The 71,193-nt window shown below is 43.8% G+C and overlaps 2 protein-coding genes and 1 long non-coding RNA gene across 4 annotated transcripts; 2 read left to right on the top strand and 1 right to left on the bottom strand.

The window, feature by feature from the left end:
• Positions 1-16,708: 16,708 nt before the first annotated feature.
• On the top strand, positions 16,709-47,131 carry Metap1 (methionyl aminopeptidase 1). Its single transcript, NM_175224.4, has 11 exons — positions 16,709-16,833; positions 22,973-23,024; positions 25,291-25,403; positions 27,161-27,221; positions 31,013-31,104; positions 32,104-32,187; positions 33,802-33,940; positions 37,126-37,257; positions 39,724-39,867; positions 43,661-43,726; positions 45,591-47,131. Exons 1-11 carry the CDS (start codon positions 16,720-16,722, stop codon positions 45,752-45,754), a joined length of 1,161 nt encoding a protein of 386 aa, NP_780433.1. The 5' UTR covers positions 16,709-16,719; the 3' UTR covers positions 45,755-47,131.
• Positions 18,030-21,681, top strand: Gm32553. Its single transcript, XR_001784010.2, has 2 exons — positions 18,030-19,758; positions 20,856-21,681. It is a non-coding gene; the product is annotated as a predicted gene, 32553 (long non-coding RNA).
• A 3,460-nt stretch (positions 47,132-50,591) lies between the features above and the next one.
• Positions 50,592-68,891, bottom strand: Adh5 (alcohol dehydrogenase 5 (class III), chi polypeptide). 2 transcript variants are annotated; one of them, NM_001288578.1, is made up of 9 exons: positions 68,809-68,891; positions 60,700-60,801; positions 58,867-59,008; positions 58,152-58,239; positions 54,973-55,192; positions 54,587-54,847; positions 52,214-52,349; positions 51,285-51,423; positions 50,592-51,006 (listed from the first exon to the last, which is right to left on the bottom strand). In NM_001288578.1, exons 5-9 carry the CDS (start codon positions 55,168-55,170, stop codon positions 50,982-50,984), a joined length of 759 nt encoding a protein of 252 aa, NP_001275507.1. In that variant the 5' UTR covers positions 55,171-55,192; positions 58,152-58,239; positions 58,867-59,008; positions 60,700-60,801; positions 68,809-68,891; the 3' UTR covers positions 50,592-50,981. The 2 variants fall into 2 exon arrangements, with proteins under 2 accessions (NP_001275507.1, NP_031436.2); NM_007410.3 differs by lacking the exon at positions 68,809-68,891 and adding an exon at positions 62,898-62,998.
• Between the last annotated feature and the right edge of the window lie 2,302 nt (positions 68,892-71,193).

Genomic DNA, 71,193 nt, shown 5'->3' with positions numbered 1-71,193 from the left:
GATGTACCTGCCTCTGTCTCCCAAGTGCTGGGATTAAAGGTATGCACCACTACTACCTGGAATCAGATTCATTTTCTATGCTCAGAATCCAGAACCTGAATATTTACCACTAATTTATCTGTCTTAAAACTTGAAAAGATGACCAGTAACCTGTGGGGCTTTTTGTTACCCATCTCAATTTAATTACCTGAATCCAGGGCCATGAGGGATCCTAAAGAGGTCTCAGTCACGGTATAAGAATAAGGTATCTGGCAGATAGAGGGTGGACAGTACTTGAGTGTCACACTGAAGTAGAACATCTTTTGTATGTCTGTATCTGAGCCCCGAGGCTCCCATCCTCTGTATTCATGCTATCAATACTAAGAAAAGAACCAAGCTCACTTCCGAGTTCCCAATGAAGACAAATATCTGTGTTAGAGCCTGACCCTTCCCCGACTGTAGCTGATGCAGATCATTCCAGACATTACCAGCTCTAGCCACTGTGCTCTCTTGCTGCTGTGAGTTCCCGATGCCATCCTATACTGTTCTGGCAACTCAGCTACTCTCTATAGCTGCTGTGCAGAGAACTGGCTTCTGTCCATTGTCTTTCTTAGCTCTGGCCATTCATAGTTTCTGACGACTCTTGACTTTCATTGTCCTGAAGCTTCTGATCACTGCCTTTTCTCTGGCTTTGTCCTGTTCGCTTTGTGAACTCTACTCAGCGAGCTGCTGCCTTTCTTTGTGTTACCTACTCAGCTTTCTAAGAGTGAATAGTGATGTGGTTGTTTCACTATGGCCACCTCTGCTAGACAGAGATATTACCCCAAATCATACGCTTGTCCAAAAAACTAAGTTGTGGCTAGGGTTGGGGCTTTCAGGAATCTCACAAGGGGATGTTTGTAGTTGATGAAGAAGAAGAAGAAGAAGAAGGAGAAGAAGGAGGAGGAGGAGAAAAAGGAGGAGGAGGAGGAGGAGGAGCAGGAGCAGGAGCAGGAGGAGGAGGAGGAGGAGCAGGAGCAGGAGCAGGAGGAGGAGGAGGAGGAGAAAAACAGAGCTTTTACAGTATGGTAATTGTGGGCCAGCGTTGTTTCAAGTATGTAATCTTTAGTCTCTTTAAATTTTGAAATAATAATATTCCCATTTCACAGAGGACGAGGAGGGCAAGCTGATTAGCATGGAGCAATGTTTCTGGGATCATGTACCCAGCAGTACAACCCTAGGATTTTAGCCCATTAGTCTAGCTTTTAACCGCTGCATTTCTGATGCAAGTAAACTTCCCAAAAACCTCTGATGGAGCTTCTGTGTGTGACAGAGAATAGTGGGAGGAGAACACCGAAGATTCCAGTTCTGTGTTGGTTGTGTCCAGTTATAACTGGGAAGTAGGGCTGGAGAGATGGCTCAGCAGTTAAGAGCACTGACTGCTCTTCCAAAGGTCCTGAGTTCAAATCCCAGCAACCACATGGTGGCTCACAACCATCCGTAATGAGATCTGGTGCCCTCTTCTGGGGTGTCTGAAGACAGCTACAGTGTACTTACATATAATAAATAAATAAATCTTAAAGAAAAAAAAATTAAGTGGGAAGCATTTACCCAGCTGAGGACCCTAAATGAGGCCAGCAGATTTTACTCCCCTGCAAGGAGTGTGGGGTGGGGTAAATAGACCTGTCTGATATCTATTGCTACTGCTGAGAGTGGGCAAATGCGTATTTATTGAGCACTTATTATTGTTATTTATTATTATTATTATTATTATTATTATTATTATTATTATTATTATATGTTAGATTAAGTGTTTGGGAGTCTTCCATTAGCAGCCTCTGGATGAAGACATAGAACTCTCAGCCTGCCTGGATGCTGCCACACTCCCACCTGATGATGACGGACTGAACCTCTGAAACTGTTAAGCCTTTCAGAGACCGCATCTGCAGGATATTTTCCCACGACAACGTGCTCTCCTTTGAAGACGTGCTGGGCATGGCATCTCTATTCAGTGAGCAGGCCTGCCCCAGCCTGAAGATTGAGTATGCCTTTCCTATCTATGATTTTAACGAGAATGGTGTTGTTGATGAGGAGGACCTCCAGAAGATAGTGCTAGGACTACTGAAGAGTGATGACGTGTCTGAGGACCTGCTGATGGACGTCATGCGCCACGTCCTGGGTGAGTCAGACCTGGACAATGGCGGTATGCTTTCCCTCTCCGAGTTTGAACACGCCTTGGCCAAATCTCCAGATTTCACGAACTCCTTTTGGATTCACTTCTGGGGCTGCTGATGTGGAGGTCACCGGCTAGTTTGGCAGCTTCAATGAAGACTACTAGACACCCCCTGCATCCAGGCACTGTAGAATCTGATTTGAATTATGACTCAGCTCTATCCCTCCTCCACCTCTAGAGTATTGTTTTCTAAGTAAATATATGTTCCCCCCCAAAAAAAAAGTGCTTGGCACTTTACATTATTTTTACTGAATTTTCTCTGCATGAAGTAGGCATTATTTTTTCAGTCTTTCTCTCTCTTTCTTTCTCCCTCCCTTCCTTCCTCCCTCCCTCCCTCCCTCCCTTTCTTCCTTTCTTTTTTTTCTTTTTTCTTTTTTTCTTTTTGGTTCTTCGAGACAGGGTTTCTCTGTATAGCTCTGGCTGTCCTGGAACTCACTTTGTAGACCAGGCTGGCCTTGAACTCAGAAATCCACCTGCCTCTGCCTCCGGAGTGCTGGGATTAAAGGTGTGCGGCCACCACGCCTGCCTTAAAATAAACTTTTTTTCCCATGTGGTTGATGGGATTTGAACTCAGGACCTCAGAAGAGCAATCGGCTGGAGCCATCCCTCCAGGCCCCTTTCTTCCTTTCTTTCCTTCTTATTCTAATACTGAGAACAAAATCTAGGGCCTCCCATATTGGAGGCAAGCACCCTGCTTCTGAGCTAATCCCAGCTATTCTCCGTTTTGTTTTGTTTTGTTTTTCTTTAAAGAGAGAAGTTGAGCCCTGACAGACTCATCACCAGGTTCTCTTAGGATCTAACAGGAGGAGTATCTGTACTAGCCCATGGGAACAGGCTGGTGTGCCCCACCTGCAAGCCAAGGCTGTGATTTGCTCCTGCTCTGTTCTCCCACAGAAACCTTGTATGTAGCCCATCCGATGAAGATTGCAATTCCATAGAATTCAAAGTGCCTGCTACTGAAATGACCACCCTAAAGACCTGTCCAGAAGGACAGGCCAAGCAGCCATCTGCTACTCTTTGAGTAAGGAAGAAGTCAACTCTTAAAATTTTATTAGTATTGTTTTTTTGAGACAGCCTCTCTATTGTGTAGCCCTGGAACTCTCCTGTGGACCAAGATGGCCTCCAACTCACAGAGATGCACCTGTCTCTGCCTTTCGAGTGCTGGGCTTAAAGGTGCATACTACCATGTCCAGCACAATTAAAGTACTAAGACACTTGAAGACAGTTATAGCAGTTAGTATAAACCGGGGGTGGGGGGGCAAGTGGACTATGCCATCAGACAGAAGAATTGGTAAGGCTGACTGAGGCCAAACTCCATGAAACTCAGAATTGAGATTGGTAGGTGTGGGGCCAGCTCCCTGCCAAAGTCACCTGCTCTGGAATAGGTAACCATGACAACCCACTGAGAGGACCATGGCAATCAGCCACGTAGGGAAAACATCTGAAGTCCTTCCCCATGCAAAGAGTGCATCTCTAGCATCTCAGACTGAGCCAATAGGAAGCATCTACATCCCCCCTCCCCCATCTCACCCTACTCCTCAGTGTTTATAGAGTTCCTGTCCATGGAATAAAGTGCACAAGTTATTTCTCCAAGAATTGTCTAAGAGTGTCTGTTTTATTGACTGTAAACACTTGGAGGAGAATTTTCTCTCCCTAAGCTTTCATCAATGGACCTTTGACCCACCTGGCTGGTCAGGCTCACGTCACTGCTCTTCCTGCTGCCAACCACCGCTGCTGCTGCCCCTGCTGCTCGCATTGGTACTGCCATGGTAGCAGGCTAGACCTGGGACCCAGGCTACCTGCCCTGCATCAGCTTCTCTTCTGAGAGCTGTAATACTTAGGCCATTTTTTTTTTTTTTTTTTTTTTTGCCATACAAGAGACCCACTGAACCCCTGGGGGAGAGGATAACCTCTGTGGAGAGGATGGCAATAAACCAAAAAATATACAATGAAAACATTCATTTTATGAGTAATATAATAGTTTGTTGACAAAGAGAAAAGTTGTAATTATGTAACTGTTATAGACACTGAGACACCTTCAACAACTTTGACAAAAACTCTGGGAAGGACACATTATAAATGCTCATGGGTCTCCACTAAAGATTAATATATTACAACAATAATGGGCTCCTCTGTTCCAGATAGCTATATGAGTAAGTATGTCATATGCTGGAAAAAGTACTAGAGGCTCTTTCTTTAAATCTCACAGTATTTTGTCTGACTAATAAGGATTTTTCATTGGGAAATATTGTGAACAACTTCCACATTTCCTGGTCCCAATTCTGATAGATCTAGATAGTGTATCTTCTAGTGTTATAGGCTGGATTGTGCAGCAATGAAAATTCGTGCATTGGGTCCTTAATCTCCAGCACCTCACAATATGGCTACACTTAAATATATGGCCTCGGAAGAAGTCAAGGAAGGTAAGATGGAGTCCTAGAAACAGGTCTTCATGTCATATGCCTGGTGCTCTTATAGATTCAAACAGAGACAGTACAGACTTAGGAATGACTCTGGAAGGACTCAGCAAGACGGTGGTCGTCTACCAGCTCAAAGGAAAGGCCTCCAAAGAAACCAAACCTGTCAACACCATAATAGAGGATTTCTAGCCTCTCTGACTATGAGAAGTAAGCTTGTGTCGGTTAAACACCCAAGTCAGTAGTATTTCAGTACGGCTTTGTTTTATGTTTTAGTATGACTTTATTCTGGGCAGTCTATGCTTGCCTTCCAGGAATCCATTTACAGTAGACACTGCTGCTTCATTTTGTGAGTTTAGTTAAGTCAGTCCCCCCGCCCGCACCCTCCCTCCCCCACACTCCTCTGACTGTTCCAGTCTTTGCCTGTTGCTGACAATGCTCTCAGGAAGGCTTTGCTAATAGCCGACAGATTCATCAAAGGCTTTCTTCTTGAGAGAAATAGGAGATGAAAATTTGATTCTTCTAAATATTTTCATCTTACCATACTGTCAGGAGCGTGTCACACCTCTGGTTCAGCGATATCTGTTTTTATTTCTTCTCAAGTAGGATGGAAGCCTTGGAAGGCTGTTTCATTAATATTGGACTTTTCAGAGTTTCTCAGAAGCATTTTATCTTGTCCTATTTAGTTTATAGAAATACAGGATCAAGTGCTTATAAATAATACCAATGGTTTAAATTAAAAATGATGCCAGAGCTTAGAGTCCAATCTTGTTCATTGCTATAAAAGACATCAGAATCCAGGGATTCAACAACAACGGACACAGAATCACTTGAGAATCCCTAGAGATGCATTACGGATATTCTCGTTACAGAGACTACTACTGAAAAAGAACTTCCTAAACGTAGCTAGTGTTTTGAAGAGAAATCCGATTTTATTGTAAGATAGAAAGGGAAGCTTGAGTTGTATTATTCATCGTGATGTTGATGAGGCTGGGCTAAAACAAAGCAATATGGATGGCTTGGACAAGCCAGGGCTGCCCGTTGCTAGCTTGTGAATTACCGAGAGCATTTGGTTAAACGGCATGGCATTGTCACCAAGGCCATTCTCACAGGAGCATCTGTACTCACAGGGAAGAAGTCGTGTTCACACAAAGGCATCCTGACCTTGCTGCTACGCTTGACCTCTTTCTTCTTTGAGCCCTCTTTGCCAGTTCCCCACGGATTTCAACTCTTGCGTTGCTTTTAGACATGCCCAGAATAAAACTGAAATACAATCCTGCCATAAATCAATTCCCATGAATGCCTACTATAAAATTCCTAATTGATATGCTCTGTGGTGTGTGTTCTTTTGAGAGATGTAAAGCTATGCAAATACTAACCAGAAAGCAATGACTGAAGAGAACCACTTTGCTAAGACAGGGACCCACAGAACGCAGCAAGTCCAGCGCTACCACACAGTGGAGGGCTGCCACAGAGGTGTCTGTGGGAAGTTGGTAAATGTATTTGCCAAATAGATGCTTGCCTTTTATTTCCAAACCCATTCAGTATTGTGTAGTTATCTCTTCTGTCTACTTGGAAAACATAACAAATCCTTAATGCAATTTGTAGCCAAATTGGAAGTATGAAAAGGTGTAGTGCTTCCTCTGTCCTTGCTAAGTGATATATATATATATATGCCGACTGTAAAAGGCTATTTCCTCACACATAAATGCTATGATTCTGAGTAATCAAGAGCCACCTCCTGGCAGTATCTCCTACCCTTTAGATGATGTATATTTTCCCACAGTTATAATGAGAAAGTTTGAAGTTTGCATTGAAGTTATGATGTTAATATATATGTAAAATGTGCTACAATTTTGCTTAATTCCAGTGACGCAGAGGTTCCCATCTTTATTGCAAGCACTCAAGACTGAAAACCAGAGTGGAGCTGATTCTATACCTCAGCTACAAACACTTGAAAAATATCTTTTTAGTTCAACTTGTCTGTAATCAATCTTGGAATTATGTTGTGATACGCTGTAGTCTGTGTCAGGGAGAGGAGATAAATCCTCTGGGCCTCCTCCTAACCCCACAGGGGCCAGATGATGCCACCTGCTATCCTAATTGGCTTCATGGCGTTGAGGGAAACCAGATGTGAACCACATATTTCCAATGAAACTTCGCTGTGTTTGAATGACGGTTACCTTCAGCATTGCATTTCAGTTGACAGAGTTATGTTTGACACAAAATTTGAGTCAATGCATTTCAAGACTGAATTGCAGAATAAAGCCCACCTTTCTTTCTTTCTTTCTTTCTTTCTTTCTTTCTTTCTTTCTTTCTTTCTTTCTTTCATTCTTTCTTCCTTTCTTTCAAGAAAAAGAGGTGACTGTTGCAGGTACTTTTTTGGCTTGTGTGGTGCTTTGAATATGCTTGGCCTGTGGAAGGGGCACTATTTGGAGGTGTGGCCTCGTTGGAGGAGGTAAGGCCTTGAGGGAGAAAGTGCATTCCAGTGCGGGCGGGCTGTGAAGCTCTGCCAGTGCTGAAGAGTTAGTTTCTTTCTGGTTACCTTTGGGCCAAGATGTAGAACTCTCGGCTCCTCCAGCACCATTCCTGCCTGCACTCTGCCATGCTTCCTGCCATGATGATAATGGACTGAACCTCTGAAACTGTAAGCCAGTCCCAATAGCAGAGGTAGCCCAATCACAAAACAACACACATGGTATGCACTCACTGATTAGTGGATATTAGCCCCAAAGCTCAGAATACCCAAGATACAATTCACAGACCACAGGAAGCTCAAGAGGAAGGAAGACCAAAGCGTGTATGCTTTGGTCCTTCTTAGAAGGGGGAACAAAATAATCACAGGAGAAAATACAGAGACAAAGTGGGGAGCAGAGACTGAAGGAAAGGGCGTCCAGAGACTGCCCCACCTGGGGATCCATCCAATATACAGTCACCAAACCCAATCACTATTGTGGATGCCAAGAAGTGCATACTGACAGAAGCCTGATATAGCTGTCTCCTGAGAGGCTCTGCCAGAGCCTGACAAATACAGAGGCAGATATTCACAGCCAACCATTGGACTGAGCACAGGGTCCCCAATGAAGTAGTTAGAGAAAGGACTGAAGGAGCTGAAGGGGTTTGCAGCTCCATAGGAGGAACAACAATATCAACCAACCAGATCCCCCAGAGCTCCCAGGGACTAAACCACCAGCCAAAGAGTACACATGGAGGGATCTATGGCTCCAGCTGCATATGGAGCAGAGGATGGCCTTGTCTGGCTTCAGTGGGAGGAGAGGCCCTAGTTCCTGTGAAGGCTCCATGCCCCAGTGTAGGCGAATGCCAGGGTGGGGAGACAGGAATGGTTGGGTGGGTGGGGGAACACCTTCATAGAAGCAGGGGGAGGGGGGAGGGGATAGGGGTTTTCCGGGGGAGGGGAAATGTAAGTAAGGAAAATACCCCCCCCCCCCGCAAAAAAAGTTGCTTTGGTCATGTTGTCTTTTCATAGTAACCGAAACCGTAACAAAGACAACTGTGAGTCTAGAACTTTGTCTTAGACCTTTGCAAAAACTGTACGATGCAAAATTTTTATAACAGTTGAAATCTGAAACTTATGAATTAAAAACAAGTAAGAAATTTTAAATAATGTAGATTTTTATATCGGTAGTAGTAGTTGTGGTAATTTGAATATGCTTGGCCCAGGGAATGGTACTATTTGGAGGTGTGTCCTTGTTGGAGTAGGTGGGCATGGGCTTTAAGACCCTCCTCCTAGTCACATGAGAGCCAGTCTTCTCCTGTTTGCCTTCAGAACAAGATGTAGAACTCTCAGCTCCTCCAGTGTCCAGTGTCAGCCATGCTCCTGCTTTGATGGTAATGAATGGCACCTCTGAACCTATAAGCCAGCCCCAATTAAATGTTGTCCTTTGTAGGAGTTGCCTTGGTCATGGTGTCTGTTTACAGCAATGAAATCCTAACTAAGACAGTAGTATATTACCTAAGTTAAACCCTATCTTTTCTTTTGTAGTTTCCTTCTTTGTTGTAAGACAGCACCTACAGTCAAGAATAGGCTACGTTGCCAGGCAGTGGTGGTACACGCTTTTGATCCCAGCACTTGGGAGGCATGGGCAGGCGGATTTCTGAGTTCAAGGCCAGCCTGGTCTACAGAGTGAGTTCCAGGACAGTCAGGGCTATACAGAGAAACCCTGTCTTAAGAGAGAGAGAAAGAGAGAGAGAGAGAGAGAGAGAGAATGAGAATAGGCTACATCTTTTTGAGTTGATGGCCAAAGGTATCCCATAGATGCCCTCCAACATTATAGGCTATTGCCAATGCTACTTCTACAACCTGACGGTAAGACCTTGTTGCTGAAGACAGCACAGTTATGTCATCAAATGTGGAGAAGTTGAACTGCTCAGCGTCAAGCTTCACCCCTACCCATAGCGCTGGAGGAGCACATGCTACCAGAGGAGAAAAGCAATCAGCAGTCTCACCCAGCTGTGAGTCCTGCAAGCTACAGTAACAACCTGCCTGCAATGTCTACCCGCTGGGCAATAGTGGCACAGATGTTGTGGGGGAAATGAACTACTCTTTGGTTGGAGCTGAGGCCTGCTCCATGAGACAGAACTCATACGTGACGCTGTTAATGAGTACAAGAGCCGGGCGTGGTGGCACACGCCTTTAACCCCAGCACTCGGGAGGCAGAGACAGGTGGATTTCTGAGTTTGAGGCCAGCCTGGTCTACAAAGTGAGTTTCAGGACAGCTAGGGCTACACAGAAAAACCCTGCCTCGAAAAACCAAAAAAAAAAAAAAAAAAAAAAATCAAAAACAACAACAACAACACCCCAAAAAACCAAAAAAAAAAAAAAAAAACAAGAACCTGAGATAGGCCTGCGTGCGTGCATGTGTGCGTGCGTGTGTGGGGGTGTGGGGGTGTGTGTGTGTGGGGGGGGTGGGAGGGTGTAAGGGAGAGGTTTGTATCAAGTTGACAAAAAACAACCACTTGACCAAATTGACCACTTGTCAACTTGACACACTAACATATCACATTTAAATCCATAACAGTTTCTTTCTTGTTCACCCCCACAGTCTCAATATCAATATCAAGGCAGGCTGGAGAGATGGCTCGGAAGTTGAGAGCACTTGCTGCTCTTGCAGAGGACTAGGATTCAATTTCCAGCATCCACGAAGTAGTTCACTACCATCTGTAACTCCAGTTCCAGGGGATCTAATCCCCTCTTCTGACCCATGTGAACACAAACTACCCACATATAATAAAATACTATATCACAATATGAAACATAAACCACTTTAAAAGTCCCCCAGTCTTTAAAAGTTTAGTCTGGGGTCACTTACTGCCTGCTCTGAGCTTGTACCATTTTTCTTGGGACTAAAGTTACTTCACTGTCACACGTCAGGCTGAATTTGACCAAACCCCAGAGGAGGTGAAGTACCTCAAGATGAAACCAACTGACGAAGAGATGCCGCTCATTTACAGCCATTTCAACCACGCCATGAATGACACAAACACAGATTTGCCAGGGTTGTGTAATCTCAGAGGCGAGGCCAAGTGGGAATGGGTGGACTCAGTGGGAAGGGATTTCCAAACTCAGTGCCATGAAAACCTATGTGAGCAAAATAAGAGCTAAAGATGAAATCCAGAATGGAAAGATCAGATCTGATACTTTTCCTACCCATGATGCCGCTGCTAGCTTATTGGTTACAGCTGTTTATCTTTATAACTGTCCTTTTTTCTGAATATTTCAGATCCAACCAAAGGGGAAAAGAATTTTCCAGAAAAATGTAACTTCTCTTTTTCTTCTCTCTCTTTTGGAAACATGTTCACTAAGATGCAGGATTTTCTAATACTTTGGGTTTCCTTACTCTCTCTCCAAAGCCCCACCCTTACCCTCAATGTGGCTGCTTGCTGGTCTGACTTGCCAGTATAAATATCATGGTTTCCTCCTTCTCTCCTATCTCGTATGGGCAGCTGTAGAAATTTACATCTTGATTGCTCTGAGTTTTTTCTCTTTTAAACTGTAATAAAATTGCCCTTGCGCTCCTATTTGAATCTATTATTAAATTATTTTTTTAATGAGACTGAGAACTCCGAGAGCACCCAGATTTCACCTGTATTAAGAAACTCTAGAGCTGGAGTTACAGGCAATGCTGAGTCACCTAATGTGGGTGTCGGGGAACAGTCTCTGCAAGATTAGTAAGCCTTGTAGCTCTGCAGTCATCTCCCCAGCCCCCGACTAAGTAAATGTAACCTAAAATTGTTGCTAGTTGTAACAACAGCACTGTGTACTAGGTTTAGAAGTAGCAGAGTAGACATTGTTAGATATTGATTAACAAGAACTAAGAAGGTCAGCAAATGTTCATCTGGTTAACTAGTATTGGGGCTGGATCTTAAAGAAATAGAATCAGGTGTGGGTCTTATATTGAAGTACTAACATTTGGGAGGCTGAGGTAGGGCTGGTATAACCCAAGGCCAGCCTGGGCTAGAGTTAGAACATATCTAGAAAAAAAAGAAGGAGGAGGAGGAGGAGGAGGAGAGAAGGAGAAGAAGAAAAGAAAAAAGAAAATCTATCTATCAACCATGTCATAAAAGGACCAAAGGGACAGCTGCCTGCAGAGATCATTACAGTGCAGCTTCCCTGAGTCCTGACTCAGAAGAACGTGACTTTTTGTGTAATCTCTCTCTCTCTCTCTCTCTCTCTCTCTCTCTCTCTCTCTCTCTCTCTCTCTCTCTCTCATGGAGTACACTGTAGCTGCCTTCAGACACATCAGAAGAAGGCACTGGATTCCATTACAGATGGTTGAGCCACCCTGTGGTTACTTAGAATTGAACTCAGGCTCTCTGGAAGAGCAGTCAATGCTCTTAACTGCTGAGCCATCTCTCTAGCCCCTGTGTTACATTTCTTTATGCCCCTCTCTCCCCAGTACTGACTAAAGGCTAAGCATGCTTTTCCTGGCTCTCAGAGTTTTGTCACTAGTTCTCCCATGCCCTTTATCCTTTTGCCAGTAGACACGAAGCCTCACTCGCCAATGGCGTGGCTGTCTTCCCCCCCCCCCTCAAACCCCGCACCCCCGTCTCCTTTCTCTTCTAGCAGCTGCCCACATTTACAGCTTTCCTGCCTTGTTTTTCTCTAAACTCTAATAAAGTTGTTCTCAAGTTTCCCTCTCAGTCAATTTCTAAATTCTTTTATTAATAAGAGTGAGGTAGCCGGGCAATGGTGGCACACGCCTTTAATCCCAGCACTTGGGAGGCAGAGGCAGGCAGATTTCTGAGTTCAAGGCCAGCCTGGTCTACAGAGTGAATTCCAGGACAGCCAGGGCTATACAGAGAAACCCTGTCTTGAAAGAAAAATAAAAAATAAATGTGAGGTTAGGAGAAGTAATCTAAATATTTCCTATCAAAAGTGAACTATAGGACCTTAACCTTTGGAAGGCTCTTCTGGAACCTTCACCACCTTGTAAAATGGTGTTTCCACAAAGGTCTTGCTGCATTCCTGAAACTTGTGTGGCCTGGAGTGGCTGACCTGGTTCCTTATTTTCTTCATTTCCTTCCCTCTGAGTTTTTGAAAATTAGGCACTTTCTAAAGCATATGTGATTGGACTCCACCCAGTGGGGGAAAAGACACAGTACTCTGGAGTTAGGATAGAAACCCATCGTATTTCCTACCATGTGCTTGCTGCTCGAATGAAGTAACACACTCTTTTGCAAAAGTAAATGCTGTCTTGCCGATGAAGAAGAAGAAGAAGAAGAAGAAGAAGAAGAAGAAGAAGAAGAAGAAGAAGGAGAAGAAGGAGAAGAAGGAGAAGAAGGAGAAGAAGGAGAAGAAGGAGAAGAAGGAGAAGAAGGAGAAGAAGGAGAAGAAGGAGAAGAAGGAGAAGAAGGAGAAGAAGGAGAAGAAGGAGAAGAAGGAGAAGAAGGAGAAGAAGGAGAAGAAGGAGAAGAAGGAGAAGAAGGAGAAGAAGGAGAAGAAGAAGAAGAAGAAAAAGGCACTTCAGGTCAGGGGAATAGAATGATAAGAAACTATAAGAATGAAATTGCAGGGTTCAGCTGGCAACCAGGCAGTTAGCTATTGCAAGAGGGCCAAGGCCCAACGTAAGGAATCATGACAGAAGGGGCTCATAAATTGAGCCAGAGCCACACATAAACAACATGTTTTGAACATTGCAGGTGATATATATATATATATATATATATATATATATATATATATATTCCCCAGTTTGGGTTTGTTTGATATAGGATCGGTTTTGTAGATATGCCAACTTCTTCATGGTTCATATAAGAAAATGTACAAAATTGATTTGTACTTTCCTGTATATTTTCTGTATATTAGACAACATGTTTCTCCATTGTAAGGTTACTGTCTTTCCTTTTAAATGTTTTATAGGGAATTATATAATGAGCTATGTAAAGATATGGTGAACTGCAAAAGCCCTTTGATTCAGCAAGTGAAAGAGGAGACACACAAAGTCCTAGGGTGCTTACTGATACCTTTATAGTAAATGACAATTAAAAATAGCCTGTATTCCCATTATTAGTGTCTTTGGTTTAGAAAATTATTCATACAATAGAATATATGCAGTCACTAAAGTCTGAGAGAAAAGTGTATTAGTAACAATAAAAATAAGTCTACAATACAGTAATGAAAGCAAGTAAATACATTGCATTATATGGTTCAGTTAAAATATATTTTATAAATTTGTGTGGTATATATGTGCATTTGCACCTGGGTTGTGTGGTGGTCTGAATAGGTTTGACCACCGTAGATCCATGTGTTTGACTGCTTCGCTCATAAGGGAGTGGCACTATTAGGAGGTGTGGTCTTGTTGGAGGAGGTACATCACTGTGTAGGCGGGCTTAGAGGTCTCCTATGCTCAAGCTTCACCCAGTGTGGAACAGTTTCTTTTTGGCTGCTTTCCGATCAAGATAAGAACACTCAGTTCCTCCAGCATCCTACCTGCCTGCATGCTGCCATGCTTCCCGCCATGATGGCAATGGACTAAGCCTCTAGAACTGTAAGCCAGCCCCAATGAAGTGTTTTCTCTTATAAAAGTTGCCTTAGTCATGGTGTCTCTTCACAGCTATAACACTGACTAAGGCAGGGTGCATGTTGGGAATCAGAGGACAACTTTGTGCAGTTACCTCCCCCCTTCCACCTCTCCATACGTTCTTGGACTGGGGTCACGATGTTTGAAGGGCAAGAGCTCTTACCACTGAGCCATCTTGCCAGTCTTCTCTATATATTTTATACGTATTAGGACTTGATGAGCCTTTCAGTTGTGACCCTTTTTGCCTGTGACCCTATTTACCCAACCTTAAGTATAGAGGTATATATAACCGTATACAAACCAGACATTCACTGATAGTAAATTCCAAAGACCTTTACTTTGGTTCTTTAGGGCCAGTAAGATGGCTCAGCTGGTAAAGGCACTTGATGCCAGGTCAGCCTGTGTGTATTCCATCATTGGGAGTCACATGGTAAAAGGAGAGAAACAACCCTCCAACATGTCCCCCGACCTCCAAATGCCTGCCACAGTGTGGGTCAACACAACATACACATACTATTCTTTTTCATATGTAGAATAATTTTTAAAGGATATTTAAAATATATTTTAATTCATGTGTATGTATCTGTGTGAGTATCTGTGTGTGTACAGATGACCATGGGCAGCAGAAGAGGGAGAAGGACCCCCAGGGGCTACAGTCACAGTGGTTGTGAGCTACCTGACACAGGTGCTGAGAACTGAACTCAGGTCCTCTGCAAGAGCAGGAAGCTCTCTTAAGTGCTGAGCCATCTCTCCAGCCCCTAGAAAAATTTAACATAATACCTTTTATTAAAGATAAGAGCAAATTTGCTCTATTGAGACATGTGTGCTTGTTTATTCTACATAAAGAAATCTAGAACTGGGTGTAGTAGCTCTTGCCTTTAATCCCAGCACTCAGGAGGCAGAAGTGGATCTCTGTGAGTTGGAGGCCAACCTGGTCTACAGAGCAAGTTACAGGACAGCCAGGACCAGGACTACAGAGAGGAAACCCTGTCTAGAAAAACCAAAGAACAACAATGGGGGGGGGGGAGAGAGAGAGAGAGAGAGAGAGAAGAGAGTGGGGGAGAGGGAAGGAAGCTTGGTAGAATATTTGACACTATAGGTCATAAAGTATCTTTAGTTTTTCATAGTTGATTAGTATCTTTTTTTTTTTTTTTTTGGTTTTTCGAGACAGGGTTCCTCTGTGTAGCCCTGACTGTCCTGGAACTCACTCTGTAGACCAGGCTGGCCTCAAACTCAGAGATCCGCCTGCCTCTGCCTCCTGAGTGCTGGGATTAAAGGCGTGTGCCACCACGCCCGGTTTGATTAGTATCTTGATTTATAGTTGTCAATGTTGAGAACGCTGTTTCTCATGGTTCAAATAGCAGAAGTCTCTTTTTGTCTGTTTAAAAAATTGTTGGAAATTCTGTTCAATCCAAACCAAAGACCACTTAATAACTTTTTCAAAATGAAATTAAAGTCAGTAACTCAAAACAGCAATGCCTGGACGCAAATATTCAATTCTCTATGCAGAGTTCTAGCCACTATAGGATTGCTGCTATTGAGGCTAACTCAATCCAAAGACAACCTGATTGGATACATAATGAAGAATGACAGAAGAATACTAGATGTCTCTGTCTTCTGTAAAGAAACCAGGATGTGTTTGTCACTGCCTATGTGACAGCACCCGCAATACAGAGTGTACGTGCAGTGGATGCAGGATCAGACTGCAGAGAAGTCCAATGCACATGCTGAGTGTTGCGTTTAATTCTGAAATAACTTTTGGTTGTTAGGCTGTCAAAAACTGCTTACTATTGCCAAAAATTTTGTTACTCCATATTTAGAAGTTGAGAGCCACAGTTTAGGAAGCTGGGATTTATACAGTTAGATGTCATATACAAACATATACACATATGCAGTCACTAATTTTCTTAAATGTATACATTTTTATTAAAAGTTTACAGTGGTTGGTTATACAGGAAAAGTTATTCAAGAAAACATGAGCTTTTCTGGTGTATTAAGGTGGAAAAGATTTTTTTAAAAGTCACAGCATTCCTCTAGCAACAAACAAACAAAAAAAAAAAATAGAAAACGGCAGTTGTTGTCTACTGATTATGTGTTTGAAAGATTTAGGCTACCGGGTTGTATCTGATAAACTCTAGAGCCTTTTAATTCTCGCATTTCTTTTCTTTTCTCTTTTGGTTTGTTTTCTGAGACAGGGTTTCTATGGGTAACCCTGGCTATCCAAGAACTTACTCTGTAGACCAGGCTGGCCTCCAACTCAGAGAGATCTGCCTGCCTCTAGATCTGAGTGCTAGGTTTAAAGTTTGGCATGCGCTACCACTACCCGGCTAACCCCCCTCAATTCTTGATTGGTGGAATTCGCTCAAACTATAAAATCAGATAATATATATATATTTTAAATCATCGATATTGAACTATCTGGCAGCTACTAGCGCTATGTATTTCAATAGCGGGGTGTGGAAAGACATGAGGAAGAGCGTATTTCAGTCCCATCTCGGTCCATTGATATTTTTTTAAGAATGAGCGTAATTTTTTCTTTCTTTTTTATTTTGAGGAGAACACTGGCAGAGAGAAGCGGAACTCAGAAAAGGGAATTAGTCCCCAAGAAGCTCCCGGCGAACCAAACTGAGGAATCCACGCCCTTCCCAACCACCTGCGAGTGAATGAAACACCGAAGGCTCAAGAATTTCACGCTCGGGGTCCCAACGTCATGGGGTGTAGGATCTCCGCTGACCCCACGTGGCGTCGCCGCCACCGCAAGCCTTGGGGCGGGGCAGGGGAGGCGGCGTAAAGGCTGCCGGGCGGGTCGCCACTACGCGTGCGCGGAGAGGGCGTGGCTGTCAGGGCGGGGGGTCGGCCGAACCGGAGGGAGGGGCGGGGCAGCAGGTGAGCGCGCGCTAAGGGGCGGGGCCCTGGCCGCGCGTGCGCGGAGGGGGGCGGGGGCGCGCTGCGTAGGGGCGGGCCCTGGTCCTCCCGGTCCGGCGCCTAGGCCTGCCATCGGAGCTCCTCCCCGGCTGGGTCCCTCTCCCCGCCCTGTGGCGGTTCCTCCCTCCTCCGGCAGCCAGGCAGCATGGCGGCGGTGGAGACGCGGGTGTGCGAGACGGACGGCTGCAGCAGCGAGGCCAAGCTCCAGTGTCCCACCTGCATCAAGCTGGGCATCCAGGGCTCGTACTTCTGCTCGCAGGTAGCCGCCCACCCCGCGCCCCTCCGGTCCTCCGCCTCTGGGCCTTGTCGCCTCCCGCTCGGGCCTCCGAGCGGCCCGGGCCTCGGGAGCCGGGAGCCCGGCCGCCGGCGCTCTCGGGGGCGGAAGCTGACCTGCGGCGGGTTCGGGCCAGGCCTCCGCGGTCCCGTGGGCGGCCAGGTGTGTGCGCAGGTAGGGACGCGCGGGAGCCGGTAGCCCAAGACCTCCGCCGAGCCGGGGTCGGGTCTGGACGCCGCTGGCCGCGCTCCCGGGGCTTCTCTCCGGTGTCTCTGCAATCCCGGACGGAGACGGAAGCGACCTGCCGGGGCCTGGGGGTGGCTGCAGTCTCCCGTAGAGGAGAGCTGTTTCAGTCTCACTTCTTTTGTGTTTTACTACCGCGCTTTGACATTTAAGTAACTTTGAGTGTAGGCGTGGAGAGAGGTCGGTGTAATTCATTCTTTTCCGTTGGCATCTCAGATTATTAATTTGAGAACCGGTAAGGTAAAGAGATGAGTCACTTCTGTTACTGAAGTTCCTGGAGTAGAAAGGACAGTCCCGCAGGGGTTGTGCTTCAAGGCTCCGACGTAGTTTTTGTGCAACTGAGCAAACCTAGCACTGAGTGGGGCCCTGACAGAAGTGTGTATTTATTGAACAGTATTTGTGTCCCATCGCGTTTCTAGACTCAGAATAATGGCAAGGCAAGTAGTAGATGGTTATTAGGCTCTTAGTTACAATTTGTTGAGGAGAAGAATATAAGTACGTTGGTAATAAACTGACAGGTTCCTGGGAGAGGGGAGTTAATAGGCCAAAGACCTTGGCATGCTAGTTTTTCTGAGAGCTTGAGTAAGTGAAATTACTTAAGTTCCCCAGTTTCAGTGTTACTCTATACAGAGAGAATGAGGGTACCTTTCATTCTGTATTGTACAAGATTGTGCTGACAATGAAATTAAGGAAGACCCTGTAGCCCTATCATTTAGAGACGTTTTGTTTTTTAAAGGATTCCACTACAATTTAATGCTGGTATCTAGATAAAGTTGAAGAAGAATAATTATGTCACCAGTGGTAAGTGATACATGCCTTTAATCGCAGCACTTGGGAGTCAGGCAGGCAAATCTGTCAGTTCTAGGTCAGCCTGGTGTACAAGCAAGTTCCAGGACGGCCAGGGTTCTGGGGTGGGGGCGGGGGTGGGGTGGGGGGAAGAATAGTTATATGAAAATAGCAAAACCAACTATTTTCTAAGATAAAATAGATGGAAAGATAAAATAAGATGAAGCCAATGATTAAAAGCCTTAGCAATTGTAGTAAACCATTGCAAGAGTCCTTCACTATTGTATGATCTTGCCTTTAGAGAGTATATGACCCTTGACCTTGCTGACATCACTTTCCAAGCTTTGCACTTGGAGGAGAGAGACCTGAAAATAGCCTTGGAGCTATTAACCTGGTGCAGGGCCTCTTGTGGCTTTAATGTTTTCCAGTTTAACTTAGTGAGTTCTGTGTGGAATCTGGATTTAAAACAAAAATTTGCTATGAAAATTGTGTGCCATCTGACTAGATCAATGTATATAGTTCGTATTCAGGGGTTTCAAGTTGAGAGGCGCTAGGTGTGGTGGCATACACCTTTAATCCCGGTGCTTTGGAGGCAGAAGCTGGCAGAACTCTACTAGGCCAACCTGGTTTACCTAGTGAATTTTAAGGCCAGCCCTTGCTAAATAATGAGACTCTTATCTCAAAAAAAGAGAAAGAAAACGAACAAAAAATGGCTGGGCTGGAGAGATGGCTCAGTGGTTAAGAGCACTTTCTGCTCTTTGAGGGGACCTAAGTTCAGTTCCCAGCACCACGTGGTTCTCACAAACTTCTCAGGCACCAGGCACATAGCGCACAGGCACACTTGAAGGCAGAGCATCCATACACATAAAATAGAAATGAAATCTTAAAAACCATTGGGTGGCATGCATGGGTTAATGTGTACTGACACTAGCTCCCAAATTGATTATCCAGTACCAAGAGGTCAGCTCAGAAATCACATACACATTAGGATCCTTATATGGACTGAGAAGGTCATATTTATATGTTTACAAACACACACACACACACACACACACAAACACATACACACACACACACAATTACAAAGTTATAGAGGCCATGAAATTAAGAGCAAGGAGGTTTATGGGAAGGGTTGGAGGGAGGAAAGAGAAGTGGGGAAGACAGCATAGTTACAAATTATGGAATATATAAATGCTTAAAAGCATACTGTCCATCGAGCATAGGTGGCATTCTGTTGGAACGAGTAGAGCATCCGAGATCTCTATGAGTGTAGTCTGTGCTGGAGTCTGTATGTGTATACTAGTATTACTGATAGCCATGAAATCAAATATACCCACTCCCATGGCTAGCTTGTGAAATTTGTCACTGAGTCAGTTGTAGCAGTTCCTCTCTCCACTGTAATTCCTCACTTTATAGACGAACCACTCAGACAGGACCAGACTAGGTCTGAGTGTCCGAGTCGGCTTTCCCACGGTTGGCTCCTGCATATGCAGTAATGAGCTTCTTACTGTTGTAGGTTCTGAGTCCACATTAGAGCAGCTCTTCTCACACGAGGCGGGTCGCCTGCTGTAGTAAGGGCTGTGTCCATATTCTTTACTTACCCAAAATAGTGTCCTCTGGAGTCACAGCTCTTCTGTCAGCCCCACCTTGATGGAGTCACTGTAACTTTTCCTAAACACAGTTACAAGGTGCTGAACCTAAGGCTTTTCCTCACCATCGGGTGTGTTCTTTTCAGGTTTCTTCCCCTCCTCTCACTCTTCGGTTCCCTAATATTGGCCAGCTTGTCTTTGGAACCAAACCAAGCCAACCAAACTATACCTTTTTATAGCACCATGTAATGGCCTGCAGTTACCTTACCAGTTAAGCAGTGTCCTCGATCAGGTGAGCTATCCTCCTCATGGCCCAGTGCTCCTTCCCGTCACTGTACTTGTAGGCAGCCGGTGGCCAGCACATTTGAATGAATGAGTAACTATCTGAAAAGGAGAACGGCACCTCTGCGGTGTGACATTGTCCATGTGACTTCTGGTTTGAATTTTCTTTTGAAAATGGGAGCACTAAGAATTCCTATCATATGGTTTTGATAGGTGAAATGAATAGGTAGGGCACCAACCAGAAAAGTAAACTATAAAAATAATTTTAATAGCCGGGCAGTGGTGGTGAACGCCTTTAATCCCAGCACTCGGGAGGCAGAGGCAGGCGGATTTCCAAGTTCGAGGCCAGCCTGGTTTACAGAGTGAGTTTCAGGACAGCCAGGACTACACAGAGAAACCCTGTCTTGAGAAAACAAAACAAAACAAAACAAAACAAAATTTAATAAAAAAAAATCTTTTTATCTGAGTTGTTTCAGTTTAAGAAATTTTCTTCCTTTAATGGAATAAGACCCATTATCCAAAGGTTGTGATGTTTGTATTACTAAATTAGTAGCAGTTGTCTATACCTTTTTTTTCTTCACCTGTAAGGTTTTTTGTTTTGTTTTGTTTTTTGTTTTTCGAGACAGGGTTTCTCTGTATAGCCCTGGCTGTTCTGGAACTCACTTTGTAGACCAGGCTGGCCTCGAACTCAGAAATCTGCCTGCCTCTGCCTCCCAAGTGCTGGGATTAAAGGCGTGCGCCACCACCGCCCGACAGAGCTGAGGTTTTTTTCATTGTTGTGTTTTCTGAAGTTCCTTGTGTCAATATGTGCTCAGTTCATTACATGAAGGATGAAAGGAGTGGGCCTGTTGTGGAAAGTGGGATTCTACACTTGCGTTATCTTTTTAAAGGATGGATGATAGGCTAGGCAAAGTATCTGTTGATTTTGACTGAACTAAAATTTTATTTCCTCCCCTCTTTTCTCTCTTTTCTCTTCTCTTCTCTCCTCTCCTCTCCTCTCCTCTCCTCTCCTCCCCTCCCCTCCCCTCCCCTCCCCTCCCCTCCCCTCCCCTCCCCTCCCCTTCTCTTCTCTTCTCTTCTCTTCTCTCTTTGGTTTTTTTGAAGCAGGATTCCTTTGTGTAGTCCTGGCTGTTCTGGAACTCAGTCTGTAGACCAGGCTGGAACTCAGGCCCCAAGTGCTGGGGTGAAAGACATATTCCATCTCGCCCAGCTAAAATTTGAGTTTCTTGACTGCTGTTATTTAGCCAGGTTCTCGTCTGTTCATTGTCTTGCCCTAAGCCAGGTAATTAGCTGAGACGGAAGTAAATAATACACTACTGTTTGTGGCCATCAGACCTTAGAAAGTCAGTGGGAGGAGAGGGTGATTAAAGCCATGCGTGGGTTTCACAGTCTTTGTGCCTCTGTCCTTATGGGTGGATGGTACCATCCTTAGAGGTGGGAAGAGGGTTACTGTAGAACATGGGACTAGCTAGCCTAGTGTCTGGTGAATGGTTTCAGGATGCTTATCACCTTATTGTTTGTTGATCATGTGTGGGAGTGTTGGATCTGCATGTATGTTTGTGTACAGTGTGAGTGCATGGTGTTCTTGGAGGTCAGAAGTGGTCCTCAGATCCCCTGGATGGGTAAGCATGGTTGTGAGGCCCCCTGTGGGTGCTGGGAACTGCACTAGGGTCCTCTGCAGCATCAACACGTGAGTTCTCTTACCTGCTGATGAGTTGCTCTGGCTCCAGCCTCATGGATTGAAAACAGACCGAAAACAGAAGTGAAAATATTTGAGAATAAGTATTGGTTAGGACATTTGGGTAAATTCTTTTTTTTTTTTTTTTTTTTTGAGATAATTCTCATTCTGTGTTTAAGCTGGGTTCTCATGTCCTTTGTGGGTACGCTTGTGTACGCCCTACCTCTCGCCCTACAAAAATAAGTCTTTAAAAAATATTGGTGATGTGGGATTGTTGACGTTGCAGGCTTTCTAAAGACACTAGATATGAAAGCAGAGGAAACGATGCACTCGTGTGTGCACACAATTTGACATAAATGTTGGAAATATTTCATTGGGAGATGGCTCCAACTTACACTGCAAGTAAAGTACTGGGCTCCAGGTCAGGCATTCAGCAGTAAATAGAAGATGGTTCCTTACCATCTTGCAGTGCAGGAGACAAATAGTAAGGTGAACATTCTATAACTAATTCCATGGCTTAAGTTATAAAGAAATACATAGTGCTATGAAAAGGGAGGGGCAAGGGAGGGCGGGACTATGTAAGGATGGGTCTATTCTAGCAATAACATACCAAAAGGCTCCAGACTTGACCACTTGACAGTTAATTTCCAGATACGTAACCAGAGTTAAGACTTTTTTTAAAGCTTCCTGACAGAAGAAACACAGAGGAGGAATGGTTGTTTTAGCTTACAGCTTTTTTTTTTTTTTTTGAGATTTATTTATTTCACTTATATGAGTACACTTTAGCTGTCTTCAGACACACCAGAAGGGGCATCAGTTCCCATTGCAGATAGTTGTGAGCCACCATGTGGTTGCTGGGATTTGAACTCAGGACCTCTGGAAGAGCAGTCAGTGCTCTTAACCGCTGAGCCATCTCTCCAGCCCAAGCTTACAGTTTAAGAAGAGAAACATCCCTCCTTGAATATCCATTTTAGTGACATATAGTGAAAACTGGTGGGCCAGGCATGGGGTGGGTTGGTCACATTATATCTGCAGTCAGGATGTGGGACCAGACATCAGATCTCAAGGTTAGCCCCTAGTGACATACTTCTTTCCACAGGACTCATTCCTAAAGGTTGTACAACCTTACCAAATAATAATACTAACTAGGGAGTAAGTGTTCAAACACGGTGCAGGGGTGGGGTGGGGTAGGAATACTCGTATTAGGTATTGAAGGCACTATGTACTCTGCAAATGCTCCACCACTGAACTATAACCCTAGCCTTAGATTACTTCCTGAACTGATACTATGAGTTGATGTCATTTATTAAGCCTTCTCTAAATATTTATATTACAAACCTTTGTGTTTTAGTCTGTGTATTTATTTTTATATTTTTGAGGTAGTCCTGGCTGGTGTAGATCCCACCTGCATGCCCCTGCCTCCAGAGGTGTGGGATTAAAGACCTGTACCACTGCCTGACCAACAACTGTTTCCTCCTTGTAATAGTCCTTAAAGTGTTTCTGATGAAGGAAGGCTTGGCACTGATTTTCTTGTTCGCTCTTTTAGGAATGCTTTAAAGGAAGCTGGGCCACTCACAAGTTACTACATAAGAAAGCAAGTAAGTAACATTGTGTATCCTATGCCCTTTGCCTGGAGTGGAGCCTTTTCTTAGTGTCAGGACTTCCTTTACTACAGAAAGTATGTGTTCGAGTGTTCTGAAAGAATGGTCCTGACATCTGGAATTATGATTTTTTGATAATATGTGATAAAATATGTGAATTAGATCTGCTTGATCTTGTTCATGGGTTTAATATGCAAACATGAGATCGTCGCTAAGAGAGGTGGCTCTAGCTTGGCTAGTACCGGATAGTGCCCTAGTCTTTTGGCGCTGCTAGAAATGTGTGCATATTGTAGACTGAGGGTGCAGTACATGTTCATGTTATTTGGCCAGATCTGTTGCTCCGTAGCTGATAATGGTCTTAAACTCCCAGCCTTCCTGTTTCTACCTCCTAAGTGCTGGATTATAAGCATGTGTCACCGTACCCTGTTTATTTTGGGGGTATCTTACATGACTGTTGCTTAGCTATTGTCAGCCACACTGATATGATGTTTATTCAGGATAGCTTTTCTGTATCAGCTCCTCACCCTGTAAATTTAGTCATTGCTGTGGCTGACCCGAGACAGCCTGACATGGTTACCTGGAGTGACAAGGACTTGCTATGCATACCATCTGATGGATGTAGGCTCGCCAGGTAGTACGTGGAGTTGGTGTGAACTTTCTGTCTTAATGATTTTGGTGCATTGCACTCTTCTGCATGTTTCTAGGTGTTAGTTGGTCTAATAAAGTTTGTTAGATTGCTTTACCAAAGTATCTGAGGTTAGCCAAACCAACTTTGAAGGAGAAGGAAATAAAAGTACTAAAAAGATATATTTTTCATAGTGGTAAAAAGCATTATCTGAGCTTAGTGAGAGTTCTGGGCTGTCCAGAGGAGGAGCTGTAGTCTCTGACGTAGTGTAAGCGGAAGCTCACCCGAGCAGAAAGGGAGGAATTAACCGCTTTTGGCCGTTCCCTTGAATGGATGTGTATGCCTTGGAGGTCGTGTATTTTGGGCCGTAGCGTGAATGAAGTCTGATGCTCTTTGGCCCACTGCCTGTATCTTATCTGGACCTATGGCGCAGTGTCCTTTGCTTTCACAGCTGTTTACTGAGTTTTGCTCTCAGCCTCAGCTCATTTCAGGATCATTAGGAATTAGCGCTTGTCTAGCCTTTGAGGCTCAGATGGAATGGATCCTGAAATGAAAGCTTACCTAAACTTTCAGGTGCGAATTCCTAGTGAGCTCTGTGGAGAGGTTAGATAAAAACTCCTGTGTTTCAGCTCCTGTTTGTCTTGGTGGCTTTGTGCACCCTGCTTTCAATTCTCCTTTGAAAATAATGGTGCTTGTGACGGGCCTGAGCTCACCAGCAGGGGCTTTGGGTGTGAAAGGTTCCTTCTTCCTCCTCCCTGGGAGTGTGGCTAAGCCAGAACCTCTGAGTCTGTTTTGAGACAGAAGCTAAGGGGTTGTTGTTGTCGGTTTTAAATTGCATTTATCATTCCATGCAGCGTGTGTGGAAGGAAGTCAAGACTTTTTGGGGGATATGGTTTTCTTCTTCTACCATGTGAGGTATTGGAGAGCAAATCTCAAGTATGACTTGAACTTAATGATCCTCCTGCCTTGGTTCTCAACTTGTACCACTGTGCTCAGTAAATCTTGATTGTTCTAATGTAGATTTAAAAAGACATATTCCTAGAGGTTCCTGTTTCAGACAAACCACTTCATGCTAACTTTACCTAAAGCAAGCATAAATTGTCATTTTGAAGAATTTTCAGTAGTACTTGAATCTAGTGACAGTGAATGGAGTCTGTTTTTGTCCTGGGTTCAAAAATGGTTTTGTATTGATTGAAAACCTTCACTTAAAAGCCAATGAATGGTTGGATATTGGTTTTTTTTTTTTTTTTTTTTTTTTTTTTTTTAATGTAAGCTTTGGGGTGGTTTAAGATCACTGATCTTAAATAATAAGACAATAGAATTCAGCTGTTAAATCTGATTTCAGTGGGAAGGTTCTGCTCCTATTTGATATCTTAAAATGAGTTTTGTATGAATTGACATTGTAGAAAGTGTAACCATTGAAAGCTGCTCTGTTTGAGACTGAACAGCATGTGTCTAGGTGGTCTTCCCCGACAGTGAGATCTGAGAGGGGCGGAAGGCTTTGTCAGGTTAGATTGGATGCTTGCTAGATTTTTGCTCCACCTAATGAGAATTTAAATAAACTGCTGTTCAAGCCTACTGTCTGAAGCATTCTTTTCTGTCCTTCCTTTCACATCTGTCCATCTCTCTCTCTTCCAGAAGATGAAAAGGCAAAGCGAGAAGTGTGTTCCTGGACTGTAGAAGGTGATGTCAACACTGACCCATGGGCAGGCTATCGGTACACTGGTAAACTCAGGCCACATTATCCACTGGTGAGTATGTAAAGTAATTAGATTGTAACATTGTATAAAACAATTTTCAGTTTTCTGAGATTGGTGCTTGTAAGTGTTATTCTAGTAGCGAATCATGAACAGGGTTGTTTTCAGAAAGAAATGTACATTCGAGCTCTCGGGCCGTATCATTTAGGAGCTAGCAGGGACGGTTGGCAGTTGTGGAAGAAGTGGAACATTTTTAGATGTAAAGACTAAAACTTTATTAATTTTATAGAAGAATGGTGTATGCTATTGATTTTCTACAATTTTTTAATATGACCCATTGTGACCTAATTATAATGGATTAGGTACCACTCCTAACCCTTTCTGTTGGACTCAAAAGTTCTTTTTAGTTGTTTGAGAACTTCATGCATAAATAAAATGTGGTTTGATCAGGCTCAGCTCTAACTCCTCCATTGTTTCTCTACTACATTTCCCTCACAACTTCATGGACTTTAAAAAACTGATTGAGTCCACTTAGTACTGCCAGTGTGACGTGGGTGGGCCGCTCACCAGAGCACAGGCCCATTGTCAGGGACTCATTCATACAGACATGGGTGCCTAGGGCTCCTCCAGCCATGCTGCAGTTTGGCTGGTTTGATCTTGCACAAGTTGTATGCATGCACTCTCAGCTGTTGCTGTTGTCAGGTCTTGTGTGCAACAGGCTTCTCATGTACAGTCAATGCTGTCTTGCTGCAGATGTCCACAACCTCTGCCTGATTGGGGAAAGCCTTAAAACCAATGATAAGTAGACTCTTTACTCCCAAAGCATTGTGCCACTTTTGAACTAGGTACATGGGTGAGGCTGCTCATTGCTCTAGCTGGAAGGGTTCGTAGCGGGGCAAGTGTTGGTTACTTTCCCCTGCCTCGCTCGCCCTTTCCAGAACTGGGAAACCCAGCCAGTAGATGAAGCTTTCACTTCAGTACAAGATTAGTTTCTTCATAGGACTCCAGAGCGATCTGTTGTTTTGAGATAAGGTCTCTCCATATAGCCCTGGCAGTTCTAGAACTCACTATGTGTAGACCAGGCAGGCCTCAAACTCACCTGCCACTGTCCCCCAAGCGCTGGTATTAAAGGCGTGTGCAAGCACATCCTCTGAACGTAAGAGTTTTAATGTGAGAGTCACTTGTTGAAATTTGCTATCCTTGCATATTTGATTGCTACCTTAAAAAAAAAACCAAATATGTCTTTAGTATAAAATCTGGAAAACTACCAGATACATAAGGAAGTTCTGTATTCTCCCTCTAGGGATGTTTGCCCTGGACACCTCTTTCTTACTGTTACCAGCTTGCCAGTTTGGAGCAACTGCTGCTGCTTTTTATTTTTTTTTTTTAAGATTTACTGCTCCTAATACTTAAATTAATATGTGCTTATATCTCTGTGCGGGTATGAGCACATGAGTTCGTGTATCAGGAGAGCCCAGAGGTGTGGGGTCGGTCTCTCTGGAGTTGGAGTTCTGGGTGGTTGTCAGCCACCTGATGAGCATGCTGAGACCGGAAGAGCTGACTCTTAAACACTGAGCCGTCTGTCTGTCTGTCTCTCCAGCCTCAGGGCTAATCTTAAAGTGTGGACGCCTGGGCCATTCTCCTTCTTTCTCAAACATATGTGCCGCCAAGGCTAGAACATAAACTTCCTCTCGGTGAGCGAGATGGATGTTAGGATACTGACATGTCAGCCAAAACTGACTGTGAAAAGCTTGGACTGGAACTCTTCAGTTAGTTAAGAAGTGTTGAGCTTACTTCACTGTTGTTTTTAGATGCCAACACGGCCAGTGCCCAGTTACATTCAGAGGCCGGACTATGCTGACCATCCCTTAGGTAAGTCCTGCTTGGCTCATCTCCACAGTGTGCAGTTTGTGGGCTTCATTATCTGTACGGGAGTTTTCAGGGCTGGACATAGAATGTAAACATTGTATCTTTTTTTTAAAGCCACATTAGAACATTTAAGGTAAAGATTTTTTCCTCACTAGGAATATATCCAGTTCTGAAAACAGTGTTTATTATTATTAAAGACTACATTAAAAAATACTATATTTTGTGTTAAATGAGCTGCCAGATGGGAGGGGAAGGTTTATATTTTCTTTTTGCTCTTAGCTAAATTAAGGCAAAAGTAGATTGTGAAGGCCTGAGTGAATGGAACTTTGGGCTGTGGCAGTATGAGAGAGACTAGTAATGGTGGTGTAACGGTAGCTGTGGTGAGCGTGACGGTGAGAATTCCTTAATCGTAACTGATATTTATTTTTGCTTAACTATGTGTCAGGCACTGTGCTAAGTTCTTTGCACGTGTTACTCCATTTAATACTTTCAACATTTCTGAGGTAGGTTCTGTTGTCTTCTCTATTTTATAGATAATATTAGTGAGACATGCAGAGAAGATGAGTAATTTGCTACCCAGGTCAGTGGACTTAGTCTCTGACCTTTGGAATTGTACAGTATTTAGGTTGGACTAGGGGCTAATTGATTTTGCATGTCAAAAATGAGAAATGGTTGAATATCAGCAGTTTGACTTGATTTATTTGTTTATTTTAAAATTTAGAACATTTACAGATTTTCAGTCTTGAGACATGATCTTACTGCTTCGCCCAGGCTGGCCTCACATGTAGTCTCCTTCTGTCTCAGCCTCCTGAGTGTGGGATTAAATGTCTCTGTCACCGTATGCACCTAGTGCGCCTGTGTATATGTTTAGTGAGCTGCCTGGCTCTTTAGACTCATGGAGCCATATTATATTTCTATATATAATCTCAAAATTTTGTTAAATTCATTGTAGATAAATATAAGGAGAAGGCAGTAGGAATGATAGAATAATGTGGACATTTGTAATTTTACTCTCTTTTGAGTATAGTAATAACTTATATTAAAGAAATACCTTTAATAGAATAGTGCTCTGCATTAAGGTCTGCTCTGTAGAGGTAGCTGCTTTAAGAGCACGCCTTAGATACTGTGAATCCACATCAGGTCCAGCGCTGGTTATATGCAGAGTGAACACACCACATATACCTTTTACAGTCTAGTTTTCTTTTATTGTGAGTCTATTGCCTTGGATGTATTCCATTTGAGTTCGTGTAAGTTCTTTGGTTCTGTAATTTTAATTTCATTGTGTGGGTGTATCATAATTATCAACTAGGCTCCTACTAATGAGTGGTTAGATTAGACTATTTGCAGGGTTTTGCTTCTGTGAATTTGATTGCAGTTTCTATTTTTCTATTTTCTATTATTCTATTTTATTCTATTTTCTATTTTTTATTTTGAGATTCTAGAAATTTCAAAGATTTTGCCAGTTATTACTCTGATTAAAAACGTGAGCACACTTCTCTGATAGAAAATAGACTAAGATTGGAATGATTCTGTGAGGCCCAGCGGGGTCCCTGTGCGAGGGTGACACACCCTTCCTCAGTGGTCCAGTTGAGAAAAGCGAACGGGAGAATTGGCTTCTCCCCCTTTGTCTCCACATTGTTTGCTGTCAAGCTTTACTGGTCTTTATAAACCTGAAAGTTGAAACATTATATATATTTTTTGTAGCTTGCAACTTTGAATTATAAGGTTTAACATCTTTTCATGTATTAAAAGTCATATTTCCTATCCTTTTGAGTGTCTGTTCATATTTGTATCTTCTTTTTCCATTAGACTACTAGATCCCCCAATTTCTAAAATATTCATTGTACATTAACAATGACATATAGGATAGAAATGTTTTCTCCTCAGCTGAACACTATTTTGTCATTATATAATGACATACTTTCAGTGTTTGTGTGTGTAGTAAGATAAATGTGACTTGTATTATTGTATTTAATTCTTACACGTCTTTGGTGGTATTTGGTTAATTATGTGCCACGGCCAAACTTGGCCATTAGAAATGTGTTCATATGTATATGCCTTGTTCCTGTCACCTTTGCCTTTTTTCAGAATTTTCCGGAGTATTGTATGTTTCTTTTACTGTATTAAGTTTAAAATAAGCTTGTCTTGATTTCTAAAACTATCTTGTTGGCATTTTAAATTAACTAATAATATAGATTAATTTTGGAAGAATTAATATCTTGTGTTTTGTTCAAGAATAGGGTATGCTTTCTGTTTTATTAACCTTTTGTGTATTACAGTGGCATTTTCAGAGTTCTGTTTTGAAGCTCTTATTTTTATATTTGTTCTGGGTATTTTAGTGGGTTTAGCTTGTTTGTACTCTGGTAAAGTTCCTGATTTTGACATCTTACCTGCTAGCGTGGAAAACGATCCTTTCATCCATATGCCAGGCGCTTCTTTTCTCCTTGGTCTGCGTGTAAGACCTGAGATGGATGAAGCTTGGATCTTTTTCCTTTCAGTTTTATGGTTTTGTTCTTTCTAGTATAGCCAGAATAGCATTGTGCCACCTAATAATCATTCTATGATGTTCATCTTGATTTGACGTTTATACTTTAAGGTGGTAGCTGTCCATGTTATGAGGATTATCATTCTGGATAGTCATTCATTTTCTAGTATTGAATTAATAGCCCTATCTTTTGATGTGAATCAGGCTGGGGAGCTAGCCGAGTGGTTAGCAGCGCTCTCAGCCCTGTGGCTCCTGTTTCAGGGATGCAGTCCTCTCCCTGGCCTGCACGCGCTAGCTCACACGGGTGGCACACACAGAAAAAACTGCAGAAACATTTGTTTGCGCATTTTTTATTTCAGAGAATGCAAATAGGGTTGATTTGTTTCACACCCACCGCACCAAGATTTTGAAATAGTTGCTGTGTTGACTGTTTCTTTTAAGTTTATATAAAACTTAAATTAGTGTAGACTAATTTCATTAATGAAGATTATTTGGGCAGTATCTCCCAAACTTTTATTATGACCCGAGTGAGAAACGGGCTTTATGCCACGATCTCTGTGCATAAGAACCAGTAATCCGATACTTCACAGCAGTATTTACCTGGGCTGCATATTATAGAATCTGATACTTGGCTTCCTGTTTCACTTTTCAGATGGGAGGTACAGCTACTAAAAGTCATAAGCTAGGTTGGAGAGATGGCTCAGTGGTTAAAAGAGTACTGCTGCTCTTCTAGAGGACCCAGGTTCAATTCCTAGCACCCCCGTGATAGCTCACAGCCTCCTCTAAGTTCCAGGGGACCAGATGCCCTCTTCTGGTCCTCATGGCCACAAGGCATGCGTGTGGAATATCTGTACACATGAAACTAAAAGAAAAAAAAGCAAAAAATCCTTAGGATTTTGAGTAGTTTGAGTGGCATTGACTGGTTCTGGTTTTACAGCATCACTATAGTCGATTAGTTGTTGGTGTGTAAAGGCATCGTGAAAACAGGCCATGAAACCAGTGCCACTGTGCTGTGCTTGTCGAACGCGTTAGTTACCGAGTCCAGCAGTGTGCTGCCTGCATGTAGGAAGTACTCTGTAGACAGTCAGTGATTCCTAGAGGAACTTTTAGACAGTTTTTTTTCTTTATAATTTCTTTTATTTCCTTTTTGTGTTGAAAACACTAAGAAAATAAACTACCATGCCCCCAGCACCCCATATAAACTAGTACTGTGCATAGGAGTCAGCCGTTGCCACCTTCAGTGAATAATGTGCTGCGGAATTGTACTCCTGTGTGTGGTGCGGTGTTACTCACGCATTCTCCATTCCAGGAATGTCTGAATCGGAGCAGGCTCTTAAAGGTACCTCTCAGATTAAGTTACTCTCATCTGAAGATATAGAAGGGATGCGACTCGTGTGTAGGGTAAGATTTACTTTTTCCTCACGGGTAGGACAGGGTTAAGAGCACAGACTCCCCATCCCTTCTTACTTTCAAAACATCTTTTTATATTTAAGTAATCAATTTTAATATAAAGCTAACAGCAGGTCATCTGTAGTCATTTTCTTTGATCAACTTGGTATTGTTTGTTTGCATAAACATTTACTGAACTGAAAAGATTGAAGGATGAGCATGGCTTTACTCTGCCCTCGAGCTGGCAGTGTAACTATTATTATTATTATTATTACGATTTTATTTGCTTGTATTTTGAAGGGTCTCTCTCTGTAGCCCCAGCTATCTTGGAACTCACTGTGTAGACCAGGCTATCCTTGAACTCAGATCTAACCTGCCTCTGCCTCATGAGTGCTGGGATCAAAGGCGAGCACCACTGTGACTCCTGGCTTTCTTGTTTTTCTTTTTGCAGCATTATTTTTAAAGAGTGAACTTTTTATGATACTTGTCATTCTGTATTTACAAATGTTGTAGCACAGGACAGAGTGCAAGGCTCCCACAGGTTAGACTAAAGTCTTAGGAGATACTGTGTTGGAGTCTGGAGGGGTGGCTGGGCTAGATAGCTGGAATCACGGGTATATATTTTTTCTAAAGAAGAAAAGCCTTAGATGCTGACTTGGGCCTTTTGTGTAGTGTTTGAAAAGTGATTTAATGCTAATTATTTGGAGAATTTTATATTTTTTCACTTGCCTTGATTTTTCTGAGGAAATCACTGTTTCCCTTCATGCTCCCCATTCTAGAAATGTCAGATTAGACCTTTGTCAGTTGATTATAAGTTTATTTATTACAAAGTCTGTTTATCCCAACTTTTATATAAATTTGTTTTTATATTTATATATTTCTAACATTAAATATTGCATACAAAATGATATCAGATGGTTTCATTTGATTGATTTTTCACAAAATCAAAGAGAGTACAGTGTATAGGTTCTGTTTGATTTCATCTTGAGTGTACTTAGTTTTCCTTTCCAGCTTGCCAGAGAAGTTTTGGACATTGCTGCTGGGATGATTAAAGCGGGTGTAACTACTGAAGAGATCGACCACGCTGTACACTTAGTAAGAACTTTACTTTCTTATTTCAGGAGCTTCAGATTATTAGATTACTTAAACTTCATTTTATAATGCCCAGAATAACTTTTAAACTAATTTAAAAGCTTATTTTTGCATTGTTTTAAGTATGGTTAGCATTTTTATAGCTTTTATATTGCTAAGTACATTCTGACAATTGCAATTGACTCAAAATAACTTTTGAGTTTGTATGGAAATGCTTGTATTCTTTATTCCTTGCTACTGTTAGCTAGTTGGGAGTACTTAGTGCAAGTGAGTGATCACAGTGATGGTTTAAAGTATATGGGAGGACGTGTGTGGCTTCTGTGCAAACATTGCACTGGCAAGGACTGGAGTGTCTGTAGATCGTGATAGCAGCCTGAGGTAGGTTTTGATTTGGGTACTGTATATAATAATATACCACAAGTCGGCATTTTGAGCACTTCGCGTGTGGGTCAGGTACCTTCACATTTAGTCATTTGATGTCTCCAGCATCCTCCCGAAGTAGGTGCTACTGTCACCTCCACTTTATAATTATCCAAGGTCATGTGACTTACAGAGGATGGAATCTGTGATACGATAACTGGAGAAGTACACCCACATCAGGGAAGCACCGGAGGGCTGCAGTTGTTTTCGGTGAGAGTATTTTCTACCTGAGGGAACTTCAGATAGACTTAAGGTAGAACTTTAAGTAGACTAACTACTTAAAGATTTCTAGAAGTAGTGGAATTGCTAGTAGAATGATGGACTGTTCCACAGTTAGTATGTTTTTTGTTTTTGTTTTTTTGATACAGTGTTTCTCTGTGTAGCCCTTGCTTTCCTGGAACTCACTCTGTAGACCAGGTTGACCTCTGCCTCCCAAGTGCTGGGATTAAAGGCATGTGCCACCATGCCTGGCCACAGTTGGTGTTTTGTACAGCTGTTAGAATGTTTCTAGACTGAACACCACAGTAGAAGGACACAGAACTCAGAGTACACTGATGGCTGCCATGGGAAGACTCAGACAGCTGTTTCCTAAGTCCACGGGATGTAGCCATAGCAGAAGTTGCAGTGGGTACTTTGCCATTTCTTAATTACATACGTACTTACTTTTTCTTTGTGTGGATGTAGTGACCTTAATATAAGAGGCTGCTGAAAGTGCCTGAAAATGTTTCACAAGCAGTAGCTACGTTAGAGTAGAATCTTCATATGACATTTGTATATATTTGTATTATGTCAGTTTGATTCTCTTTTGCATGAAAACCAGTAGACTGGTTTGCATACAGTGTATTTAATTGGCATATAGTGTACTAGACACTGAAAAAGATACTGTCTGCCAGCTAGGCATGCTCTCATCATATGCCTATAGTCCCAGTTTCTTGGCCTGTAAGATCTAAAGAAAGCCTGGGGCAGCAACATGGTGTGTGTGTGTGTGTGTGTGTATTCGTTCAATTCATGCACAAACACATGCACACACATACTTATAACTATACACCTATCAATATTCCCAAGTAAGATATAATATCAGATCTTTATAGTAGCATCTATCACAAAATTCTTTAGATTTTGATCTGATTCATTGCATATATAATTTTTCTTTTTGTAGATTCCAAATTATTTTCTCTGTATTTTCATCTACTACAGGCATGCATTGCAAGAAATTGCTATCCTTCTCCCCTGAATTACTATAACTTCCCAAAGTCTTGTTGTACCTCAGTGAATGAAGTCATCTGCCATGGGATTCCAGACAGGCGGCCTTTGCAAGAAGGTGATATTGTTAATGGTAAGAAATGTGTGTGACATTTGTCATTGTGAGCAAAAAACCCCCACATTTCAGAAGTCTGTTAAGTGGTTTCTGTTTTCTTGACTTGAGCTTTTTCTGTTTAAAACTCAGGTGTTGCTCAAAATTGAAGGAACTCTTCTTTTCCTTTTCCTTCCCCCCTCCTTCCCTTACTCTTTCCTTCCTTCTTTCCTTCCTCTCTCTTTCTTATTTACTGTGTTTATTTACTTTTTAATTTATTTACTTATTCCTGTCTGTCTGTCTGTCTGTCTGCCTGCTTATCTACCTACTTACTTATCTATCTGTCAGTCATCTGAGACAGGGTCTGTCTGTCCTGGAACTGACTTTGTAGACCAGGTTGGCCTCAAACTCAGAACAGAGATCTGCCTGCTTCTGTCCCACCAGGTGCTGGAATTAAAGATACCCAACACCACCGCCCAGAAGGAGACCTATTTTTAATGATTGTATTTGTGTTACCTTCAGCATATATGTACTATGCATTCTATACAACCTGTATTTCTTCACAGCCTATTTTACGTGTGATTGATAAGTATGCAGAAGATGTTAATGTAGAAGTAATAGTGAGCTTGTTACATAATTTTTTCTTTTACCAACATTTACTAATGATTATGAAGAGATCAGGGTAGGTTTTCAGGAGAGATTTTGGGAGCCCCTTAGTTGTAATTCATAAAGACCATAAGTAAAGGGAAAAACTCCCACAGCAGTGCCTTTTAAAAATGGAGTGGCTTTGGCCTCCTGTCCTCTGCTGTCCTGGAAACAGTGCCTGTGTGGAGGAACCACAGTAGCAGTCCCTTTGGGACTGAGTGAGTCAGAGAAGGACTCTCCCCTAGAGGAAAGTGATACACAGTCCTACTCAGCAGGGATGTGCTCTGCTGCAGTAGTAACGCTGCAGAGGTTATGGGAGTAACCGCCACCTTGACTTGATTTAAGAAACTCATTGATGATACTGTTACAGGGTCAAAAAGCCATGGCTGCCCAAGTCAGGCCACAGGGGAGGACCTGATTCTCCCATTCTGCTAAAGGGACAGTAAGTAACAAATGGTACCGTAGGTTCTTATCTTTCCACCACAGATTAGTACAGCTCTCAACTCTCAGCAGGGACGCTTCTTTTTGTAGTAGGTGGGGATTAATGTAGAGACTCATAACTAGCCAACGTGCAGAGAAATATGAGATGGGGTGCCTAGCTTTAAATGGGATTTCTATATCACACCATCATCCCCTCACCCCATCCTTGCCTGGGCTTAGGGGTCATTTCAGAAGAGGGGGCAGAAAGCTCCCAAGAGTCAGAGGTTGTAGACTTCTGCAGTGAAGCAGCTTTGACTGGATGTGACAGGGACATGAATTCATAGCACCCGTGTCCATACAAACTTTACGAAATCAAGTCACAAAATTCCAGCAACAGGGCGAGGGCAGGGCTCAGGACAAGGGCAGGGCTCAGGACCTCCACCTTAACTGAGGAGCATCCCTGGCTTCTGAGGGAGGGAGGGAGAGGCAGGAATGTGGTCCTTGAGATGTTCCTCATACTCCAGGGGAGTCAGTCCTTCACCCATGCGTGTACAGGGCACTAAGAGGACTGACTCTGTGTTTAAAACCAGCACAGCGTTGGGAATGGAAGACACGAAGGAATAGAGCACCGATTTAATCAAAACACATTATATTCATGTGTGAAGTTATCAAACAATTAAAAAAAAAATGGTAGGTTTCCCCCCAGATGTAGTTGTATGCATATAGTGTATAATGTATGTATGTATATAATCCAACTTATATGTTGAAATGTTTCTAATGTAAAACTTGCATGCATATGACTATATTCTTGTATGTATTCACCTGTACATACTTAATGTGCATACCAGAGGTTAACGTTGGGTGTTTTCCTCCCACTCTCCATACATTTTTTTTGAGGGCGCTCTCAGTTAGCCTGGAGCTTAAGTAGATTGCTGGCCTATGCACCCCCAGGGCTGGGGTCCCAGGCATGTGCGCCACACCTGGCTTTATTTACATGGACGCTGGGGCAGGAACTCGGGGCCTCACTCTCTCAGAAAGCATGTTCTCTGTGGAGCTTCTACATGAGCTTTTATTAGTAATGAACTAGTGTTTCTAGGACCCAGATAGGCAAAAATCCAAATGCACAGATTGGATAGATTAAATATAATACTGTCTCTATTATAGTTGTTATTGACTTAGTTAGGGTTCTTGTTTATAAACATTTCATAAGTTTTTGATAACCAACCTCCTTCCTTCCTTCCTTCCTTCCTTTCTTCCTTCTTTCCTTCCTTCCTTCCTTCCTTCCTTCCTTCCTTCCTTCCTTCCTTCCTTCCTTCCTTCCTTCCTTCTGTCTCACTGGCCTTGAACTCACAGAGACCCTCGTGACTCGGTCTCCCCGTATGGCATTAAAGGCGCGCACAGCGCGTGGCACAGCGCATATTGCAGGGATGGATGGTCTGCTCTGCAGTGTTTGATGTTGCCTGGATTTTGTAATGTGAAGATACTTATTCAGTGTGTTCTCTACATAGATGCGTAGTTTATTGTAGTGACACGATGGTGTCTTTATTTTAAGCCTGGGATGAAGATGGATGAAAGACAAATAGGGTTTTTTTAAAAATTTATTTATTTTATGTATATGAGTACACTGTAGCTGTCTTCAGACACACCAGAAGAGGGACATGGGATCCCATTACAGATGGTTGTGAGCCGCCATGTGGTTCCTGGGAATTGAACTCAGAACCTCTGGAAGAGCAGTCAGTGCTCTTAACTGCTGAGCCATCTCTCCAGCCCCAGGGTTTTTAAAAATAAACTAGAACAAGGTAAACTTTGCTCTTGTGTCCCAGGTGGAGGAAGAGTGAGCTGAAGATAAGTGGAAATGTTTTCTGTTTCAGAGCTTAGTGGACTCATTGGTTCAGTGTCACTAACCGGGTTATTTCTCTGCACAGCTGTCTTCTGTGTAATAGTCTCTGCCTCAGAGGACTTCATGGCTGGCCTCGAGCCCTGGTCTGCCCTGTGCGGCAGGGCCATGTTCCTGCTCTCTACAGTTAGTTCAGCCTGTTCTCCCTGTCACTGGGGAGGTTGAGACTGCAGATGGCACTAGGTTCATTCCATTGCATGAGGATGTCATGCTTGACTAAGATGTAAGTGGACATGGGCTTCATCTCTGCCTTTTCTTCCTCCAGTGGACATCACTCTTTATCGAAATGGTTACCATGGGGATCTAAATGAGACCTTTTTCGTTGGCGATGTGGATGAAGGAGCACGGAAACTTGTTCAGACTACATATGAGTGCCTGATGCAAGCCATCGATGCAGGTCAGCCCAGCTGCGGCACCACCGCGCTGCAGTGCACCACGGGCTACCAGTGTTCAGTGCCAAAAGTCAACTTTGATTTGACGTTTAGATCCTTTCCACTTTCATTGTTCTCACAGGGAAAACAGGATAAGGGTTTGGGAGGATGGGATGGAGCCTTCTTTATGATTGCCTCTCCTGTTGCTTTTCATAGCTCTTTACTGCAGTATCCTTAGTACTTTTAGGGTCTTTCCTCTTTTTACTCTTCTCTAAACTGTATACAGGTAGTGCCTATGTTTAGTTAGGGTTAGAATCTTATGTTCAATCTGTCGCTTTCTTTCTTTTTTTTTTTTTTTTAATTTCATGTGTACTGGTGTTTTAACCTGCGTGTGTATGTGTGAGGGTATTGATTCTCTAGAACTGGAGTTACGTTTGTGGGTTGCCACATGGGAGCTGGGAATCAAACCTGGGTCTTCTGGAAGAGCAAGTAGCCAGTGCGCTTCATCACCAAGCCTCTCTCCAGCTCCTGCTCGATACCTCTGGCTTTCCTATTTTTTTACACTAATACCTTCCAGATTAGCCTATTTACCTGAATATGAGTTTATATATATATAGTTGTACCTCCTTTAAAACACTTTTAAAATTAGATCTATGTATGTGTGCACATGGGCACATAAGCCTCTGTATGCCTGTGGGCATCAGAAGACAACTTGTGGGTCCCTTCCTGTCACTTGGGCAGTGTGGGTGGAGCGTGGCGGTGCGTGCTCCTGCCCAGTGGAGAGTATCTGCAGGGCCTGTGCACGCTGGGCAGCACTTCACCTCGGCTTATCAGCGCTGTCGCCTTTTTTACCACATTCTCTTAGATTATGGGTATCAGGATTGTATAGTGTTATTCTGGACACTGGTGGTCTCCTGCTACTACAGTAGTGCATATAAGTGCATTTTTCTAGGATCTTTCTCAGGCTGTGTTCTATAAATGCTTGTCCTGGCCTTTTTTGGTTGTTTTTGGGGATGGCAGAATAGGAAAGGCTTGTGGAGACTACTGATAAAAGGGTAATTTGGGAGCAATTTTCCAGAAAGTTCCACAGCCTTTGAAATTTTATATTTGGTGTGTTATCCTTCTCACCACACACTATATCCAGGAAAACTCTGACCTGTCATCAGCAGAGTATTGAATAGAGTGGGATTCTTTGACAAAGGCATGGGTACGCCTAATAACACTGATCTGTTTTGATTGTTTTCAGTGTACTAATTGAGATACAAGAAAAGATGAAGCTTTTACTGAGTCACATAAAGGCTACATGGGTTATCTTTACAAGATAAAGATTATAAGTCTTAGTGTGGGGACATTTCCTCCCCCCAAGTCTAGTAACTGTTGATTACTTAAAAACTTCAGAATTTTAGGTGAGAAGAACTTTAATATTTTCATTTGTGAGAACTTCAGTTTTCCATTATTTTTAAGGTTTTTAACCAAATAATTTGTTCATAAATGTTGACTGAAATATCCCTGAGGCTGGTTCCTCAGACATGTAGGTGTATTATTAATCATAGGGGAAGATTTGTATCCTTTAGGGGAGCTTTGCTGGAACCTCTGGATGAGGTAGCTTAGTGAACGGCAGAAGAGAGTGGAGGGTGTGGAAGAAGGAAGCTCTCTCTGTGTCTGTCTGCTCTCACCTAGCTAGGAAGCCATTCCTTCACTGGTGTTAGAGTCTACTACCTCTTTGGGGTTCTAGCATGCACTGAAAACCAGCTGAGACATCCAGTCATTCTTGGACCTTTTTTTTTTTTTTTTAAGATTTATTTATTTATTATATGTAAGTACACTGTAGCTGTCTTCTGACACACCAGAAGAGGGAGTCAGATCTTGTTACAGATGGTTGTGAGTCACCATGTGGTTGCTGGAATTTGAACTCAGGACCTTTGGAAGAGCAATCGGGTGCTCTTACCTGCTGAGCCATCTCACCAGCCCCATTCTTGCACCTTTTGTTGGTAGACATTCATAATTGGACTAGCTGAACCACAGCCTGTTAACTGTTTTAATAAGTCCCTATCTTTGTGTGTGTGTGTGTGTCTGTGTGTGTGTCTGTCTGTCTGTCTGTCTGTCTGTCTGTCTGTCTCTGTCTCTGTCTGTGTCTGTGTGTAAGTAAGTTCTGTTCATCTGGAGGATCCTGGCTATATGCCCTTTGTGAAAAAGGATTTTTAAAAAATTATGTTTTCCATTCAATTGTTTAGTGTTTGTTCTTAGAGAAAACAAAAGGTGTTTTCCTTGACCCTCTGGTGTTCTCCTTTTTTTGCGTTAAGGATATATTCCTGTGAAGGATATATTCCTGATTTTGAGTCAGCTTTGTCATTTCCTGGCCATCTGGATTTCCCTGGGCCTTCATTGTAGATTGAGGCGTGAAGGAATAGTTTCACCAAGATCCTTGCCACAAGGAAGCCAACTGTTCTGTTAATCTGCCCTTCCTCACAGGTATTTCCTCTTCCTTTCAGTGAAGCCTGGTGTTCGATACAGAGAACTGGGAAACATCATTCAGAAACACGCCCAAGCAAATGGATTCTCAGTTGTTCGAAGCTATTGTGGGCATGGGATCCACAAACTTTTCCATACAGCCCCCAATGTCCCGCACTATGCCAGTGAGTGCTGTCCAAATACTCGGTTATTTCTATTTATGAACATTACTCAAGTCAGGGTCTTCGGCATGGTATTCACTGAAGTAATGATAAGCTGTGAGTGTCCCTTCCCCTCTGATGTTACTGTATAAACACAGGTCAAGCTGAAGTCTTTCTCACATGACAGTCTAAAGTAGGTGGCCTTCAACTCATCTCTTCAGGTCACCCTGGGATTGTCTCTTAGTCAACAGGTAGTATGTCAGGAGAGGAGGTGCTTAGAGTTTTAGTCGGCTATCTCGGGCCTGGCATAAGCCACCTGTGTTTGTTTCTATTTGCAGGACTTCAGTGCTTAATCGCATCTGACTGCAAGGGAAGGAAACAGGAAGGGTAATCTAGTTGAGTCCTTTTGGGGACGTGTAAATTGATTTTGGCAGCCAGTACACAGTCTTCCTATAAGTTCTGTGATTTCTTTGGTGAAATAGTTCATCTTCCTGGTTTGCTGGGAGTTGTTGTTATTGACTGGTGTAATAAAGGAGAACCAGGTACTTACTGCAAGTTGAGAGCGGTAGAAGAAAAGCACAGGAAGTCGGTCTGAGATGTTGGTGTTCCAGCCGTTTGCGGGAGTGTGTCTGTCATCCGTGTTGTATATGTGTGTGCACTTGCACACACATATACACACATATACACACATATTACACACATCCTTCCTCTGTGTCTCAGAACTTGGAGGAAAACACCCAGGATACCCTTGGGTTAAGTTCAGTTAAGTAGCCTCTGTAGTCTCCGAGTCGGCTGGAGGTTGCTTTGAGGGCCAGGAACAGGTAGTGTGAGGAAGAGAAGGTACCCAGAGAGACAGGAAGCTTTAAAGGCGCTCTTACCTAGACGTGACACCACAGTTGAGACTTTGAACCCACAGCAACTGTGACTGTTCACATGGGCTCTGAGGAAGCTAGGGAAAGAGAAACAAAGGCAGGGAGGGACTAATTGGGAAGCAGAAGAGAAAGTCTAGTGGGCCGAGTCTGATCACAGTGCATCGTATAGAGGTGCGGTACTGTTGTAACGTAAAATAGGAAAAATGTACACACACACACACACACACACACACACACACACACACACAAATAAATGCCACAGAGTTGGTAATTTGGGAAGACTGGATTGGCATAGGTGTCTAGGTTGTCTTATGGAAACTATTCAGTGTAGCCGGTCTCAAGGGCACTGATGCTGTGGCCAGCTGTGTCCTAGGTGCATGACGATGAAGAAGTAAAATGAGAGGAAGCCCCTGGCAGAGGCTGGAGTGCTGCTGTGGTACAGCGTGTGGGGTGTCAGTCGGCACTCACTTGTTAACCACATCATTGCAGGAACATTGGAAACATAGCAGCTGTGTCTGTTAACCCTGAAGTAGCCTGCGTGCCTTTCTGTCCATTCTCAGTCAGGGCTGAGGCGCTGCTCACCAGGAGCGCCGTGAGACTGCAGAGAAGGAAGTTGTCTTTCTCAAACGGGTTGAAGTGTGGGTTAATAAGGCTGAAGATGGTGACATTCGGGGGAGCAGGCGAGTCAGTGCTGGTGCAGCAGAGACATCCGTTTCCTGTTAGCACATTTACTTAATGGACGAAGAAACCGGCCTGGAGGCACGGTCAGTGGCTGCTCTTCCAGAGGGCCCAAGTGGGCCTCGGGAGTTGATGCCTTCTTCTGGCCTCCACAAACACTGGACACATACATGCTACACAGACAGACATGTAGGCAAAATGCCCATATACATAAAATAGAAATAAAATTATAAGAAAAAAATTTTAAAAGGAAACCGAAACAGGAGGCAGTATATTATGTCTCTCATTTGGTGAATTTCCAAGTCGCCATGGTAGGAATGGGGGTGCCTGCACCTCCATGTGCATGTGCTCTGAGACTGCTGTAGACATTACAGGCTGCTGTAAGTTTTCTTGTTTTTTGTTTTGTTTATCGAGACAGGGTCTTTCTGTGTAGCCCTGGCTGTCCTGGAACTCACTCTGTAGACCAGGCTGGCCTTCAGCTTGCCGAGATCCTCCTCCCTGGCCTCCCAAGTCTGCGGTTAAAGATGTGAGCCACTGTTCCCTGGCTCACGTTTTTAAAATTGACCTGTTGATCTGAGGCAGCCCTCAGATAACCTGTGTTTGTTAAGTGAGTTGTTAACAGAGCCGAAACGTTGATTCAGTTCTAGGACGTGAATAGTAGAAGTCAGACTGTTGAAACACAGTGGGAGTGGTAGAAGCAGGCTGGGGCGTAGTTTGTACATTAGCTGTGTCCTAGAGCAGGTAGCCTGTGGTGCAAGTACCTTAATACTGTAGCTGTGTTAAAGAAATCAGTGGGGCTTAATCCTGGAGCCTTTGGAACCCATTACACTTCATATGTCCTAATATTTAAAAGTTAGGTAAGTTATTGAGGTCCCTAATACCCACTGTTTTAGTTTTGAATTTTGCAGTGTTTTTTACATTAAAAGTCCATCTCTTGCTATGGCAGCATCAGATGGCCCAGATGTAGATCCCTTCTTAGAAGCATTTTGTCTTTGATAGACTGACTCCTTGTAAATCAGAAGTCTCAGGCCATTTTGAGAGAAAGTTCATATTATTGTAGAAAATCTGATTTTAAATTATAAATTATAAAATATATTGTAAAGTATAAACTAAATTATAAAAAACAATTTTTATAGTTTTTAATTGATTTATGCTTCCAGGGGTTGGTTCATGAGTTTAAGAACAGGATTTGGAGTTTTCAGTGAGTGTACTTTGGAAAGCGCAAGGCAGTGGGGACAGTGTGGCCAGCTGTCCACCAGGAAAGGGCCAGAGTGGAGGTGTGGGCGAGCTCCATCACACATAGACATTAACCTTTGCCCACCAAGCTGGAGTGTGCAGGTAGTGGCTGTACAGCTTGTGCCTGCTGCTGCTGCTGCTGCTGCAAAACCTTTAGCAGGAAGAGGCTTGTGCTTGCCCTCTGGTGGCCAGCCTGGGCAAAATGTTCATATAGCTGGTAACCAGCATCATTTTTAAAATACTTTACAAATTTAAATTTAAGCCAGTGGTCCATATTTGTCAGAGTCTTTCAAAAAGACTTTCCCTAGGTTTAAATTCTGGCCTTTGGAAATGTAGCAGGACTGGACATGTCTCACGGTGGTCCTGAAAAATATTGTGAACTTGGACAAAGGCCAAAGTAAATTTAAAGTATAAAGTGCTATTTTTTTCAGATAGAAATGTCTCCTCATTTAAACAAATTGCTTACTATGCACAGTTTTATCTCCATTTTGATAAGATTGCTTATAAACCTTTGTTTCTGTAGTATGTACTCTGTTATACAAATATACTCCACTTTCCCAAAGAGGTGAGAAGTTTCCAGTATATGATACATGTCACTCAAACTTCCATAAGTGGATGGGTGATGGATTTTGGGATTCTGTTTGACAATCAGTAACACCTCTAACATGCCCTCCTCCCAGTGGTGGGAACTAAGATATTATATTCTCTGCTACACCCAGCAGTGCTTGCCTTTTCTAATCTGCATTAGCACAAAATATTGTGAATTCATGTTAATTAATGATGGTGATTGTATCTGAAGCCTATGGGCATCCCTGTATTTTATTGTAGAAAGCATGGGCCAAGAGTAAACTGACTGCCAGCAGCGGTTATGGGTGATAGCCTTTGTGCTGAGTGACAGACTGGAAGAATTGGGAGAGTAATGGAGGGAACTACTGGATATGTTAATCCTGTGTGACTAAACAGTGAGCTGTTTAGTTCAATGCCCATTGTTGGGTTTGATGTCTTTTGAGACATTTTTCTTTTAATTTCAGAAAATAAAGCAGTTGGTGTGATGAAGTCGGGTCATGTGTTTACAATTGAGCCAATGATTTGTGAAGGTGAGTATATGTGTTTCAAATACTCTATTTGTGTCTTAGAGTTTAATGGCTGTAAAGAGGCCCCATGACCACAGCAACTGTTATAAGGAAAACATTTAATTGGGGTTGGCTTATAGTTTCAGAGTCTTAGTCCATTATTGTCATGTCAGGGAACATGACAGACATGGTGCTAGAGAAGGAGCGGAGAGTTCCACAATCATTCTGGCAGGCAGCAGGAAGAGAAAGACACTGGGCCTGCGTTGAACATTTGAAACCTCAGAGCCCACCCCTCGTGACACACTTCCTCCAACAAGGCCACACCTACTTCATGTACTACTCCTAGTAGTGCCATTCCCTGGGGACCAATTAGTCAAACACATGAGTCTATAGGGGCCACTCATTTTCAAACCACCAGAGTTTATAACATTTCTTTTTTCCTTTAAATTTTTATGTATCCAATTTTTGCAAGTGCACACATTGGATATAGAGGGTGGAGCATGTGTGGAGGTTGGTTCTCTTTATATCTGGTTACTCATCAGATCAGTAGTAACTGGTTCTGTTTTCTTCCTTTTGCTTCATTCTCCCTATTGCACTCGCTTGGTAATGTGTAGAGAATTGAACATCCTAAGGGTTTCTAACAAGATGACACGTTTTACATGGTGATTCCTAAAGATCTTATCAAATGATGAGTGGTAGTAGGGAGATCCTACGTTAGCCTCTGTTGAAGTTCTTGATTGATGTAGGAGGGTGAAGAGGAGACACACAGTTATATAAGTTAATTCCATTTTGGGGAAGATGTTAGAAGAGGACATCCTTGTAGAGTAATTTGGCCTAGGTCACACAGTGGCTTATGTGGCAACATTTACCAGACTGATGAGCCATCTGGCCCTACAGTCAGCACTCCAGTCTTGTAGTTTGACGCTGCATCCCAAGGAAGCACATCACAGACACTAGTCTCTGGTAGCTAGTCTCATGATCCTCTGATGGCACGGGCTATAATGGTGGGCATTTATCAGATTATAACTGGGAAATACTTGTGCTAGTTCTTCACTGGGTTTAAGCAGGGCAGCATGTCCGGGTTGCTGGCCAGCGTGCCCTGAGCCCTCTGTTGAAGCACGCCCTTTCCAGGTCCTCCAGGTGTGAATAATTAGTGACCAGAGGTCAACCTCACGGTATGTTTCTCAGGAGCCCTCTACTTTGTTTTTGAAATTTGTCTCTCACTGGGACATGAGGTTTGCCAATTAGGCTAGGCTGGCTGCCACCAAGCCCCAGAAGAGGTATCTGTCTGATACCCCAGAGCCTCCTGGCTGCTACCATGGGTGCTGGGTATGCAACTCAGACCCTCGTGCTCTGCCAGGGGCTATCTTCTCATTTTGTTAGCCCTCAAAAACCCTGTTTTTCTTTGCCACGATTTCTTTGGTTATAAGGATTTTATAGTATAATCTGTTGTAGCCTCTAGCTGTATGCCTATTAATTATTTACAATTCAGGAGTGACACGCAACAGCAGTCCGGAAACTCATGTTCACTTTGTAAACTGGGACAGTTGAGTCCGTTATTCTGGAAAGTTGCCAGTTGTACATTTCTGCTCTACAGAAACATTCTACACTTTTGTGGGAGGAGTTTCCATGTGTTTGCTGAAAGGAAGTCTGATACCTTTATTTTAGAAATGCCATCTTGATTTGATAGTGAGATACACATGAGGAAATTCAGACATTACTTCATTAGTGCTGCAGATGGGATGAAGTTGGAAAGGCCTCAGCTAGACAAAAGTGTTAGAGGGTCTTTATGCGCGTTTGACGGCTTAGTTCCTCTGGATCTGTACTTACCTAGCATCTGTTTAGGAATGTGAGTGGCAGAACTAAGTAACTATTTTCGCTTGTTCAGGTGGATGGCAGGATGAGACTTGGCCAGATGGCTGGACTGCAGTGACGAGGGACGGGAAGCGATCTGCTCAGTTTGAGCACACCCTGCTGGTCACGGACACTGGCTGTGAAATTCTCACCCGGAGACTCGATAGCTCTCGGCCTCATTTCATGTCCCAGTTTTAATTTCTCTCAAGATGCCTAACATACGAACACCATCTCGTACTGTGCATTTTATTGAAAGTATGGAAATGAAGTTTTTTTTTTTTAATCACTCGTTTTGTTTTGACTGTGGATAAGAATGGACTACAGCATTTGGTGTGTGTCCTCAAGAGCTTTTGGGTCTGAAAGCTGAGAAGAATAAAGGAAACATTGCTTACTTCCTTCCACCACTGGCCTCACCCCCTCAGTTTTCTGTACTGTGTTTTCTTCTTTGCCCCTTGAGCACTTTGACTTCAACCTGCACTCACTGCTTTGTCACTGCCAGACCAGCCACCAAGGGCCAGCTGCTTCCCAACAGAAGGTTGGAGATGAGAAATCTTGAAACTTTAGCAACATGTTGCTCCAGATTTTTACTATATATTGATATATATGGAAATATATATATGCATACATTTTAAATTCCATATACACGATTACTGAACACTATATGACCTTCGGTCTGGGTTGATTCTGCTTTGACAGGATATCTGCTCTCAGAAACGGATCCATAACTCGTTAGTGAGTGACTCCTAGTTAGGACCTGGTCTCCTCTCACCCCCATGCTGTTCATTTATCTTGTCTGTCTGCAGGGAAGACTCCGCGCAGTGTGGACTGTGTGTCAGTGAGTGAGACGTTGTCAGACTTTAAGGTCTGGTGTGTGCTGCAGGAAGTGGCCGGCAGCTGCGGGGTGGCTTTACAGAGCACTGCTGCTTTAGACCTCTCTTTGGTCAGGTGTGAAGCCCCCTTTTTTCAGACCCTTCTGATGTGAGGCTGCACCTCTGGAGCACTCAAGAGAAGAGGCAGTTGTCCTGTGGCAGAGGATGGGGGAGTTAAAAAATGTCCCCAGGTGTGTGCACAGTCACGGGTGGCTGTGGCTTTACCATTAGTAAACATAACAGAATGAGAAAGGAGCCTGTTGCGGTACTGTAAACACTCAGTATGCTGCTGCTATCCTGTATTGCAAATGCACCTCTCCTCGGTCGAGTTGAGAGTCTCATCAGAAATGACTAGGTTGCCCGGAATCTGTGCTCCTCGGTGGTGGTTCAAACACCAGAGGATAAAGTTGTCACAAGAGTATCCTTGATTGCTGGGTGTCTCATGACTTTTATAGTATAATTTGATACCACTGACACATACTTCAAGACATCTTTCCCAGAGTGCCTCAGACCTTATTGCTTTAAGAGAATGATGATAATGTTTTCATGACTTTATTTTAATGATTTAGTAAAGTGATTGAATCTGGTGTAGACTTCTGGGTGTGTGTGTGTTTAAAGTTTTTATCAAACTGTAATATTTGTGAATGGAATGCCTTGTAATATGAATGTTAATATAATATGTAAAGGGAGATTAAACGTTTGAATGATTATCCCACTTTTTCTAGTTGTATTTGTTGGGATTTCAGAGGGAATCGACGGGAATAAGGCTAATGTCACAGTCTAACCTCATTGCCATTGGAGCACCTTTTCAGGTCTATCATACCAGGATTGCATGGCGTTTAGTCCAGCAAAGTGCCAGCACCATTTGTGATGTAGCTGTATCAGGAGAGCTTTTAAGACCAAGAATGTGGCATATTTAGGGGAACATTTCATATTTTGACAGTAGAATTAGTAATGGAGGTGGGCTGGGTGTTCAGTTTATATCATCAGAAAATGAAGCTCCATGAACAAACCCCTGGTGTGGTTTTGTGAACAGATGGCCAGACATGCTGGTGGGAATGCTTCCCTTGGTATTTTAAAGCTCTGCGCTCTAGTCTAATCTTGAATTAATACGGGACTAAAAGTATTAGATTTAGTTTACAAAACATCTACTTCATTCTTGTACAACCACAATAAGTTAATGTATTAACTTACTCTTAATTAACTTTTTGGCCAGGGCTGGGATTGAACTGGTGGTCTTAGATATGGTAGGCAAGTGCTCTGCTCTGCTGTAACATATTCTGGTTAACTTGTAAGCTGATCATTCCTTTTCTTCCTGTCCTTGCACTTCTGTAGTTATAATTTGAAAGAAGAAAAACATGTCTGCCCTTTGTATTAGTGCTTCCCTTGTTGCCATGACAACACTCAGCAAACACAACCTAAGGGGAATTGTATGTGGGCTTACAGTCTGAGAGGGACACAGTGCATCTTGGAAAAATGGTCTCGTGGTAGAGTATCCACCTGCTTGCTGGTCACCGTGTGTCCCCAGGAAGTAGGAAGACGGTGCTGGTACTTGCCTGGCTTCCTCCTCCTCCTCTTTATATTCAGTCCAGAACCTTAGTTCATAGGACGGTGCCATCTTCATTCAGCATGGGTCTCTTTCTTCACCTCAGTTAAAAACTCCAGGAACACTCCCAACACTCCATCATCAGTGTGTCTCCTAGGCGACTCAAATCCAGCCAGGTTGACAGTGAAAACAAATCATCACGTTCCCTCATTTTATAATTTTTGCTGATAAGTAGTTTAGAACCCTTACACCAACATGCATAATATCATGTTTTAAATTACAGACAAGAAGGCTAGAGATTTCCTATTGCCAACTAGTGTTTTCTACATCACTTCCGGTTTGGTTAAAATGGACAGAATCTCCTGTGAAGTAGACACACTTGGGCTATAGAGATAGCTTAGTAGCTAGTGTTTAATTGATGCACCAATCATGGGCACCAGTGTTGTGCTCCCAGCGCCTATGGAAAAGCCACATGTAATCAATCCCACACAGGCCTGTAACCCCAGCAGTGAGGGAGATTGCTGGGGCTCGCTGGCTGACAGCATAGCTAGAAAATAGGCTCCAGGCTCGGAGATGCTGCTCTGAAGGGACAAGGTGCAGAGTGGTAGAGGACATCTAGTTCTCTGGTCTTGGGGCACACACGCCTCACTTAGAATGTTATTCTTGGCAGGTTTTGCTTTGCTTCATGCGTTTATGTGTATACTTTTTCCTCACTTAGCCTGGGGACTGGGCCTAGGTCTTTGCACACAGTAAGTAACAGGGCATTGAACTTTACCTGTTGCTACTTCAGCCTATATCTCTTTAAGGATTTCTGTGCCAGGTGTATAACTAGTTGATAAGAGTGCCTGACTAGCACACGGGGCTTTGCGACTTAGCTCCCAGGAATCACCCACACTCAGACTTGGTTATAGAGACTCAGCTTCCTTTCCTGTCTGTCACGTAGCCGTAGTTGTCCTTGTTTTAGAATAACTCCCCTGTCCTTAGTGTTTTAGCAAATTAAGACTTGAAAAATTGTGTCAGTTGCACATAGAAGTCTTGCATGAGGAAACACTGAGAAATCTTAACAGGACTTCACAGATGTCATGTTGCATCCATTCTGTCCCCTAGGAGCTGTCACTTGGTGTCTGTCCCTCCCTGTTTTTCCCCCTTGTGGCTTCTTTGACAAGTAGATTGGGAGGAGGTCCTTGGAGACGACATGGGTATCACATTCATGCAGTGATTTCAGCATTCATGGATATCCCTGCCTGAATCCACTATTCCCTTGCATTTCCCTACAAGACGGTTTTCCCAACTCTAGCATTCTATTTACATTTAATGATATTTTCCAGCCCACTGCTCTACCCTTAGCAATTCCCCTCAAACCCAACTATCACTATTAGGTCATACATTTCTGTTGTTGATTTGTTTTTAGGGACAGGGTTTCACTGTGTAGCCCTAGCTATCCTGGAACTCACTCTATAGACCAGGCTCAAAGTCACTCAACGCTGCCTCCCAAATGCTGGGATTAACCACCCACAACTCCCTACCCATTTGACTTTGCTTTTAAATCCAGAGTCCAAAATTTGTGGCCCAACTACTGAGTGGAGGCCTGTCCTAGGATGTGCCCCCAAGTGTCCTGCCATTAAATCTGACTTCACTTGTTAGCAACTCCCAAAGGCCAGTAGCTTCCTGGCAGTGATGGGATCTGTCCTCACAGACCTCTCTTCACACCGAGTCTGCCTGGCCTGAGCCTGTCTTATGCAAGTTGTCACAAATTGCTGTGAGCCCTGATGTGCAGCTTCTAGGTTTTGTCTGAAGTTTCCTTGAATCATCTCTATGACCCTTGGCTCCTAAGTCTTTCAGCTCCTCCCACAAAGATCTCTGAGCCTTGGAGGGGCGTGATACACGCATCTCACTTCGGGATGACCACTTGAGGGTGTTAATTACCACCCACTACAAGAAGCTTCTGTGAACAGGGTTGAGAGAAATCCGTGGCCAGCTTTTTAACTGCAAACTTTTTTCTTGAGTAATGAGGTTCTTAGCCCTGCTACTGATCTTTCCCTTCTCCATCTGATTATCAAGAACTTGTGAGCACATCTGCACTACAGTGTTTTGAGAGATACATATGACCAGACACCAGGGATCTGGTTAGAACTGTGTGGCTAAGGGGACAAATTAGACTTTAGTGCGCTGACATCACAGCTTAGCAACAGTTTATACGACAAGATGACTGTGAAGCCAATTTGCATTGTTAGGAGCTGGGTAGGTCGCCAGCAGTTAATTCAGGCCCTAACTGTTTGAGAGCTGAGAAAACAAAGGACAAGCGGCGCTTCTGAGCACTCCTGTGATGGCCTCCATCTTGGGCTGCTGGGAGTGGATGAACACACATTTTAAGTAGGAGGTGACCCAGTGCTGCACTCTGCATGCCCCTCACTTGCAAGGAACATGTGCATGCTTACCTCACACACAGAGGTTAAGTCAGTGTTCAGCTCATTTAGAGTTCACTGCAATGTTCTGTTCTCAAAATTGTACCAAAAGAAGCCCTATGGAGCAGGCATGGCTGCCCCTCTTGGACACCTGGTAGTTGTCACAATCAAAATAACTCTTAATAAACTTAACAGAAGTTTTCTGAATACTTGGTAGTATACACTTCTAAAATTTATTTGCTGAGAAAGAAAGAATATTCTGATTTCGGCTATTCTAAACCCATGTGGATGAATTCAAGATCAGCCTTCATTTTTGGGTTAGCACTGTTTCTAGACACAGTTGACTGTCAATGAACTGGGATCCTACAAGATGACAAGATGTTCAACTCACACACACATGCAGAAAGTATTTTTATTATGTTAAAATGTTGCACAATGAGCAGCAATTGTTTATGTGGAATTTGCCTAGTTCATGATTACAGTCTCGATTATGCACATTCCTTCTAGTCATTTCTGAAGTCTACGACGTGGTTAGCTTGTAAATCCTGTCTGTTTCTAGCCAATCACAGGAAAGAGTGCAGGATGGACAGTGTTCTCTTCAGAACTTACATCTTTAGAACAGTTCGAATGCTGTGAGACAGAAGCAAAAAGAATAAAATTTGAAAGATGAACTAAAAAAAGTTCCATTTATTTATTTTGTGCGCATGCACACACACGTGTGCGTGCACGAGTGTGCACCCTGGCATGCCTGTGGAGGTCAGTTCCCTTCTGCCAGGTGGATCTAGGGATCAAACTCCGGTCATCAGGCTTGGCAGGAGGCACCTCCCTCTGATCCACCTCACAGGCCCTGCATGGTGAGCTTTTAACACCACAGGCAGATTCTGGAACACAGTGAACTGAAAACTCACCTGTCTCCCGAGTGCATCAGATCAAAGGCTTGGTTAATTTGGTCGAAGGAGAGATTGCCGGTCACAAATTCGTCAACTTTTATCTTTTTGGACATATATTCAGACACCAGCTTTGGGACACTCTCCACACTCTTCCATCCTGAAAGAAATCACATTTTTTTTTAAAAAGAATTATTTGTTTATTGTATGTACATTTGTACACTGTAGCTGTCTTCAGACACACCAGAATGAGCCACCATGTGGTTGCTGGGAATTGAACTCAGGACCTCTGGAAGAGCAGTCAGTGCTCTTAGCCGCTGAGCCATCTCTCCAGCCCCAGAAATCACATTCTTAGAGAAAAGTTGGGCAATAGGTTTCTGCTGTATGCTTACTTAGTCATGTTCCCTTCCTGGTGACACAGAGGCAGTTACAGATGAAATGGAATTTAAGGGGAAGGAGACATTCTAAAACTGATGTGAAGAAAGAATCAAACATACCCTTAGTTGTGAAAAAGTAAACATTTTAGAATTATTGTTCTTTTCCTATATCAGGGTTACTAAATGCTGGGCCTGATGGATCAGGCCTAAAAAGGCAGCTACACTGGAGGCGAGGCAGAAAGGATTGTTTAAAAAATAAACAAGTAAATAAATTGCAGTATTCTGCTGGAGAGCACTTGTCTAGCGACTATGCAACTCCATCTTCAAAGGTCCTTTCAAATCCAGCTACTAGAACATGGTGCCCCCAGGAGCATGTGCCGGCTAAACAGTCCAGGACACTACTTAATGGCTCCCCAGTTCCAGCAGTCAACACTGGCTGATTCTGAAAGCCTCAAGTCTCCCATGAAACAGTAATTCACGATACAGTAACAACACATGCCACGATTTGTGTTAATATAAGAAAATGAGACTGGTAGATATGGTAGAGTAAAATCTACATATGCACCGAGTTACCTCCAAAGGCGGTGCCTTTCCATGTGCGTCCTGTCACCAGCTGGAATGGACGAGTGGAGATTTCTTCCCCTGAAGCAGCTACTCCCACTACCACACTGACACCCCAGCCTTTGTGGGCTGCCTCAAGGGCTGATCTCTGCATGCAGGAAGATGAGAGTCAGTCACAGGCATTCACCACCCACCCTGAAAATGCCCTCTTTCCCAGAAACCCCAAGAGAGGACGGCGACACACAGCCTTTTAAAGAAATGGTGACAGATGCCCAAACGTGTTGAGTAATTTTAACTTTTTTGAGTAATTATACTTAACAAGTATCTTTAAAATTTAACCTATTAACAGAAATTGAGCAAATCTAAAGCTTATATTTGCTTTCTATTTTATTTTTATATCCTATATCCACAATACAAATGAGTGACTCCAGACTACTTCTCTCTCGTGAGTTATAAAAATCAGCTACAAATAGATTTAAATATCAGACCTGAGACTTTCAAACTACTAGAAGAAAATATAAGGGAAATAAAGACATTGAATGGCGAGACTTTTTTTTTTGGGTAAGATCTTAAACAACGTGGGAGGCGAAAGCAGAAATAAACAGATGGGGCACAGCAAACGAAAGACCTCTGCATAGCAGAGGGAAACAGTTGGGGCAGAGCACAGGCGTCTGATGATGGGCTGGTACCCAGATTTTATAGGAAACTCCCCAAAACCAAACAGCCTGGGCAAGGGATAGAAAACAACATTTCTCAAAACCAGACACAGACAGCAAATAGATACATGAAAAACTGTTCAACATCACTAATTCAAACCACAACATACCAAGTCATTCCAGTGAGAATGACAACTATCAGAAAGGCTGCAAAGGAGCTTTCTAGACTTCTCCATGCAAGGAGACGTGGCAGGAGCTGTCTGAGCTGTCTACCCCTCTGGCCTCAGAATGCTCATTAGCTATAGAAAATGATTAGGAAAACCACTGACTGAATTTTTTTTTGGGGGGGGGAGGGTGAGTCAAACACAATGCCATATAGGAAGAATTACAAAAGGCCAGCAGAGAATCTAAATGAGGGAGGAAGTTCAAACAGACTTCGAAAGCTTCTGAGATTCTGATTCCAACAGAAGGGATTCTATGACAAGGCAGGGAACAGGCAAGAATGAATGGCGCAGGTGGGATTCGGGCCAGGCGTGGATGATGGTTTCTGGAAGAGAAGGAAAGACAGAAAGGAGAGCTAGAAATGTACACCAGCTCTTAGTAACCTCAGAGAAGGCCCAAAAGAAGACAGCTCTCCAAGAGTGTGACAGTGTGAGGGCCAAGGTGGTAAGAAAGGAGCCGGTGAGAGCATGGTCTCGCTTGCCTGGGCCTGGGATGCAAGTGTGTCCTCATCAGACAGGATGGGGAATTCAGTCTGTGTGTGTGTGTGTGTGTGTGTGTGTGTGTGTGTGTGTGTGAACACAGAGGTCAGAGGTCATGGTGAACGCAGCAGATCCACACAGCCTGCACTGCAATGGAAGAGAGAGGTTCAAGAGGTGAGGCTACAAGTTCATCGTGTCAATCAACTACGGCTGGAAGGGAACACTGCTGACGGAGACCAAACACCAGGACTGGGGCGAGGGGATGCTGTTAGGTTAGAAGAGCCGAGCTGTTCTGACTGATGAGAAAGAAGACTTCTTACGGGCACCACACACAGCTTCCAGAAGCAAGTCACTCATCACCTCGCATCCGACTCACACTGTCAGGCTCTTGGATGGCAAAGGTGAGCTAAATGAAGACATGCCAATACACCACGAAACATGTGACACCACATGAAGACATGCCAATATACCACGAAACATGTGACACCACATGAAGACATGCCAATACACCACGAAACATGTGACACCACACACAATGCCTCATCATCAAGTTTAAGCTAACCTTCCTAAGAATAACTTCTCTACCCATAAACTTTCCCTGCTGGAAAAACTCCTTCCTGAGGAGAAGAGAGCAATGAAGTGGATCAGGCAGGCAAAGCATTCATACACATAAATAAATCTAAAAGTTTCTTTTTTCCTAATTAAGGATTTCCGTGCAAGAAGCTGTCAGAAGTCACTGCAGGACTCTATGTAATGTTGGTGACACACTACTAGATACACACTCCATCCTTCGCTCAGGTGTGTGTCCAGTTCCAAAGCCCATGCCCTTCACACTAAGCCTTTCATTTTGGTGAGCATCTCTCCCTGAGCCCTTCTGTAATTCCCCATTCGATAGGTCCAAGTAGTTCAAGGCGCTATTGCCATCGCCTGCTTTCTCAACAAGTAATTCCTACCAAAGCTGTTTCAGAACCAAAGCTTTAATCATGAGGAAACCAAAGCCCAAAAAGAATGCGGGCACATGTACTCACCATGACCTTCACGTTGCCAATGCACTCAAAGGAGTAATCCACGCCCCCATCTGTCATCTCAACGAGGACTTCCTGGATGGATTTACTGAAGTCTTGGGGGCTAATACATTCAGAGGCTCCAAATTCTTTGGCCTTTGCGAATTTATCTTTATTGATGTCGATACCAATGATCCGGGATGCACCAGCCACCTTACAGCCCATGATCACTGCCAGTCCAACTCCTCCCAGGCCAAAGACGGCACAAGTAGAACCAGGCTCCACCTATCATCAAAGACAGTGTCAGCTGCCCGCTAAGAGTCACAGCCTCACAGGCTGGCCATGGTGTGCCAGCAATGTCTCACTGAACTGAATGAGGACAGAAGCGGAAGCCGCGGCCAGGCTCTTACCTTGGCAGTGTTCACAGCAGCCCCGTAGCCAGTTGAAATACCACAGCCGAGAAGGCAGACTTTATCCAAAGGGGCCGAAGGATCGATTTTAGCAACAGAGATGTCAGCCACAACTGTGTACTCGGAAAATGTGCTAGTCCCCATGAAGTGAAAAACAGACTTTCCTTTGCAGGTAAATCTGCTAGTCCCATCTGGCATTAATCCCTTCCCCTGAGTGACCCTAGAGAAGACAGAGGAAAAGGAAAATGGAAGGGCAGGCTCATTTCCCTAACTCTGTATCAGTTTTAAAAATAACGACCAGCAAATACTCAGAAAAGTATTCTAAAACAAAAAACTTCCAAAGCAGTGGTTCTCAACCGTCCTAATGCTGAGACCCTTTCATACACTTCCTTGTGCTGTGGTGACACCCAACAGAAGATTGTTTTCACTGCCGCTTCACTGTTTGAGAGGGTCCCTGTGCTACTGTGTTAGGCTGGGCGAGCTGAGCTCTGGACGTTGTGTCTTCTCTTCCCATTTCCCTAGTGTGCTGGGATCACACGCTTGTGCCTCTACTGTGGGCTCTGATGTGCTTTCTGGGGAATCTGAATTTTCCCAACTGAGCCGTCTTCTCAGGACGTCCATCCTTTCTAATAAACACAACATCCAAGTTTACACTCAGATGAATACTCTAAAATATACACATGAATAAATCTACAAATGAGAAGACAGTTCTATACATTGCTGTAGGAGTATAATCTCTGAGAGAAGGACCTATCCAGTAGGAATGTATACATGCAAACATTCACTGGGCTGCACACTTACAATTTGTGTGCCATGGGGACTGTAGTGGTGTATGTTCTACTGCAATAAAAAGGGCAACAAGCAAGATCTAAATGGCCTCAAAGGGTCCTCAAGTGGCCTGCCACACCTTACAACAACCACCCTTTCTGTGTCAGGGGGTTTGTTATTTTCTATAGAACTCACACTAACCTTATGTGGTAACTTTTATTACTCTGATTTAATGGGCAATAAAATAGCTCATAAAAAGAACTTCATTTCACTTTTAAAAACATGTCTTTCCTTGCAAATTTAGCCAACTGTTACAGAAAGAGAATGTATTCAGACTACTCTGACTCCCTCCTCTGCCCCCTCTTCTTTGGCTCTTTGAACAAGATCATACACAGTCTGGGCTGGCTGCAAATCTGGGATCTTCTTGCCTCCATTTCCCAAGTATTGAGATTACAGGAATGCCTGGTCACAAGCTTTGGTTTATATCTTGATGGCTAACTGAGATTTCCCAGGCTTGATTTTTCTCATCCCTGGAAATGAGCTTCCAGAGGTTAGTAACACTGACAGCAAGCCTCTGTAAAGAGAGATTTAAGTAACTCCTGGAAAATGTGCTGTATAAATCACTATACAATTACTTGCTGTGTATGTGTACTTATATGTGTATGGGTGTTTTGCATGTATGTATGTATGTACGTATGTGTATGTATGTACACCATGTATGTACCTGGGTTCCTGAAAGAGGGTGTCAGCTCCCCTGGAACTGGAGTTATAGGTGGTTGAGTTACCATGTGAGTGCTAGGAATCAAACCTGGGTCCTATGGAAGAGCAGCTTGCCCAAGTGCTTTACCCGCTGAGCCATCTCTCTAGCACTGTGAGCACTCTTATTGTAAGAATAAAGAAAGCTGGAAGATGGTTCAGCATTTAAGAGCAATTACTGTGCAAGCATGAAGACCTGAGTTCATAGCACAGAACCCACGTACCACACCAGGCTCGACTCTATAAGCCTGTAACCCTGGTGCTGGGGGGAAGGAGGAATGGACCCAGGCACCAGGCTCGACTCTATAAGCCTGTAGCCCTGGTGCTGGGGGGAAGGAGGAATGGACCCAGGCACCAGGCTCGACTCTATAAGCCTGTAGCCCTGGTGCTGGGGGGAAGGAGGAATGGACCCAGGCACCAGGCTCGACTCTATAAGCCTGTAGCCCTGGTGCTGGGGGGAAGGAGGAATGGACCCAGGCACCAGGCTCGACTCTATAAGCCTGTAGCCCTGGTGCTGGGGGGAAGGAGGAATGGACCCAGGCAGGTGCTTGCTGGCCGGCACAGCTGAAATGGAGAGCTTTTAAGTAAGAGATTCAGTCTCAAAGGTATAGGCTGCCGAGGCTGTGTAACCGTTTGCTCTCAGATTCAAACATTTCATTCTACAGGAAGGTACACAACTCAAAAAGCACCAACCAGTAAGTCCCTGAAACTGCCCAGATACACTCGGCCCCTCCCTGCCAGAGTAAGCAATAAGCTGAAGAGTTCCCCTCAGACGAGACAGCCAAGCTGCAAAGAAGACTCTCAGCCCAGAGCAGCTGTCTGGAGGAGGCTCAGCTGAGTCCCCTGGGAAGGCCACTAACTTGCTGAGCTACCTGCAGGTACAGGGAACCATGGAGCTGGCCTGGCCTAGCTGCCTCGAGAGGCAAGTGTCATGGGTTCTTCAGGTTAGAGTCCACGGCTCCTTCCAGTTCCCAAGAGACCTATGCACTCCCTCAGGCAGTGAAGCATTCGGGTCGCTTCGTGTTTCTCTGTACGTTCCCTTCTAGTCAAGGAAGCATGGAAGCCTGACAGGACAATTGCTCTTAGATATTAATCTTGTGTACTCTATGTAGCCTGCAAATGTCATTATATCCTGACAGCTACAACCGGTAACTGCCATTATATTCTGTTTCTGAAAAAGGCATCAAAAAATCAAAAGCCTGATTGCTTTCAATAAAATTGCCACAGCTTCGGTTGTGCTGTGGACCCTCCAGCTGGCCTGATTTAATTTCTCAAAGCCAAGGTTATCAGGTGCCCTTGGCCCAGTGAGTTAAGTGCACGCTGGTGCAGCTGTCTTTGAGTAGTTCTGCTCCTCTCAGTGACCCCCTCACCCACACTCCCGTAAGGAACCCAAATAAAACTCAACTGCTTCACCACGTTGGACTGTAGTGGTTATCTGTCCTTGGGTCTGCTGTGGGCTTCCTGTCTGGAATGACATGTGTTGAGTCTCCCCAGGAAAAGTTTTGTCACACAACATGGGGAGGTGGGGGTAGGGAGAAATGAGCTGCTGTGGCCTCTGCAGGTATCACAGACATGGGCAGATACAATTAGCACACATATGCACATTAGATTTTTTTAAAACTATATATATTAAAAAAGTATAAAAAGATACTGACCTTATTTTCTGGCAAAGGTTTGTTTTAGGATTCAGACAAAACTTGCATTCTCCACACTGTGGGATGTAGAGTGGGATGACAGTGTCACCTGAGAATTGAATGAGAAGTTATTATCCTGAACGGAGCAGCTGGGCTTAAGTCAGTCGTTCTCAACCTGGGGGTCATGACCCCTTCATGGGTCAAATGACCCTTTCACAGGGGTTGCACAGCATTATTTACATTACGGAAAATTAGTTACGAAATAGCAATGAAATAATTTCATGGCTGAGAACCACTGCTCTAGTGAACGTAGCAGAACTCTACCCTCGTCAGCTGACACAAGTCTGGAAAGGCAACCTCAAGGCTTAGAAACTTTATCTACAGAGCATGGTTTAGACACTGACCAGCCATGCACGAAAAGTTCATTGCAAAGTTTCTGATCTAAACAAAACCCAAAATAATGGAGAATGACGGAGTGTTTCAAAACCACCGACTCACCGATGTGTCTCTAAAAAGGCTTGCTAACTTGCCAAGATTGGTTTGGGTAATATATTTAAAACAGTTTCAAGTGCAAAAGCAGCCTGCAAAATCCGAGTTAAAATCAATCCAAATATGTGTTCTTCCAGGAGGAGGAATGGGCTCATACAGAGTTGTATAGTTGGAAATAAATAGTTGTAATGCTCCTACAGAAACAAGGCGAAACCATCACACAGAGTGGCTTAAATGCCTGCCTTACCTGCCTTCAGCTTCGTGACCCCTTCACCAACACTTTCCACAATTCCAGCACCTTCATGTCCCAAGATCACTGGGAAACACCCCTCGGGGTCAGCTCCGCTCAGGGTATAGGCATCGGTGTGGCAAACAGCAGTGGCAAGGATCTACCAGGCCGGTAAGAGAAGAAGCATCTAAGTGTGCACGCGCAGCTAGAGTACAAGTCGTGTACAGGACACTGTGTCATACTGCACTGCACATCTGTAGACTCGTTTCCTTTACAGATCTACTTCTCCAAAACTAGCATGCTTACAACCCACGGCATCTTTAGACCTGGTGGACTTCCCGTAGTGTTGAGAAGAGCGGCACATTGATATACATGGAGGTGTGGCACAGATCTTTTCCTTTTTGTTGTGTGAGAACAAGTACAGGTAAAGCCGGTGGCTTCCCCAGCACAGTGCCTTCAGTTACAGAGGATTGAAACAGCTGGGGCCATCTCACTGCTGGCTTCCTAAGTTGGGGAATGTGATGCCTACACAGACATTGTTTCTTGGAGATGCCTGGCTGGCTGGCCTCTGTCAAAATTCAGAGCTTTTGGTGGAACCCAGTCCTTTTGCTGACCTACACAATTTCTATTCAGATAAGCCTTTCACTGCACTCTCTGGCTTCTAAAAATCGTTCTTGGGGCTAGAAAGCTGGCTCAGTGATTGAGAGCGCTTACGGCTCTTGTGGATGACCCAGTCTTTGGTTCTCAGCACCCACACCAGGCAGCTCACAACTCCCTGCAACTCCTCTGGCCCCCAATGTCCTCTGGTCTCTGCAGGCTCCTGCATGCATGCGGTATATAATCTCAATCAGGTACTTAAACTTATACATTAAAGAGAAAAGCAAGTAAAGGCAAAACCTTGTTTGTATTTCTGCTTTTCTGCTTCTGCTCTGTGTATCCATTCTTGCTGTAAGCCAGCAGTTTCCTGGGGATGAAGCTGTTGGTGTGCCCACACCACTCATCTTAGTAATCTACGACAAACTGTCTTCTGAACACGAACATAAATACATAAAGTATAGCATTTCAGACTCTTAGATCTTGGCTGAAAAGGACCTTGAAAAGCAGTAGGTTTTGTGCTTCTCAATTGGATACATGCAAACCTTGGGGCACAGGCTAATCTGCACAATGTGCCTGGTGTCCTGATGAAGTAAGAGTCGTGACTCTTGCCCTTCAAGGAAACACTGTCCCAGAATGTTAAGGAACAAACACACGCAATGGTTATAACTTTAAAGCATTAACTTTGTGTCATAAACAAGCAGAGAGCAGAGGGTAAAAACAGTTTTACAAACGTCAAGGCAGCACAGGTCTCTCCGGAACGCTGCCTTCTGCCTCTCCATAAATTCTTAGCCACAGTGGAGGGTGAGGAGCGGGGGACAAATGGATCCACAGAACCCTGGCCTTGTCCATCACGGGCAGGACAATTTAAAGCTCTGTGGGCAGCAGAACTTCATCTGTTTGCCGCTCTAATCAATCAAGAACCTCTTTCCAGTTTTTCTGAAGCAAAACTGAAGACCGTGTCTTTTCTTTGATTCTAATACAACGCCACTCTGTGAGTTATGAGACTAGCGGAAAGGGGAGGGTCACATAAAGCCACCTTAAACCCAAACTATGACCGTTCTATTGTGGCAATCCACTAATCCGTAGGTTTGGCTTCTTAGCCCGCCCATGAGCAAATACAAAAAGATGGAGAGGCCAACTTGAGGAAGGGCAGGTGTGGGGAGGACTGTGATTCTGTGGCAGGAAGACTTCCAATGCTTTCTCCTTGACACCGCCCTTTGGGGTTTCTCCCACAATGCCTTAGCTGGACATTACCTTAATCCGAACTTCATGAGCCTTTGGAGGGGCCACTTCTATCTCCTCTATGGAGAGAGGCTTTCCCGCCTCCCAGGCGACTGCAGCCTTACACCTGATCACCTGAGGTGGGGGAAAAGAAGTAAAGTTTATTCTCCTAGATTAGTAATTACTTCACGGGCAACCAAGATAATGATGCTGCTCATGTTAGTGTGCCAGGCTGTGGAGAGGGTCCAGGGCGTACAGCTCCTGCCCGTGCAGGCCTGAGGCCCAGAGTTCAGCTCCCCAGCATAACACCTGGAGGCAGATCAAGCTGGCTGGATCGAGTAACTGGCCTGGAGAGCTCTGGGTTCAAGTGAAAGACCCTGATTCAATGTATGGTGGAGCAATTGAAGACCTGATGTCAGCCTGAGACCTTGACATACCCACCTGTGAACACGCATAAACATAAACACACACACACACACACACACACACACACACACACACGCTACAAACTCAGACACACGCAAAGCTAAATAAATAAAACTAAATTGAACAGCATATTCACAGAAAAGCTTATAACCTCTAAGTGAGATGGAGAATTGTTTTTAGGTCTCACATAAATCACACAGTGAATAACATAAAATTAAAGGGCCAGATACAGTGAGGCAAACCTTTAGTCCCAGCGCTCAGAGGCAGAGGCAAGTGGCTCTCAGTGAGCTCGAGGCCAGCTAGATCTACACTTCAAGTTCCAGGACCGACAGGGCTACATGGAGAGATTCCATCTCAAACCTTCCACCCTAAACCACCATCAACCAGGACAACAAATATGTGCATATATATTATTTATATTTAAATTGTGTATACATATATATAAAATCAAAGGGCTGAAGAGATGGCTCAGTGGTTAAGAGCACCCACCTACTGCTCTTGCAGAAAACTCCAGGTTCAGTCCTATGCATCTACACTCTCACAGCTACCTGTAATTCTAGTTCCAGAGGATCTGTGCCACCCCCTGGCTTCCACAGGCTCCTGCATGCATATACACACACACAGGCACACACACACACATCTTAAAGGAGGGTGGGAGGTGGGGAAGAGATGGAGGAGGAGGAGGAAAAGGAAGAAGAAGAGGAGGAAAGAAAGAAAAGGAAAGAAGACTATGGAATACATGTCCCAAGCTGGGGTGTAGCTCAATGGTAGAGCATGTGCCTTGAATGCACAAGGCCTTGGATTTGAGTCCTAGCACAACAATGGACAAGCCAAGCAAAATCCCACCCAGAGTCTTTCACTAGGTTTGGCAAGTAATTCAAGGTTAGTATTCAAGCTTAGTATTATGCGACCTAATTATCTTTTCCTTGGGATGGCTTATATAGCATCACTTTAGTGCAATACTTCCCAGTGGAAAGGATCCTAAGAAATATCCAAATGGGGGTAAAAATACTATAACCATCTCTTATAACTGTGCTAACTAATGCATTAGCCATTTGCCACAGGTGGCTATTGAACACTATAGATAAAGGACAAGTGTGAACTGAAATCAGGTATGATGTAAAAATTTGAAAGCTTAGAAGAGTGAAGAATATCTCAATTTAAAAATACTTATAACGTGGAAATAATATTGCGAGTATCAGGTTGGGTAAACATACCATTAGAATTAATTTTATGTGGCTCTGTAAAGTTTACAATTCCATATGAAATTTATATCGCGCATCTAAAGCAATGAGCTACTAGAGCGATTACACTCAGTACAGACCTTCTTAACCACGGAACCAAACCTAGTGAGAAATGCTGGGTTTTGATCAGTTCACTTGACGCTTATGAAATGTGTTGACAGAATAAAGGTTGCAAGCCACTCACTGGGTTTACTGGAGATGGACTTGAAAGTCAAATAACGTGATTTGAAAAAAACAGGTACACCGTGCTGCACGTAGAAAGCCAAGGTCGAAGGAAGGGCCTAACTTTGCTTGGGAGTTTTGAGCACGGCCCGCGCTCCAAATCTGATCCTGCAACCCGGGCGCGACCCGGGCAAGTTCTTCCGTCCCGCGTGACGGGCGCGGGCCTCAGCCCACCGGGCTCCGGCGGAGCAGAGCAGAAAGCAGAGCTGCTCTCCAAGCGCGGCGCCGAAACAAAGCCTCCATGCCCTCGCTGCGGCTGCGCTCGCCTTCCCCGGCGGGCGGCAGCGGGCCACCCGGGCGTTCCCCTCCTCTGCTCCGGCCCACCGCGCGCCTCCATACCTGGTTCGCCATGGCCGCTAGTTCGGGATCGAGCGCTAAGGTTCACGAGTGTAGCGGAACCCGGGTGAGGGCTGGACCGTGCGTGAGGGGAGGGGCTGTGCGCGGGAGGCGGGCCTTCGATGTAGGCGGGGCGTACGTGAGGGCGGGAGGAGGTGGCTGTGCGTAGGGCGGGACTCGGCTGGGAGGCGGGCCTAATACCGGAAGGGCGGGGCCCGCGTTTCGGAGCCTGAGTTTCGGCTACTGCGCTCCGTTGCTGGGGAGGCAGTAGTTTTGGGGCCGTGAAGCGCTTTATTCCAGGCTGGCTCAACTGAGCCCCTGCAAAGCATCTCTGTGGTATTTCCTTGTCTAATTTTCGTGCAGTCTTTGTACGTTAGACGTGAGAGAAATATAGCGTGTGGTAACACGTGTGGGAAAGCACGTGTAGAACAAGCCACGCCTTCCGTGTGTCCCTGTCCGCGGTCCCCCCGCCCCCCTCTTCCCGGGCTTGCACGCGCTAGCTAGCGAGCTACTGATTTGCGGGTTGCATGCGCTAGCGAGCTAATGCAGCCCCTTGTTTTGCGGGTCTGGGTCCAGGACGAGTCAACACTGCGGCCCTCAAGGGCTTTGAAGGAACACTAGAGGGAGAGGTGCCCATCCTAGCAACAGCCCGACCTCGGATTTCAGCAGGTTACGACCAGGTCCTGGGATTTCAGGGACCATCGGACACGGAGAGAAGTTTTCAGGAAGGGAACCGAGGGAGCAGAGTGGGCCCCTTTTAAGAGTGGACCAACTATGTGGAGACAGAGGCTGCTGTATTTGCTGATGTAATCCCAAATGCTGCTTGTGTTGAAATGTACCCACTAAAACACCGCATTTTGTCTTTTTCATGGCTCATTTCCTGATTACACACTTTAAGGGTTGACATTCTCCACGGTACTGTTCAAAGCCCTTCTCTCACTTCACACTAACTCACACCCTGGCTTTTAACGTATATAATTAATAGGATGATCACCATAGTCTGTCTCCAGTCAGGGTAGTGTTCCTAAACTCCAGGCTTGAAGTACCAAGCCAGTGTGTATTAGGGTATCTCAGTGCTTAAAACCCAACTTACTTAAAACTAATCTTGTATTCGTGCCTCCTAATCCTTTTAAATGATTCCAGTGTCTGGTGATTAAAATATTCAAATATACAAGCCATTTCCAGTCAAACCACCACATGTGGATATTATAAGTTATACTCCTGTAAGAAGTTGAACAAGTTGAGGAATTCATAATTCTTACAGAAGTGAAGTCACGCAGGGAGAGCTGCTGCCCCCCGAAACAGAAACAGGAATACAGAGAATCACAATCCATCAGACTAGAAATTCATCATTGCAAGAAGCAGTACTAGGGCCAGAAACTGAAGAGTGATTGACCTATTGCTGTAGGCACTTTGTAGTTTAGTCTGACTTTTGTAAACGACGGAGGATGCAGTCATGTGGAGTGGAGTATTCTCATACTTTGAGAAGTTTATTTTCACGATTTTTCAGGGAAGGAGGGAGAAAAATTTTCCTACTGTTTCCTTTAGAGCAGTGTTTGTCACGTGTGGGTCATGACCCTTCTGGGGGTCGAATGATCCTTTCATAGGGATCACGTATCAGGTATCCTGAACATGAGATATTTTCATTACGATTCATAACAACCAGATGATAGTTATGAAGTAGCAATGAGATAATTATGGTTGGGGTCACCACAATATGAGGAGCTGTATAAAGGGTTGTAGCATTAGGGAGGCTGGGACCACTGCTCTAGAGGTAGTATCAATGTAAACATGTGTGTTCTTAAGGAGGCTTGCCCTCAAAAATGACTTGACCAGGGCTTAACTCAGCATGAGTTTTCCCTGTGCTCATCCAGTCAGGGAGAAGGGAGATGGGCATCTTCAGTCCTCTCTAGTTCTAGAATCCTATTCCTTGTAAGGGGCTGAGAATTCAAAACCAAACCAAACCAAACCAAACCAAACCAAACCAAACCAAACCAAACCAAACAAAACAAAACAAAAACCCAACCAACTAACCAACCAAAAAAAACACCTGAGGCCGGCCGTGGTGGTGCATGCCTTTAATCCCAGCACTCAGGAGGCAGAGCCAGGTGGATTTCTGAGTTCGAGGCCAGCCTGGTCTACAGAGTGAGTTCCAGGACAGCCAGGGCTACACAGAGAAACCCTGTATGGAAAAACCAAAAAAAACAAAACAAAACAAAACAAAAAAACCCAAAAAACAAAAAACAAAAAAAACCCCCTGAGAATAACTAAAGTTTATAAGCTCACCTAAAGACTCAGATAAAATAAAAAATTAAAAACTGTAGAACATTTTCCCCTTTTACTCAGTAAATTATATCTGTCTTTTAATAAAAAAAATTGCAAGGCACAGAGCAAGGCAAACCATAGTTTGAATGAGCATGGCAAGCATCAAAACCAGACCCAGAAGGTGACAGCTGTGCTGGAATGATCAGACCGTGCGTTTTAGTTTTTCCTTTGTTGAAAACAGACTTTTCATACAATACATTCTGATTACATTTTTCCCTTCCCTTGACTTGTCCAAGATCCTTCTCACCTTCCCTCCAGTCTGAATCTACAACCTTTCTGCTTCCTGTTAGAAAACAAGCTGGTATCTGAATAACGATGATGATAATGATATAAAGCAAAAGCTAGAATAGGACAAAACAAATGAGCAAAAAGAAGAAACAGAACCAAAGAAAAAGCGTGAGAAATACATATATGCAGAAGCACAAATGTTTATACACATAGGAATCCCATAAAAAACAAACAGAAGCCATAATATATACACAAAGGATCCATAAGTTAAAAAAAAAAAAAAAAAGACTGGAAAGCCATGAGACAGAGAACCTTCCTCCAAAGGTTCTCTGAGTTAACTTCCTGTTGATTATCTACTGCTGGGCATGATGGCACCTTGGTAGTGATTTGTGTTCCCAGTGAAACTTGGTTGGACTGAACTAATCTTTCATTTGTGAGTAGTTATCAATTGGAGATAGCTTCTGGGTTAGAGGGGGAGCTTGTGGTCCTCTTGCCCTCTCAGGGCTGGGACCCTGTTGGGCTGGACCTGTCTGTGCAGGATTTGTGCTTCCTCCGTCTCTGTCAGTCCCTCTGTGCATCACTCCTGAGCTTAGAAGGCCTCCTTTCTTTCATGTTGCCCATCTCACCTAGCTCTTACAATCTTTCTTCCTCCTCTTCCACGGGCTTCCCTGAGCCCCGAGGGCGGGCTTTGATGGACACCTCATTCAGAGGTGTTCCAGGTCTTACTCTCTGCACATAGCCTAGCTGTGGGTCTGTGTTTGTTTTCATTTACTACAGGGAGAAGCTTCCGTGATGATGGCGGAGCAAGGCACTCATTTTTGAATATAGCACAGTGTTGTTAGTAGTCACTGTGTGACTATGTCTCTTCAGCCAAGAAGTCGTAGTCAGTTTTCCCCTAGGTACCTGGGCTCTCTGGTATCAGGTTCTGGGCCACCTGCAGTGTTATGGAGATCAACCAAAAGCTTAGGTTGGGGCTGGTGAAATGGCTCAGCAGTTAAGAGCACTGACTGCTCTTCCAAAGGTCCTGAGTTCAAATCCCAGCAACCACATGGTGGCTCACAACCATCCATAATGAGATCTGACGTGCTCTTCTGGTGTGTCTGAAGACAGCTACAGTGTGCTTACATATAATAATAAATAAACCTTTAAAAAAAAAAAGCTTAGATTGTTTCATGGTTCCCATGGGCCCCCTTTGCCAACAACTCAACTGTGGTGTAGCTCACTTCTGGTCCTTTATTTGATGGTGAGAGATGTCCAGTTGGGTATCTGTTTCCTGTTATTTGGTGGTTTATCTAGCTCACCTTTGTATATGTATATATTTTAGGAAGCTTCTACTGTAGTGGGTTTCCATACAACCACTCAAATGACCCTTAGTTGTAGATATCCCTCCCTCCATTTCCTCTCTTACCCTGTGTTTCCTCCCACTCCCCATATGATTCTCCATACATTACCCTCCCCCCCCCCCATCCATCCATCCATAACTATTCAATCTTCTCTTCCAGGGGAGATCCATCCCTCCCCACTAGTCTTTTACTCTATACCTATTCTGTGGTTACATGGATTACATTTTGAAGGCTTAGCACCTGCCAGGCGGGCGGGTACATGCCTTTAATTCCAGCACTGTGGAGGGAGAGGCAGGTGGATCTCTGAGTTCAAGGCCAACCTGTGCCTTCCCCCAGCTTTGAGCAGGCTGAATTAGACCTTGTTTTTGCCACAGCTGGCTAGCCCACCTAGGGTGGAGTCTTCCAACCTAGGTAAAGTCTATTGTCTGCCACATCTGCAGCTTCCTGCAAGGTGCTACTATAGGCAGAGCAGCCTGAGCTTGTTGTCCTGACAAGATCCTGAGACGCCTGAGATCCTGGCATGGGGGTGGGGGTGGGGGTGGGGGAGTGGGTTTTCCTCCCTTTTAAGTTCAGGCTCAAAAAGTAAACATTGAGCCTTGATCAGAGAACTTTGTCTTGGCTCGTTATTTCTCTCACTGTCCTTCCCACCCATCCCCAGCTTTCCTTTCAGGAAGCCAGGAACCTGTGGCTGCTGTTGGCTACACCAACCTGGTGTACAGAGAAAGTTCCAGGACAGCCAGGGCTACACAGAGAAACCCTGTCTTAAAAAAAAAAAAATCATCCACCTGAGGCAATTTTTCATGCAGGACACAGCCAGTAGAGGTAAGCTGTGCACTGTACTGTCCCATGACTTTTATTGTCTGGCCCGTGGTTTTTCCTGCCTTCCCAAGAAGGCCGGTGGGGCTCCAGGAACATCCAGGTTAGACTCCTCCCCACAACCCCTACCTGCTAGATCCACCTGAGGCACAGCCAGCATTTTAGACATAACAGTTCATACTGACGTTTAACTTGATGGGCCCTACATAAAGTTTTGTGGAATTTCTTAAGATTAAGAAACTTCATACAGAACTTACAGAACATAACAGGATATGTGGTCAGCATGACCTTGCTCCGAGTCAAGTGATTTTTCTGTGTCAATGACTGGCAGGCATATTATAGCAACAATATGAAATAGCTGGCAGGCATGGAACCAAATGGTTACAGCTATGTGTGGGTGGGGGGAGGGCAGGCATCAACACAACATACCAAAACTTATGGGACACAATGAAAGCAGTGCTAAGAGGAAAGCTCATAGCTTAAGTGCCTTCTAAAGAAATTAGAGACTTCTCATACTAGCAATTTAAAAGCACACCTGAAAACTGTAGAACAAAAAGAAGCAAACACACGTATGAGGAGTAGATGGCAGGAAATAATCAAACTCAGGGCTGAAATCAATAAATTATAAACAGAACAGCACAAAGAATCAACGAATTCAAGAGCTGGTTCTGTGAGAGAATCAACAAATAGACAAACCCTTAGCCAACTAACAAAAGCCAGAGAGACAGTATTTAAGTCAACAAAATCAGAAATGAAAAGGGAAAAAATAACAACAGTCACTGAGGAAATGAAAAGGCTTGTACTTCACAAAACTGGGAAATCTAAACGAAATGGATGATTTTCTTGACAGATATCACTTACCAAAGTTAAATCAAGTTTAGGTAAACTAAATAGCCTTATAATTCCTAAGGAGATAAAATCAGTCATTAAAAGCCTCCCAACAAAAAAGATCACATTTTACTGAAAGCAATGTACAGACAATGCAATTCGCATCAAAATTCCAACACAATTCTTTACAGACCTTGAAAGAGAAATTCTCAATTAGGGTCACTTATGTAAACGATCTTATCTTCTGCACGTAGTGATACTTTGACTTCCTCCTTTCTAATTTGCATCCCCTTGTCTTAGTCAGGGTTTGTATTCCTGCATAAAACATCATGACCAAGAAGTAAGTGGGGGAGGAAAGGGTTTATTCGGCTTACACTTCCACTCTGCTGTTCATCACCAAGGAATTCAGGACTGGAACTCACACAGGAACTTGAAGGCAGGAGCTGATGCAGAGGCGATGGAGGGTGCTGCTTACTGGCTTGCTCAGCTTGCTTTCTTATAGAAACCAGGACTACCAGCCCAGGGATGGCACCACTCACAATGTGCTGGGCCCTCCCTCTTCGTCACTAATTGAGAAAAATGCTTTACAGCTGGATCTCATGGAGGCATTTCCTCAAGGGAGGCTCCTTTCTCTGCGATAACTCCAGCTTGTGTCAAGTTTATACAAAAACAAACAAAAAACAAACAAACAAACAAACAAAAAACCCCACCCAGTACATCCTTTGATCTCAATATATATGGAAAAACAAACAAACAAACAAACAAAAAACCAGGATAGCAAAAAACAAAAGTTGTGTAGAATAAAAGAGCTTCTGGAGATATCACCATTCCTGATTTCAAGCAATAGTAATAAAAGTCCCATGGTATTGGCATAGAAAAGGTTGACCAATGGAATAGAATAGAACATCCAGAAATAAACCAACACACCTACAGACACTTGAATTTTGACAAAGGAGCGAAAACCATACAATGGAACAGTTTCTTTATCTATTCTTCAGTTGAGAGACATCTAGGTGGTTTCAAGTTTCTAGCTATTATGAATATATTGTTAAACAAGCGTCTCTGTAGTAGGATGAAGGGTCCTTTGGGTATTTGCCTGAGAGTGATATAGCTGGATATTGAGATAGATCTATTTCCAGTCTCCCAAGGAACTGCCATACTGATTTCTAAAGCGGCTGGACAAATTTAGACTTCCAGCAGCCACAGTGGCTGAGTGTTCCTTTTACTCCCAGTCTTCACTGCATGAGCTATCATTTGTTTCGTTGATCTTGGCCATTTTGATAGGTGTAAGATTAAATATCAGAGTTTTGATCTGTATTTCCTTGATAACTAAGTTCAGTGGTTCACAACCTGTGGTTTGTGAACCTGTTGGGAGCCGCCCCCACATTCGCCGTCACAAGATGGCGCTGACATCCTGTGTTCTAAGTGGTAAACAAATAATCTGCGCATGTGCCAAGGGTATTTTACCACTACTTGTACTCTGCCTTTCCCGTGACGTCAGCTCGGCCATGGGCTGCAGCCAATCAGGGAGTGATGCGTCCTAGGCGAAATATAACTCTCCTAAATAGGGAAGGGGTTTCGGTTTGGTTATTGGGGTGGCTTTCGCTTTTGGGGCTGGGGGTTTGCGCTCCTGGCTCCTGAAGATGTAAGCAATAAAGTTTTGCCGCAGAAGATTTTGGTTTGTCGTGTTCTTTCCTGGCCGGGCGTGAGAACGCGAGTAAGAATTGGTGCCGAATTCCGGGACGAGAAATTCCGGGACGAGAAAATCCGGGAAGAGGAAACCCGGGAAGAAAAACTCGGGACGAAAATTACCATCACCGGCGCAAGGAAGATCCCTCATTCCAGAACCAGAACTGCGGGTCGCGGTAATAAAGGTTCCCGTAAAGCAGACTGTTAAGAAGGATTCAACTGCATGAATTCAGAACTTTTCAGCTGGGGGAACAGAGTACCAGTGAGTACAGCTTTACAAGGTAAGTCTGGTCTTGAACTTTCTAAGGAAATTCAAGACAGTCTATCAGAAGTAAAGTGGAAAATGGCTTTACAAGGTATGTTTGGCCTTGAATTTTCTCTAGTGTTAGGAGCCCTTTTGTTCCTTTTCACATGTTATCAGGTGATTAAGATAGGGCTGAAAATTCTGGATGAAATTCAGGGCAATCTATCAGAAGTAAAGCGGGGAGAGAGAGTAGGAGCAAAGAGAAAATATGGTACACAAAATAAGTATACAGGCCTTTCCACGGGTCTTGAACCTGAGGAAAAGTTTAGGTCAGGTAAGAATACCTGGGGAGAGATTGGAAGGAAGGAGAAGGAAAAAGAAAAGAAAAAAGATCAATCAGCGGAGGATTCTAGGAGAAGGAGCCTATACTCATCACTAGATGAGTTCAAGGAGCCAGTTCTTAATAGTTCTGAATCAGATGAAAAGGCTATTAGGGCCTGGAAGGCGCTCTCCTGAGCAGGTGAAGCCACTGGACAATAATGACAGAGGCAGGCTCTTGCAGCCTACAAGGTCTTATTGTCCACCCTGGAGTTGTAGATCAGGATTATAAAGGGGAACTTCAGGTTCTCTGTTCTTGTCCTCAAGTTGTCTTTTAACTCATAGATCTTGTCCAGATACAACTAGATGTATTATGGCAAATAGCTCAGCTGGGGTGTAAACAAAAGTTTCCGGGATTGTGTGTTACTTCCATTCAGTATGTTAAATTTACTAGGACAGCTAATTTGTCAAAAAGTCTTTTTCAGTATATGTTACAGAATTGGATGGC

The sequence above is a fragment of the Mus musculus genome, chromosome 3 (assembly GCF_000001635.26).
Source record: "Mus musculus strain C57BL/6J chromosome 3, GRCm38.p6 C57BL/6J".
Lineage (NCBI taxonomy): Eukaryota > Metazoa > Chordata > Mammalia > Rodentia > Muridae > Mus > Mus musculus.
Note: the sequence above shows the minus strand (reverse complement) of the source record. Positions and strands in the feature narration are given on the sequence as shown.

Coding starts and splice junctions, on each gene's coding strand:
- Metap1 (NM_175224.4), top strand. CDS start 16,720: ATGGCGGCGGTGGAGACGCGGGTGTGCGAGACGGACGGCTGCAGCAGC. Junction 32,188..33,801: donor TCGACCACGCTGTACACTTA/GTAAGAACTTTA, acceptor CATCTACTACAG/GCATGCATTGCAAGAAATTG. Junction 33,941..37,125: donor AGAAGGTGATATTGTTAATG/GTAAGAAATGTG, acceptor TTCTTCCTCCAG/TGGACATCACTCTTTATCGA.
- Adh5 (NM_007410.3), bottom strand. Junction 59,009..60,699: donor CTCATGAAGTTCGGATTAAG/GTAATGTCCAGC, acceptor CCGGCCTGGTAG/ATCCTTGCCACTGCTGTTTG. Junction 51,007..51,284: donor CTGATGCACTCGGGAGACAG/GTGAGTTTTCAG, acceptor TCTGTCTCACAG/CATTCGAACTGTTCTAAAGA.